Source organism: Parasteatoda tepidariorum, chromosome 6, assembly GCF_043381705.1.
Source record: "Parasteatoda tepidariorum isolate YZ-2023 chromosome 6, CAS_Ptep_4.0, whole genome shotgun sequence".
In the NCBI taxonomy this organism is placed as follows: domain Eukaryota; kingdom Metazoa; phylum Arthropoda; class Arachnida; order Araneae; family Theridiidae; genus Parasteatoda; species Parasteatoda tepidariorum.
The window spans coordinates 67,405,606-67,477,694 of NC_092209.1; the positions used below are offsets into that span (position 1 = coordinate 67,405,606).

The 72,089-nt window shown below is 27.7% G+C and overlaps 3 protein-coding genes across 3 annotated transcripts in view; 2 read left to right on the forward strand and 1 right to left on the reverse strand.

Moving 5' to 3' along the window:
• Positions 1 to 12,246: 12,246 nt before the first annotated feature.
• Positions 12,247 to 37,870, forward strand: LOC107453718 (Muscle LIM protein at 60A). The gene is made up of 4 exons (XM_016070643.3): positions 12,247 to 12,536; positions 33,783 to 33,904; positions 35,944 to 36,118; positions 37,258 to 37,870. Exons 2-4 carry the CDS (start codon positions 33,790 to 33,792, stop codon positions 37,289 to 37,291), a joined length of 324 nt encoding a protein of 107 aa, XP_015926129.1. The 5' UTR covers positions 12,247 to 12,536; positions 33,783 to 33,789; the 3' UTR covers positions 37,292 to 37,870.
• Positions 37,871 to 44,824: 6,954 nt separating this feature from the next.
• LOC107453715 (kyphoscoliosis peptidase) overlaps positions 44,825 to 72,089 on the forward strand; it is a 70,622-nt gene continuing 43,357 nt past the window's right edge. The window contains exon 1 of the mRNA XM_043041874.2: positions 44,825 to 45,116. The gene's annotated coding sequence lies outside the window, so the exon portion shown is untranslated. The remainder of the gene's footprint in view (positions 45,117 to 72,089) is intronic.
• The window catches only part of LOC122269328 (neurofilament heavy polypeptide-like), a 13,774-nt gene continuing 12,824 nt past the window's right edge, over positions 71,140 to 72,089 (reverse strand). Inside the window, exon 3 of the mRNA XM_071181824.1 lies at positions 71,140 to 72,089. This exon is cut by the window's right edge and continues 111 nt beyond it. Within this exon, the coding sequence (XP_071037925.1) occupies positions 71,140 to 72,089 (950 nt within the window).

Consider the following 72,089-nt stretch of genomic DNA (forward strand, 5'->3'; position numbering starts at 1 on the left):
TAAACCGTTTTTATATAAAGGAAAAAACTACCAAATGAATGGTTTAATTAGCCATACATTTTTATGTGTTGATTTTATTAACCAGAATTACCTTTTTTTACCAGAAATATCATTATTATACAATGCGGTTGTTTTACCAGAATTTTTTTATCCGTACCCATCAACGGATGGTCGATACGAATTCCGCACCCCGCTCGCACCAACCACAGTGCTGTCGTAAAATATCTTGAACTGTAGACGGATCATGGGCTAGACTGTTGTCGGGTTCAACGTGGATGCTTTCGTGGTATCCTCTCCATGTAACTCAAATGCTGGTTAGTTCCTTCAAAAAGTTCAGCACTAAACCAAATTTCTCTCAATACTTGATCCAAAAGTTCCCTTGTCTTCTGTATCAGGATTAAAATCACAAGGCTACGGAGTTGAACATTGGTGGTCATTAACTCAAAATTGAATCGGCTGTTCGACGACAATTATAAATTGTTTACATACTTACCAATTTACATACTTATTAATTTTATAGTTGTTTTATTCTTCTCCTCATTATTATTATTATTATTATTGAAAAAAAGTGTGTTTCTTCTTCTTTAGGGAAGTAAGGAAAGTAGTAAGTAAGGATGGAAGCAAATCCCAGTAAAAGCGTTACATACTCATTACAAAACATCAAACTCATTCTCAAAAATCGGATGCAAATTCCCAATATTTTTTCTTCCTTCGATCATTGAGAAAATGAACATGTTTCTTCATCTTAATATTTCAGTTTGAAGGGTGGGGGTGAGAGAGTTATTTATAGAAAAGAAGCGTTTTTTAAAGGTACAAGTAGTGCGAGGAAGATGGGAAACCCACTAAGATGTGGGTAAGTGAGAGAAGATTCCAAATATACACCTTTCGGCGGATGAGAAATGGAAGGCAGGAGGACAGATCTCAACGTTAAAATAACGAAAATATGTGACGTCATACCTTAACCGTGGGGGTGAAAATCACTTTAAATGGGAGCCCTGCTGCTCAAATGAGTCCTTTGCTCATAAGATTTCTGGAGATTTGTGTGATTGACGCCCACGCAACTCAGACCCTTTTTTTTATTCTTCGCATTTGTGTTTTTTTTTTTTTTTTTAGTTGTACCGAAACATAAAAATATTCTTTAAATTTGCTTTTAATGAATAAGAATTCATTTGAAAAAAGTTCGTGAATTCCTTTGAATTTATTTCTTAATTTCATTTTTAATATTCATTTATTTATTTTGCAACCATGAATTAACGATCCATAAGCAAGTAGATGCAGGTGCAATTAATAGAAGAAGCACTCGTAATTCTGATACCAAACCATATGGCCATCAAACAACTAAGTCCAACATTCGAGAGATTTTGCATTCTCACGTACAGTGAGCAAAAATTTAACGGATCACCCAGAATAACTTTTGATCTAATGATCGGATCTTCACGTTCTAGAACTCAATCTTAATAGTTTGAGGGACATGTTAATTAATTAGTGCAGACTATATTTTCAGTTACGAAATCAGACAGAAAAATAATACTTTCTCTGAATAAACATAAATTTTTTCGACAAATTTGAATTTAGAGCTTTTAAAAAAATTTGGGGATTAGCCCCAATCTGGGAAATATGTTCCTAATAGTTTGGTCAAGAAAGCGATCGATTCAAAACTTGGACCCATTAATTTTAAATTTTATTTTTTGTGTATTTCATCCTATCTCAAGAACTTTCTAAACGAATCGAAAAAATGTTGCACACAATTGTAAAATTCGTTTATCCAAAGATAACTCCATGCGAAAATCTATTTTGTGAAAATATTTATTAATTTTATTATTTTATTTAATAGAAATTAAAAGAAAAATTGCATTGTATGGTACACAATTTTTTACATGATTTTAAAATATAATTTTACAGGACAAAATATAAAACTTGTGATAAGCTGTTTCCTGAGAAATTGAATTTTAAAAATACTACTTATTTTTACTGATTGATTAGCATATTTGAGATCATCACTAAAACCATTAAGATTGAATCTTAGAATGTGAAAAAGAATGTGAAATGGACATAAAAAGATTTCCATAAGGCCTTCTATAGTAATTAACTTGTTTAAGCTTATTGTATATTTGATCTGTTATTATTCTGTTATGCCTTCTATAGTAATTAGCATGTTTAAGATGATTGTATGTTTAATCTGTTATTATTCTGTTATGCCTTCTATAGTAATTAACATGTTTAAGCTTATTGTATGTTTAATCTGTTATTATTCTGTTATGCCTTCTTTAGTAATTAACATGTTTAAGCTGATTGTATATTTAATCTGTTATTATTCTGTTATGCCTTCTATACTAATTAACATGTTTAAGCTGATTGTATATTTAATCTGTTATTATTCTGTTACGCCTTCTATAGTAATTGACATGTTTAAGCTGATTGTATATTTAATCTGTTATCTAATTTCATTGTACAATTTTTGAGTTTTTATGACAATATATTTTATTGCTTTTCCTCTCACTCATATTAATAATTAGTCTGCATTTAATAAGAAAAAACTTAATTCAGGGAATATATTTTATATATTCTTCAATTCGTAGTGGAGAAAGGACAAATCTGCTTGTAAAATCTCTCTCTCGTAAAATATCTAAAAACAGAAAATCTCTTTTTTTTATAATATACTAAAAAAATTGCCGAAATATAAAATTTAAGCGAAAAAAGCAATATTGGCTGCTAAATTTTTATAAGTTTCCAGTTTAAATTTCATTAATTTGCGCGCAAAGAAAGCTTATTAATCCACTCCAATATTACATTTTTTTTTGTTGCATTATCTGTAATCCATCCTTCTATACGCCTTCAGTTTAGTAACACATCTTTAGCATTTATCATAAATCTAAGACAGTGTTTCCCAAACTTATGACTTTTGTGTACCCTTTCTAAATTTTTCGTATCGCTATGTACCACTAATAAAAAAAATTTATGTATTTTTTACCATAAAAAAATTGCACAAAAGTTAAAAGATACAACTGGTTGCTGACACCACTAATTAACTGTTAACTCTGCAAAAAATAGCTAATAAAAAAATACATAATCGTAAATTTTCATGACTAGCCTTGTTTTTAAATAAAATATTTTGAAATTTTCGTTTGTTGCAAGATATTTCACATAAGAGCGCATTCCCCCGCTAAATTGTTCCCGTACCCCTGGGGTACGCGTACCACACTTTGGGAAACACTGATCTAAGACAATCACATTTGTGAAAAGTAACTTAAAAATGTAAGACAATTTCAATGCTTTCGGAATAACCTATTTTCATAAAACCTGATTATTATTAAATCACTTTCGCAATTTGCTCATGCGCATTTTTAAAAGCATGCTAATTTTCAGACATGTTTTTTTGAGAAGAAAAAAAATTCAGTTGACAACAACAGTCAAAGAATTTGTGTACATGACACACTTTAATACTATCTTATACCTACAAACACGATCTTATTATATCTCAATCATTTTTCAATTATAAGAGGTGAGTTGACATGCGGACGACTCGAGAATTCCAATGTTTACAAGAGGACTTGGAGCAGAGAGATGCGCGAGGTTTGGGATTACTCATCCACATCCGTAGCTATGACAACCATGAGTTTTTTTTTCTTTTTTTCTTTCTTTTTTTTTCTTTTTTCTTCCTAGACGCGGTGAGACAAGTCTATGAATAGTTTTTCTTACCCCCACACACCAACAATTCTCTCTTTAGCAGAGAATTACGCATCTACCCACAACCACCAAAAATAGGGTGCCGCTGTACAGCTATCTCCCATAAATCAACTAAAACTTATTACGTAAATTATCTATTTTCCACTGAATGAATAGGTGATACTCAAAACATTTTTAATGTGAGCTATAGAAATTGTAACTATATTATAATATTGAGATGCCATTTTACCACTATCTCGCATAAATCAACTAAAACTTTTTAGGTAAATTATCTATTTTCCACTGAATGAATAGACGATACTCAAAAAAATTTTAATGTGAGCTATAGAAATTGTAACTATATTTTAATATTGAGGTGCCATTTTACCACTATCTCGCACAAATCAACTAAAACTTTTTAGGTAAATTATCTATTTTCCACTAAATGAATAGACGATACTCAAAAAAATTTTAATGTGAGCTATAGAAATTGTAACCATATTTTAATATTGAGGTGCCATTTTACCACTATCTCGCATAAATCAACTAAAACTTTTTAGGTAAATTATCCATATTCCACTAAATGAATAGGTGATACTCAAAACATTTTTAATGTGAGTTATAGAAATTGTAACTATATTTTAATATTGAGGTGCCATTTTACCACTATCTCGCATAAATCAACTAAAACTTTTTAGGTAAATTATCTATTTTCCACTAAATGAATAGATGATACTCAAAAAAATTTTAATGTGAGCTATTGAAATTGTAACTATATTTCTATATTGAGGTGCCATTTTACCACTATCGCGCATAAATCAACTAAAACTTTTTACGTAAATTATCTATTTTCCACTAAATGAATAGATGATACACAAAAGATTTCTAATGTGAGTTATAGAAATAGTAACTATATTTTATAAATAAAATGCCACTTTACCACTATCTCGCATAAATCAACTAAAACTATTTAGGTAAATTTTTTATTTTCAACTAAATGAATAAATGATACTCAAAAAAATTTTAATGTGAGTTATAGAAATTGTAACTATATTTTAATATTAGGTTGTCGCTTAATCACTATCTCGCGAACTGAAACCTTTTAGGTAAATTATCCATTTTCCACTAAAAGAATAGATAATATACAAAAAAAAATTATGTGAATTATAGAAATTGTAAGTATATTTTAATGATAGTGCAGCTTTACCACTATTTTGCATAAATCAACTAAAACTTTTTAAGAAAATTATCCCTTTTCCACTAAATAAATAGATGATACATAAAAAAATTTTAATGTGAATTATTGTGATAATAGACGCCAAATAAATAGATGATGATATGCAAAAGTTTTTATTCTGAATTATAAAAGTTGTAACTACATTTTTAAAAGGAACTTCTAAAATAACTTTCTCTTTTTTTTTAAATAAAACTCAGTTCCGAGAAAAGTAAGAATGGTAAATAAACAGTGATTTAATAGAGACCCAATTAATTTGTTCTTGCCGCATTATTGTATTTTATGATTTTTTCTACTAACTAAAATATAAGAATATGTAATTAAACAAAATAGAATTATGCAAAAATATATAAGTAATAAAAATTACATAAGCTAATAAATGACATAAGAACATAAATTAATAAGTAATTACGATTACGTAAATCTATAATCATAAAGAATAATTGTTTTAGCTCATTCTTTTAATTCTCTAACAAAAACCCACGTGAACATTTTATGTAATTTATCAGCTTCACATTGAATAAAAACTTAATTTACAAAAAGTAAAATTAAAGAAAATTTCAGAAATTTAAAGTATATTTTAAAAATTTTTAAAAATTCTGAATTCCGATAAATTTTATATTATTGAAATTTAGCTCCTAGAAAAATTAAAATAGGGAAATAACAGGGATAATATAAAATAAATAAATCAATTAATAATTTGCATAAATATTTTAGATATTTAATTTAAGTCTGTTTTGCTATATGTAATTTGATTGATTTTTCTAGCAAACGCGAATGTTAAATGATATTGAATTTAATAAATAAAAGCACATTAGGTAATAATTATTATCAATTGTATTTAATAAATATATTTAGTATTAAATAGTTTGAGATAATTATTTTCAACATTTAAGTAAAACTAAATTAGTTCATTAAATAAAAATAAATACATAATTTAAAAAATGAAACAGTATAATCTAAAATGTATTAATCCTTCCGTTAAAAAAGTATTGAATTTCAGGTAAATGAAAACTTAAAAATTCATTATTAAATTTAATGAATGTAGTACAAATTTTAATAAACATAATATTAACAGAATAGCATAATATAATACTAACAGGAATATAATATAAAAATTTATTAAATATAATATAAAATGTAGGAAATATAATATAAAAATAAATCTTGATTTATAAAAAAATATTTAATTTAATAATTAGATTAATTATTAGAAAATATTGATTAAATTAGAGAAAAGATTGGTTTGGATTTTTGGTTCAAGAAATGAAATACCAGGATTAGGAGGAAAAACGGTTTTTATCCATTTATTTACNTAGTTAATTATATTTTTAATAATTTGTACTTAAAATGCAAACAAAAATTAAAATAAAAGATCTTATTTAATTTTACTTACAAAAAAATTAAAATTATGGCACCTAAAGTATTTTGGAGACAATTTTTGAGGAAATTTTCTTAAAAGCCACAAATAAAGTGTTACGTTTAAATAACGTAAAGTGGAAATAATTTTTTTGTTCATTTATTCCGTTATTTCCACTAAACACAGGATTCTGATCTACGAAAACAGCAGAATCGATTTTTTCTTCTTTTATATATATAAAAAAATATTAGGATTCATTCTCAACTTGGAAATTTTGATGCAGAGTAGATTTATTATGCTCTTAAGGATTTTGTTACTAAATGTAATCATTTTTTATTTTTTCAGAACCATGAACAACAGTGTTATAATGTTAAAAAATTTCTTAATCCTCAACAAGAATTTTAGTATGAATCGCCCACAATTTAATTTATAAGTTAAATATACTTGTCGGGGTCTAAAGAATTTCTTAAATCGATTTCAGATAATTTCTCCGCCTTCTGGAAATAGAACTACGGAAGATTCAGAAGATAATTTAAAATAGTGTCCATATTGGGAAAAAAAGTATTTTCAAAACTAACAGAATATGGTAAAATTTACCGAGTAAACCACTGTACAGCAATTGGTACATTCTGGCTCTATGGGAACACCAAAAAGCTCGGTAATTTTCACCTATGAGCTTTTGTAAAATTAACAATAAAATATGATTTTATAATCTATGTCAAATTCGGTAAATGGGTTAAAATTTGGTTACTTTATCATGATTACCTTAAAAATGGTATGAAAATCATTTATTCGGTTAAATTTAATTTTTAGTATTGTATTTTTTTAATTAAATATATGGTAATAAGAATTATGATTTTGAAAACCAGTATTTCCATTAAACTGTTACCATATGAACAGAAAAAGTATCAAAGGAATGGTTTGAATATTGTATGTTTTAGTTTTATTAACCAAAATTATATATTTTTTTCATTAGAAATGTCAGTACCATACAGCTTAGTAGTTTTTTCCCCGTGCGGAAAAGTCAATAAAGCACTTATTTTTTTTTTTTAAATATTTCCTTAGTACTTTTTGTGTTCTTTCAGAAAATTTAAAAAATTAATATGTTCCAGCATACAAACCACCCTGCAAAACGGACCGCCCTGAATAACTTTTGATCTAATGATTGGATATTCACGTTTTAGGACTCGATCTTAATGGTTCTAGGGAACGATCTCAAATATATTAGTTAATTAGCGCTGACGATATATTAAAAAAAATGTCAGACACAAAAACGTACTTTCTCAGAACAAACATACCCCTTTTTTTTCTATGTATTCGGATTTCTGACCGCGGAATATAGAGGTTAGCCGTAACCTCGGAAATATGGTCCCCATAGTTTAAAAAGGAGAGAGATCCAAAGTTTGGACCCTTTATGTTAATTTTACTTCTTGCTGAACTCGCTGAGAAAAAAAAGTACGTTTTTTTCAGTATGTTTCTGTGTCTGATTTCGTAATTTGAAATATCGTCTGTTATAATTAATAGTCATATTTGAGGTCATCCTTTTGAACCATTAAGATTGAGTTCCAAAACGTGAAGAGCCAATCATTGGATCAAAAGTTATTCAGAATTGTCCCTTCTTTTTGGAGCCCTGTACAGGAACACTCAAACAATTTAAATCACCTGTAAGTATTTTTCCTAAATTATTGACATTAAGAACGTAAAATAAGTAAAATATTTCAACTAAATATACTAATGACATTAATTAAATTTGTAATTTTTGATAAATCAATAAATTTATATTTTACCATACAGCAGAAGATGCTTACGTTTCAAAAAGAAGAAAAATTCTTGTAAAAAATTGTTTCATAGATGTTTTAGAAATATTATCTTATAACTAATAAGTTGAAAATTGAAATATTTCTGGAATGTTAAACCGGATTCAAAATCTCAAAAATAGGGAGGGGTAGAGGTATTCACAATTCGGAAAGTATGATCCAATAGTTTTATCAATATTACGGTCAAAACTGTAAACTATAAGAAATTCCGGTGTAAAGTTCCGACACTTTAGATGCATTATCCGAAAAATCCATTTTTCCCGTAAAATATTGTACAGTAATTTTTACAGTACTATTTATTTAATTCGAGCGTTACTGTGATTTTACGGTAATTTGTAGTAATTTAAAATAGCATAGTTTGTAATGATGTTGCGACTAATCTACCTTGCAATTTATACTTTCAATTACCTTGAATCAAAAATTAATAGCAAGTGGAATGTTTTTAATTTTAGATAGTCTAAATAGTGAAGAAACCTTATAAGCTGATGGGAATTAAGTGCTGTTTTATTTCCACAAGAAACTCATAAATAATAGAGTCAAAATCAAATGACGAAAAATAACTCAAAAATCATGCTCTAGTTTCTATAGTTAGAAAGTAGGGAAAAAGGAATATTTTGTGATTGGAGACACGCCAAGCATAACTAATGAGTAAAATGCTTAAAAATGAACGCCGAAAATATAAAATTAAAAACATGAAGCTTTTTAGAACTAGAGCACAAATAACTTCTATTATCAACATTTTTTTTATTATTATTTTTTACGTAATAAGGTTTAAGTATTAAAATTTTCTGTTTTAAAAAAGAGATATCGCCATAGCAGGATCAAATAAAATGAATAATGCGATGGATTTTTTGACTATTATTACTTGTAAATGCTAATTTTGTTATGGGGCTGGCGCTCTTATGAACTGAAATACTTTTTAGATGCTTAATTACTGGACAATTACTTGAGGCAATTACTGGAGTCTGAGCGAAAATGAATATTTTGCTACAAATTTTATTTTTGTAAAAAAATATGAATGTTTGGAGACTTTGAATTATTTTTCAAACTTAAATTACATACGTGAATTGTTGTAGTCTTATAAATAATCATGATAATTGCTTTGAGTAGCTCCCTCATTTCAATTGAAAAAAGCAGGAAAAAGCAGCCTCATTTTTTTTTGAAAAAAGCAGGAAAATAGGAAACAGGAAAGCAGGAAGCAGGAAACTCTTAATGAAAAAAATCGAAGAGAAATAATTAAATGAACTATATTAGCTGCAGAATAATATTTCAAAGGACGCAATATTACATTTAAACTAATTTAATTAGTTACTTTGATATTAGTTACTTTGATTAGTTACTTTTATTTTATTTTAGGTTTTAGGTTATTAAAGGTTTTAAGTGCACTTTTTTAGAATTAATTTTAATTATACTATTAAGAAATTTTTTTTAAATTTTTTTATCTTTTTCTTCCACTACGTTAAAGTTGTATAATTTTATTTAAAAATTTATTTTTTCAATTTTTTACTCTTAATCGTTTTATTTTTCTAAAAGTTATTGCTGCATTTTTTTCTTCTTATTATTTTGTTTTTTTGAGTTTAAAATTCAAATTTGTAATTTGAGTTTTGGTGTCCATGCTTAGGATTAAAAAGGTTATAAAAATTTTGCTTTAATTATAAATTTTATCATAATTGAAAGAAAACCTATATTAAGTGGTAAAAAACTATACCTCTAGTGCCACAAACTTGCAATTTTTTATTCATTACACTTTGGAAAAAAAGTATGGTCAAAACTACCAGAATATGGTAAAATTTACTGTATTTCCGGCTCTATGATAACACCAAAAAGCTCGGTAATTTTTACCGAAGAGCTTAGATAATGATTCTGGTGAAGCTAACAATAAAATATGGTTTTATAATATTTGTTAAAATTTGGTAAATGTAGTAAAATTTGGTAATTTTTTCATGAAATCTTAGAACATGGAGAATCTTAGAATTATTACCATATGAACGGAAAATTTGACAAATGAATGTTTCAAATTCATTTTGATTTTATACTCTGAATTTTTTTTAAATATTTTTTTAAACCTGAAACGTGATCGTCAAACATTGATTTAATTTTATCATATTTTTTTTCTCAGTGATGGAAAACAACTCAATTGTTTTTTTAAATATTAGGGAAAATCTCTTCGAGAGTAACTAGCCGGCCTTGCGTCACACTACACAAAAAACTATATATAAAAAAAAAATATAAAAAAACTATGACCTCACAGCGTCAGTCCAATAGTAACATGATTTTAATTCATGATCCTTCTTTAACCAGCGGGAATGTTCTATGTTAGGGAATTTGATTAAAGTAAGCAGGTAGTAACTTTTGCAATTTATTTACCATAAAAAACTCAAAACGTTTTTTTTCTGACAGTTCTACGGGACAAATTACTTAAAAAAATTAACACATTTAAATTAATGAAATTTTAAGTTTAAATATCTGTTAGTAGTTCTTTAAGTCTAAATATATTTGAGGAGTTTTAATCTGATAAAAATTAGTCAATTGTAGAAAACAGTTCAATTTCAAAATGTCCGTATAAATTCATTTAAATCCAAAATGAATAAAAAATAACCAAATAAATGCTATCTAACTAATATCCCATATTTTGTCACCTTGATTAAATCATGTTTAAAAATAAAATTAAATATCGATTTCAGGAAATTTCTATGAAATATATAAATAATAAGTAAAAAAAAAAATACAAAATACATAAATAAAAATATATAAATAATAAAAAAATTAGGTTTCTGAACATAGTTTATATCTGTTTTATTTTCGAATGAAAGTATATAAATCTTGAAGAAAATGCTAACTGGAACCCGATTTCTTCAACTGCGTCAACGACAGCATCTTCTTTCCAAACAACAACAAAACCCCAAGGCTATCCCGAACAACAAAAACCAAAACAACCATTTTTTTGAGCTGAAATACAAAGAGCAAAGAGACGCCCTGTATAACCACCGATTCATCTCGGAAGAGAATTAATTAAATAATTATAATTTGTAAAAATTTATTGAACTAAAGAATGTTTGAAAATAAAAGATAAATATCGATTTCAAGATATTTCTGCAAAAAATAATAATTAGAAATTAGGTTTCTGAACATAGTTTATATTTGTTTTTCTTTTCGTATGAATGTATATAAATACAAAAAAAAAAAAAAATAATAAATAAATAAAAGTTATCAAACTGGAATCCGATTTCTTCAATGGCGTCAATTAAAGCATCTTCTTTCCAAACAACAAAAACAAAACTCCAAGGCTACTCCGAATCTATCGAACAACAAAACCTAAAACAACCATTTCTTTTTACTAATATACAAACTAAAAAGAGACTCCCTATACACCCACATATTCATCTTGGAGGATAATTATTTGAATAATTATAATTCATAATTATTATTTGAGCTAAATGTTTGAAAATAAAAATAAAATCGATTTCAAGAAATTTCTACGAAAAATAATAATTAAAAATTAGATTTCTGAACATAGTTTATATTTGTCTTTATTTTCGTATGAATGTATATAAATACAGAAAAAAAATAAACGTTATCAAACTGGAACCCGATTTCTTCAACGGCGTCAATTAAAGCATCTTCTTTCCAAACAACAAAAGAAAAACTCCAAGGCTATTCCGAATCTATCGAACAACAAAACCCAAAACAACCATTTCTTCTTACTAATATACAAACTAAAAAGAGACTCCCTATACATCCACATATTCATCTTGGAGGATAATTATTTGAATAATTATAATTCATAATTATTATTTGAGCTAAATGTTTGAAAGTAAAAATAAAATCGATTTCAAGAAATTTCTAAGAAAAATAATAATTAAAAATTAGATTTCTGAACATATTTTATATTTGTTTTATTTTTGTATGAATGTATATAAATACAGAACAAAATAAACGTTATCAAACTGGAATCCGATTTCTCCAACAGCGTCAACTGAAGCATCTTCTTTCCAAACAACAGAAACAAAACTCGAAGTCTATTCCGAACCTATCAAACAACAAAAACCAAAACAACTATTTTTCCGAGCTAATATACAAACCGAAAAGAAACGCTCAATACACCCACATATTCATCTTGGGGGGAAAAGAGAAGAAATTCGAGAACAGAATGATCTCAGCGACTCAAAACGCGGAAAAAGTTTTGGAGCCTGCTTTGGAGGGAGGGTCACTCTTCTCCCACCCGCTACCCATATATGTCTATGGAGGAGAGACGACGAATGGCTGACTCCTTATGAAGTTAAGGAAGAAACCGTGTGCAAAGTGATAGAAAACTCTGGGAGACTTCGTGATCCAATCCCTCCAAGTTTACCACTTGTGGTTTAGACTTAGTGCAGTGTAGATCGCTTTTGGAAAGTGTGGTGCACCTCCTGGCCATTTGGTTATTTTTTTTCAAGTTCACTTTCCTACCTAAAAACAGGTCAGTTGTGCTTCATTTATTGAACTTTTGTTAGATATTAATTTAAAAGTCTATTTAATTTAATTGATTTAATATTCTGTAGTTTAAAAGAAAAGGTTTTACTTGCGTTATTTTTCACACGATATTATATTTCTTTTAAAATTCATTGTTAATCTTATTTATTACTTTTTCAGACTAGATTTGTATCTGTAATAGTAATCAATTCATTTTCAGCTATTGAATTTAAACTAAATACTTGAACTTAATTTATGTAATTCTGCATTTTTTTAAAAGTTTTATTTCAATTACTTCTTTTGAAATTGAAACTAAAAACACGAGAACTTGTGTGTTTTATAAGTTATTTAATTTTATTAATTTATCCATTTTAATTATTCGAAATACTGAAAGAATTTTTGTTTAAATGTGACTTTTTTAAATAAATATTACAATAATAAAACGGTAGTTTCAGCATAATTTGAATCAACATTTTCACTAAAAATATCTTGAACATGATTTATCGCTAACTTTGCTAAGTCGCTGCACTCTTTAATAATTTCTTTAATAATTTCTGCATAACTGAATCATTGAATAACTGAAATCTTTTTAATGAATTTTATTCAATATCTCCTAAATAAATTTAACATTACTGAAAACAGAAAATTTATATTTTAAGAAGAAATTGAGTAAAAACCAATAGGAAAATATAACAATAAATGTATTTATTATTTTTTTTATTTTCCTTTAAAATATTTTATATTTCAAACCTTTTAAAAAAATATTTTTTTTGTTTAACAAATTTAAAATTTAATTTAAATGCATCTTACAAGATTCAAATTTTAATTTTATTGCAAAAAGGAATTTAAAGATTTTAAAATAGTTTTTTCTTTAATTAACGATGCTTCATATTGTTTCATAAAAATTCACACTTAAGTTATAATCACTTAATTATTTTTGTATATTAATGTGTATTTTTATGAATGAAATGTAAGAAAAATTAATGAAAATACATTATTTATTTTTTTGTTCAACTTAAGTTGTGCTTAAATAAAAATTATTGTTTAAAACTGTATTTTTAAAAGCTGGTTTTACATTAATTTGTTGCTGCTGCAAAAATGTTTACAAGTTTAGATATTGTGACTCAATGTAAATTTATAATATTTTGGAATGTTTATTATAAATAAAACTTTGACCTCAACTTAACAATAAAACAATCGTAAAATGTAAACAATTGTATTTATAACTTTTTTTTAAAAAAGTTAATAGACTACCGACTTAATGCAAATAATAAATTTCATAAGTGTCTAAATAGAGCTTTTTTTCTTCCAAGGCAAAACCTGATATAGCTTTTCGTAAATTTTTGACTTGCTTTACATTTCTCTCGAAACTTATCATACTGGTTTATACATATATTTTATTTAACAGACATTTTATTTAAAAACTCACAAGCGTAATTTACATCACTTGTATTTGATATCGTTTCATATTGATAGGGGTAGGGAAGGCAGGCATTCCTTATCCATAGCTACGATTATGTTAAAAAATAGCTACACATATGGCATAAAATATTGCATTTTGGTATTTGTGATGTTAAAGAAACTATAATAAATATATGCAAACGATAGAAATTTGTATTTACTCATGCTTAATTGAATACGCATGAGAGGTAGATCTGATAATAACCAGTTACCACTAGCCAAGTGGCGAGTCAACAAAATGAAGTGGCGACTTAAATATAACAAACAGCCTGTCACTTTTTACCATTTTTTTAAAAAATCGTTATGATAAAAGTACATAAATCTGAAAAACAGAACTTTCGTTAAAATAACCAATGTTTCTATTTAAAATTTTGATCCTTCCGAATCCATCAATTTGTGATGAAAGGGTTCATGTAAAAAAAAAAAAAAAAAAAAAAAAAGAATTCATTAACAATTTACGTAATTCAAAGTTGTAAAGTAAATATGAAATGTATTTCGCCTCACCAAATATTTTAATCCTTTATCAAAGTCAGCATGTTTAACTAAAATTTGAAACTTACTTAAATTATTTTTATTGGTTAATTGACTTTTTAAAATCGTAAATTATGCATAATATGAATTTTTTTTTAAGAATTATATTATTTTAATATCATATTGTGTCATATACTTATCATATTGTATCATACACATAACATATTGTATCATAAATCATATCATATACACATTTGTTATTAATATATAATTTAATAACAAAGTCTGTAAAAATTGTTATTAAATGAAAAGGACCTATAGATATCGGTCATCGACTCATTAGGTTTGAGAAAAAATTGGCTACTAAGTTATTCGCGTCTACTGGCCACTGGCCACAGAAAATTTAAATTTTCAGGTCTAGTGAGAGGACATTTAAATTGTTTAAAATATTGAGAATTAAATTATTTTTAAATATTATTAAATATACTTTAATTTAAAATTAAAATGAAGAAGCTTATTTTGAGCAAAAACTATACCATTATATTTTAAACTTTCATAATAACAATTTTATACATAATATGCAATAATATTAATTATAAAAAACAATTATTGCGATTTTTAAAAAAGAAAAAAATGCTTTAGATAAATATTAAAATCGAGTATTCCTTTTTTTATTAATATCGATAACAATTAGAAAAAGAAGATTCTCTGTTTCATACAGTTCGATATCACAGGGAAATAAAATTACCAACAAAAAAACAAAACAATAATGACAGATTGCATTAAAAGTTATGTTAAGAATTCCAAAGTTACATTAAAACCTCTATAGTAAAAAGAATTCTATGATATAATATAAATTCTATAATATAATAAAAAAGAATTAATCATCATTTTTGTTAATTTCTTCCCTAACTTTTTAATACTTTAATACGCAATAGTTATGGAGGTAAAGATTTTTAAGAAATAGTTCAATTTATTAAAATAAAATATATGTTTTTGTAATATAATCTTCTACGGTGAGCTCTTTTGATGGCTCAAACTTTTGTCAAAGCTATTGCCAAAAGATGAAGTGATAATAAATCATCAACTCCCAGCTATTTAAAGGCTGAAATCATCAAAGGTTTGGAATGCTTTCAGGCGGGGGATGTGAAACACTGCTTTAAATTTAAACGGGTTAATAATAGAATGACTTTGAACTCCAGGGCAAGAACTGTTTGTTTGCACACAATTTTTTGTGTGTGTTTTAATTGTGACTGTTAATCATGAATTAAGTCTGCTTTTCGAAAACTCGTTTACCATGGGAAAAAAGGAAGCCACCGTTTGAGTACCTTAAATTCGAAACAAAGCTTTAATTTTAAAGTTATGCGTTTAAAAAATAATAAACAATAAATGTAGGAAAATAACTTCTTCTATTATTCACCATTTCAGAGTTTAAAAAAAATAAATTTGACAAAATTAAAACTGATATTTACCTAAGTCACGCAATAAGTACGTCGATAACATTTAAAGCAATCTATGCGTTTTATAAACATTTGAAATCTTTTAGAAAATGAGTCTTTTTTATTTTTTTATTTTTATTATTTTTTTTTAAAGTTTGCTTGAGAGTATTAAAATTTTTTTTACATAAATATGTGGAAATAACTTTGCACTTTTGAGATTTTTTTTTGTCATTTTCCCGAAATATCTGAACATTTTAACTTTAGAATTTATGATACGGAAACTGAGTATTCAATCAACGTTAAAACTATTTTATTAGTAGTAAAAATAATCATGATGATTTGCATTCTCTAATATTATGTTTCCAGTTATCGCCTTTATCTTTAAATAAACTTCTCATGACAAATTTGCTTTTATTATCAAATAAAAAAAAATATTAAATAATTTTTTTTTACATTTTTATTATTAAGCAAAAAAAACAACCTTTTACCTTCATAAACATGGATTTATCCTAAGTATTTAAAGTTTAATAGTATGATTTCATTATTTTTAATAGTAGTGATGATAAGCGAAAAATACAGCGATGGTACAGTGCTCAAGACAATGAGTTGTCAATGTGAAGGCTAGGTACTATGGTAGCTTAAAGCTCACCCAGCTTCTCAGAGAAATCAAGTCAGACAGTATGATGTGCACCACTTTGCTATAAACAGGCAGTTTGTCTTGTCAAATGGTGGAGCCTTAAACATCTTGGCTAAAAACGGTTCTCGTGAGAGCATTTTACTTGATTGAAGGCAACTAAATAAGAACATATTTAACTACATTATTAGTGATAAAAAACTTATGTGAATTATTCTTTTAACTTGAACCGTACATTAAATATTGGAAATGTACAGTGGAGATATGAATACATTTCATAGAGTACGATTTGTGCACAGACTCATATTTTTAAGGTTATAAGATTATTATAAATGTTTCTACTTAAAATAATGGAAACTCAAGTGATGAATTCATGGAAAATATAAACTGGACTGGAATGAATTAAATATTGAACATCCATCACTTTTTTCACTTTTACGAACGATTCAAGAGATTTCAAACTGTTATGAGATCAGTGGTGTACTAAATGGAGGTGCACGATCAGATTTGGAACTTCTGACACCTCATAATTCGGATATGACTCTTTACCAGCCTTTTGCTTCAGATATTGCTTATTTAGGTTAGCATTTTTTGGGTTTCATGAAAAGAGCTTTAATTCGTATGATACTACAAAAAATATGTGGGATCCTTTTACCCTTTCAAGACCAGTTTTTTAAATTTTCCAACTGAAAGACAAATTACGACTTTAATAACAATATTCTGCCAAAATTGAATAAAACATTAACAATTTGGACCATTAGGGGTGGAACATATGTCTCCCCCGGGTTTTTAGGCGGGACATATATGTCCCATAAAATTATGTCTCACATGTTCAACTTTTAAAAGCTTTTATATTGCTTTGAAAGCATAAGTTGATAACGAAATAAAACGGAGCTATATGCAGTTGCGAATGATTACTTAAATCTTATACTGCAACGGCCTTTTCTTAACTTTCAACGGAGTATAGTCTTAAAAGAGAAAAAACATTTTTCACAACGTTATCCTAAATTTCAGATCAATCAATCACTGCATCATAATATCCAATAAAATAGGTTTCTTTACTCTTGAATAAAAAGTAATATTCTTGCAAGTGTTTATAACTTCGTTATTTCACAGAAATAAAATGAGACTATTGAGACTAATGAGCGGTTATGTGTTTATTTAAATTGTTTTCGATCATTTATTAAAATTTTAAACTGTTTATATAGTTTTAAATTGATAGAATTATTAGGCTTTGTGCTAATCAGTTCTACTCATGTTTCAATACATTAATAATACGGAAGAAACTCGTGCTTCCTGGTCTCTTCAAGCCTATTTCCTGCCGTTGTATTCTTCGAAACAACGTCCAAAGCAAAATCGTTACATTTGTTCTATTCTTATGCTCTACATGGGCGTATAAAAACAACAAATGCTTTTAGGGATGTATGAAAACTACAATATACTTTTTACAACCAATTTTTGATTATCTTCAACTTTGTACAGAGTTACGAGAACGGTTAGTCTAATTTAATCTATAGATGACCCTGTAAGCAAACTCGTAGTCAAATTTTACTTAAACTGGATTTTTGCTACGGTAGCCATTTTTATAACTTTGCATAAATACATACAAACATTAATTTGCACTTTAGACCAGTAAGGTGGCTTGTACGTAATGCTGATTATATTGCCGCAACCATGATGTAGCTCATGAAATTGTGGGACATAAACTCCATGACCCCACAATGGGATGTTACGAGAATACTTACTCAAAATTTTTATTTATCGACACACTCCAAGTAGTTACATTAATGAACTTTTTATTCATTTCAAAATGAACTATGATATATTATTCCAATCGACATTAATAAACACGAATATAATGCATGCCTAATATTTAACCCTACTTTCCATGTAATCATGAAATTGAAAGTTTAGGTGTATAATAAAAAATATTATCAGTTCTTCATAAAATTGAACAAAAATCAAAACTTTAATGACTAATAAGTATAATTTTCCAATTTACTTACATTATAAAAAGTGGAATACGACAAAGAAATTTTATAATCAATACATTAATGTATTTTTATTTTCCTCTTCTTGTTCAATTTTATTGAAAACAAATATTAGGAACATAATTGCTTTAAATATTTTCTTCTTGTAAAAATATTGTCACAATCAATGGCTATTTATTTTTTAATACTTTCCAGTACTTTTTGATTACTTTTTCCTTTTCATGAAAGTTGGCGAGTTACTTGAATCGATGTGAAAGCATTTTTATTTCTCTTGGAGATTAAAAACATTTTTCTAAGTACTATCTTCATTTAATGGTTCGCAACACGCATTTTGGGCAACAACGTTCCTAAAGTAATTTTTATTTTGTCCTTGCAATACAATCGTTACATTTTCTTCTCTTCTCCCTGCTTCCAACCATTTGAGCACTGTTATTTATGGTTAGTTTGGAAACATTAGGAATTGATTTTTTAATAGATTTGTTCAATTAACAATTTAAAATAACTATTTTTTCATGATTTAACAGCAGTTATCGCAAGCTATATAAAAAATATTGTGCTATTACTCCGAATAGCAAAATTTTAAGTATCGAGGGGTATTCCGTAATCGCTATCCTTGATACATATTTTTAAATCACTTTCCAAACATAATTTTTAATATAAAGGAACTAAAAGCTTTCGAAATGTGTCGAATTGCAATGGCAGAAGCCAGGATGATAAGCTTCACAATCAGTTTAATTACTTGATGAGACTTAGAGGTATTTCTGATATTCGCCTGTCGATCTGTTTCTTCCTGCAATAAAACGGGTTTTGAAGTTTTCCGTCTTGCTTTCCTCAGTAGTGTTGTTTTTAGGTTTCGAGAGCTTTTTTGTTTTTATTTGCTAAAATATTAATTTGAAGTCTTTAATGTTTATACTATTTTGACTGGGATTTTAAAAATTCATTTTAATGGTGGTCGCTACTAAACATCCTGCATTAGAAATACTTTTGGGAAATTGTAAAATTGAAAAAAAATTTTTGTTCGAAAATGTGATAGTTTTATATCTGAAGAATAAGGAAGATATCTTCTCGTCGACTATGAAGTCATGACCAGAGTTTCAACCAAAGATTTTAAACATCTAACACTGTACGATGGGCTGATACAGGGGTCAACGCGCTGTCTTGTCTGTTACGTTCGATCCTTGGTGGAAACTGGTTGTTCATGCTGTCATGCCTTTTTTAACCATAATTTTGTAATTTTGCATTGAATTTATTGCCAAAAGTACTACTTTTATGCCTGCCAGTATTTTTATTGTCAATTTTAATGGATTTTTTTACAATGTAGAGGGTTAATAAGGCGGAAAGTTTGGGAAAAAATTTTATTATATTAGTCTTAGAATGAAATTATAAACAATTTTTATTGCATCTATTTAAAATGCATTATAACATATTTCAAAACGATATCTCATTGCCGTGATTAAAAAGTTTCGTGCTATTGAGTTTTGTTTTCAAAAAATTTTTTATTTAAATAAATATAGGTTAGTATAAATTATTAAAAATTTGGAATAAATTTTAAAATGCACTTTCTAAAGAAATTAACTTATCGTAATAATGAAACTGAATGGAAATTCAGATTAAAATTGATAATATTCTTTATTAATTATGTTTAATAGTGATTATTGCATATTTTTTATGAGTTTGTAAGCTTTGAAAACTTTTTTATTTTTTTATTGAGAATATTTTTCAGCATCTGAAATCTATTATTTTGTATTCTAAACTAAAGTGTAAAATATTCTAAAAAATTCTAAACAGCATACAAAAAATATATTTTTGCTTTAAAAACTATCAAGGTTACTAGAATTTTTCTATAAAATCGTTATTAGAAATAGATTAAATCCAATGAATGAGTCAAATTTTTCAATAAAGATAATTTACCAATTTAAAATGCATAATTTTATTTATTTTTTAAAATTGTTTACTAGAACTTTATCTTCTAGCGAAGACTAAAAAAATTTTTTTTGAAATCTAATCTACCATCTGAAATCTATTATTTTGTATTCTAAACTAAAGTGTAAAATATTCTAAAAAATTCTAAACAGCATACAAAAAATTTATTTTTGCTTTAAAAACTATCAAGGTTACTAGAATTTTTCTATAAAATCGTTATTAGAAATAGATTAAATCCAATGAATGAGTCAAATTTTTCAATAAAGATAATTTACCAATTTAAAATGCATAATTTTATTTATTTTTTAAAATTGTTTACTAGAACTTTATCTTCTAGCGAAGACTAAAAAAATTTTTTTTGAAATCTAATCTACCATCTGAAATCTATTATTTTGTATTCTAAACTAAAGTGTAAAATATTCTAAAAAATTCTAAACAGCATACAAAAAATTTATTTTTGCTTTAAAAACTATCAAGGTTACTAGAATTTTTCTATAAAATCGTTATTAGAAATAGATTAAATCCAATGAATGAGTCAAATTTTTCAATAAAGATAATTTACCAATTTAAAATGCATAATTTTATTTATTTTTTAAAATTGTTTACTAGAACTTTATCTTCTAGCGAAGACTAAAAAAATTTTTTTTGAAATCTAATCTACCATCTGAAATCTATTATTTTGTATTCTAAACTAAAGTGTAAAATATTCTAAAAAATTCTAAACAGCATACAAAAAATTTATTTTTGCTTTAAAAACTATCAAGGTTACTAGAATTTTTCTATAAAATCGTTATTAGAAATAGATTAAATCCAATGAATGAGTCAAATTTTTCAATAAAGATAATTTACCAATTTAAAATGCATAATTTTATTTATTTTTTAAAATTGTTTACTAGAACTTTATCTTCTAGCGAAGACTAAAAAAATTTTTTTTGAAATCTAATCTACCATCTGAAATCTATTATTTTGTATTCTAAACTAAAGTGTAAAATATTCTAAAAAATTCTAAACAGCATACAAAAAATTTATTTTTGCTTTAAAAACTATCAAGGTTACTAGAATTTTTCTATAAAATCGTTATTAGAAATAGATTAAATCCAATGAATGAGTCAAATTTTTCAATAAAGATAATTTACCAATTTAAAATGCATAATTTTATTTATTTTTTAAAATTGTTTACTAGAACTTTATCTTCTAGCGAAGACTAAAAAAATTTTTTTTGAAATCTAATCTACCATCTGAAATCTATTATTTTGTATTCTAAACTAAAGTGTAAAATATTCTAAAAAATTCTAAACAGCATACAAAAAATTTATTTTTGCTTTAAAAACTATCAAGGTTACTAGAATTTTTCTATAAAATCGTTATTAGAAATAGATTAAATCCAATGAATGAGTCAAATTTTTCAATAAAGATAATTTACCAATTTAAAATGCATAATTTTATTTATTTTTTAAAATTGTTTACTAGAACTTTATCTTCTAGCGAAGACTAAAAAAATTTTTTTTGAAATCTAATCTACCATCTGAAATCTATTATTTTGTATTCTAAACTAAAGTGTAAAATATTCTAAAAAATTCTAAACAGCATACAAAAAATTTATTTTTGCTTTAAAAACTATCAAGGTTACTAGAATTTTTCTATAAAATCGTTATTAGAAATAGATTAAATCCAATGAATGAGTCAAATTTTTCAATAAAGATAATTTACCAATTTAAAATGCATAATTTTATTTATTTTTTAAAATTGTTTACTAGAACTTTATCTTCTAGCGAAGACTAAAAAAATTTTTTTTGAAATCTAATCTACCATCTGAAATCTATTATTTTGTATTCTAAACTAAAGTGTAAAATATTCTAAAAAATTCTAAACAGCATACAAAAAATTTATTTTTGCTTTAAAAACTATCAAGGTTACTAGAATTTTTCTATAAAATCGTTATTAGAAATAGATTAAATCCAATGAATGAGTCAAATTTTTCAATAAAGATAATTTACCAATTTAAAATGCATAATTTTATTTATTTTTTAAAATTGTTTACTAGAACTTTATCTTCTAGCGAAGACTAAAAAAATTTTTTTTGAAATCTAATCTACCATCTGAAATCTATTATTTTGTATTCTAAACTAAAGTGTAAAATANTATTTCCTGCCGTTGTATTCTTAGAAACAGCGCCCAAAGCAAAATCGTTACATTTGTTCTATTCTTATGCTCTACATTGACGTATAAAAACAACAAATGATTTTATGGATGCATATAAACTACAATATACTTTTTACAACCAATTTTCGATTATCTACAACTTTGCACAGATTTACGAGAACGGTTAGCCTAATTTAATCTATAGATGACCCTGTAGTCAAATTTTATTTAAACAGGATTTTTGCTACGGTAGCCGTTTTTATAACTTTGCATAAATACGTAATGCTGGCTTGTACGTAATGCTGATTATATTAACGCAACCATGCTGTAGCTCATGAAATTGTGGGACATTAAACTCCATGACCCCCTAGCCCACAATGGGATGTTGCGAGAATACTTATTCAACATTTTTATTTATAGACACACTCCATGTAGTTACATTAATGAACTTTTTATTCATTTCAAAATGAACTATGATATATTATTCCAATCGACATTAATAAACACGAATATAATACATGTCTAATATTTAGCCCTATTTTTCATGAAATCATGAAATCGAAATAATAAAAAACTGAATCGAAATAATAAAAACTGAAGAACTGAAATAATAAAAAATATTATCAGTTCTGCATAAAATTGAACAGAAATTAAAACTTTTATGACTAATAAGTATAATTTTTCAATTTACTTACATTATAAAAAGCGGAATACGACAAAGAAATTTTATAATCAATACATTAATGTATTTTTATTCTCCTCTTCTTGTTCAATTTTATTGAAAACAAATATTAGGAATATAATTGCTTTAAATATTTTCTTCTTGTAAAAATATTGTCATAATCAATGGCTATTTATTTTTTAATGCTTTCCAGTACTTTTTGATTACTTTTTCCTTTTCATGAAAGTTGGCGAGTTACTTGAATCGATTTTAAAGCATTTTTATTTCTCTTGGAGATTAAAAACATTTTTCTAACTACTATCTTCATTTAATGGTTTGCAACACGCAGTTTGGGCAAGAACGTTTCTAAAATAATTTTTTTTGTCCTTACAATACAATCATTACATTTTCTTCTCTTCTCTTTTCCTCTAATCATTTGAGCATTGTTATTTACGGTTAATTTTAAAACATTAGGAATTGATTTTTTAGTATATTTGTTCAATTAACAATTTAAAATAACTATTTTTTCATGATTTAACTCGTAGTTATCGCAAGCTATATAAAAAATACTGTGCAATTACTCCGATTAGCAAAATTTTAAGTATCGAGGGATATTCCGTAATCGCTATCCTTAATGTATATTTTTAAATCCCTTTCCAAACATAATTTTTGATGTAAAGAAACTAAAAACTTTCGAAATGTGTCGAATTACAATGGCAGAAGCCAGGATGATAAACTTGACAATAAGTTTAATTGCTTGATAAAACTTGGAGGTATTTCCGATATTCATCTGTCTTGCTGCAATAAAACAGGTTTTGAAGTTTTCCGTCTTGCTTTCCTCAGTAGTGTTGTTTTTAGATTTCGAGAACTTTTTTGTTTTAATTTGCTAAAATATTAATTTGAAATCTTAATGTGTATACTATTTCGACTAGGATTTCAAAAATTCAAATTAATGGTGGTTGTTACGAATAACCTGCACAAGAAATACTTTGGGGATCTTCCACTTGAAAAAAATGTGATAGTTTTGTACCTAAGGAATAAGGAAGCTTTCTTCTCGTCCGCTATGACGTCATGACGGAGTTTCAACAAATGATTTTAAACATCTCACACTGTACGATGGGTTGATACAGGGGTCAACGCGCTGTCTTGTCTGTTAGGTTCGATCCTTGGTGGCAACTGGTTGTTCATTCAGTCATACATTTTTTAACCATATTTGTTTAAAATTTTATATTGAATTTGTTGCAAAACAGTACTAGCTTTATGTTTGCCAGTATTTTTATTGTAAAGTTTAATGGATTTTTTTACAATGTAGAGGGTTAATGAAGTGGAAAGTTGAGGAACAAATTTTATCATATTAGTCTTAAAATGATATCATAAACAATTTTTATTGTATCTATTGATGTTGTTGTTGTTGTCGTGTCTATGCTAGTGCAAAGATTAGAGTCCTCCAAAAGTCTTGATAACAAGGTTTGCAAGTTCTGGAGCCCGATGGCCATGTAAAATTTCGATGGGAGGTGCTCCAAGTTGAAAGAGGGAGCCGATAATGGCCTGGCAGTCACAAACATGGTCTGGAGTTAGTTGCAGATGAGGACAGTACATGCAGTTGGAATAGAATTTTATATGGGTGCGTGAGATCTTCATGCCCTTGAAATGTCCAGTACGTAGCCTAGCTATTGTAGAAGAGAGGTTTCTTGGGCAGTTTAGATCGGGGATTGTTGCCTTGCTAAAAAGCTGGTTGTATATTCTTCGTCTGACGACAATTGTATCTATTTAAAATGTATTATAACATATTTCAAAAAGATATCTCATTGTCGTGATTAAAAAGTTTCGTGCCATTGATTTTTGTTTTAAGAACAATTTTTTTAAAAAATAAACATAGGTTAGTATGAATTAATAAAAATTTGAGATACATTTTAAAGTGAGCTTAATAAAAAATCAATTTCCTCGTGGTAATGAAACTGAATCGAAATTTATATTAAAAGTGATAATATTCTGGATTAATTACGTATAATAATGATTACTGCATATTTTTTATGAGTTTGTAGGCTTTGGAAACATTTTTATTTTTTTATTGCCTTATTTCTAAACATCTAAAATCTATTATTTGGTATTCTAAACTAATGCGTTAAATGTTCTAAAAACATTCTAAACAGCATACAAAAAGTTTTTTCTTTGCTTAAAAATTATCAAGGTTACTAGAACGTTTCTCTAAACATATTTATTTCCATTTTACTACAACAGTCATAAAAACTTCCTGAAATAAGATTTTAAGATAATTAAATCGTTATTAGAAATAGATTAAATTCAATGAATGAGTCAAATTTTTCGATAAAGAAAATTTACTAATTTAAAATGCATAATTTTATTTATCTTTTAAACATTTTTACCAGAGCTTTATCTCCGAGCAAGCCTAAATAATGTTTTTTGAAATATACTATTATTTAAATTTAAATTATATTAAAATAATTAATTCGAAATAAAAAGACATTTTGTGTATCTTATATTAGATAAATTTCATTCAAAATTAAAGGACAATATTGCTATATTTATGATATATGCTATATTAATGATTTGTTAAATTATTTAAAAAAATAAAATTGATTGCTATGCAGCGTGGATATGAGAAAAAAAACCATATTATTATAATTATAACTAAACTATACTATAGCAAAAAATAATGCTATGAGCTTGATAATTTAGTGTCAGATTATAAACGAAAAAGAATTTAGGGAAAATCCTCATGACGAATCCAAAAACAACCAATATAAAAGATAAATCTGAATATTACTCTATTGACTAAAAATTTCTTAGCTTTTACCACTGCAAAAACATGAAGCATGGATGGCCAAGCACAAATGGATTAAAAATTACTTTCCATTTCAACAAATGCCAAATCAGGGACACAAAAGTTGCAGTAGAATAAAATAAATTGTGACAGAAAATTTGAAATTCCGCATATACTTCAGAACATGATTGTTAAACTGATTGGACGAAACTTATTTCACAGCTTTTACTGATAACTCCCACCCACAAATGTTTCAAAAAATAAGTTTAAAAACAATAATACTCAGTTAATAGCTGTGTTCAAGAAACTGGCTCTGTGTAGAATCAAAATTATATTAAATAATTGAATGATAAAAAAGCCTTGAAGTTTTCGATTTTCTTCAAAATAGGATATATTAATTTTAAAAGTCTCCGTTCATCGTACTTTATATTTAAATTGAGACAAAAGAGCCATAATTGAATATACAAGATATATTACAATAATAATTTTAATATATTATACTACTGCATAGTGTTACGCATTTCATAAGGAATAGCATAAAAATTATGGTAATAAATCTGAAGTGCTTGTAAGAAATACAAAAACGTTCATTTATATAAGTTACACCAAATTTGTAAAATAATTGTTGTTTAATAAAGATTGGGTGAGTTGGATGGTTTTTAGACCCGCTCCAAATTCTTTCAACTTATGAAAAGTAAACAATCGTTTGACAGTGGTTTAAACGATCCAGTTAATCGTTTAAACGATCTAGTTCGTAGTTTTCACGCGACGTCATTCATTATTTTTTATTTAATCATAATTCATTTATTAATATTTTAAATAATTCTATTAGGAGGAAAAATTCGCGATCGCAACGCTCGAGTACGCCGTCTAGCGGGAGCCTGTAAATATCAGACATTAATTTATCACGTTTTCATTTAGNTCGCAGGTAAGCGTCTCATACAACAACGCCCCCTATAGTTCGTTGCGATCGCGAATTGCAATGAAGAAGTTTAAAATCTATAGAATTTATGTGTTTTTATGATTTTTTTAAACACTTGCTTAATATAAAAATGAAAAGGTTGTTTCAATTCAACAAGAAATCGTTTGCTTAAAATAAAAGGAATGGAATATCTCAACTCTTCTAACATTCAAACCGATTAAACTTTTTTGGACTCTTTTTGAACGGCAGTGTCAGATCTCGAAGAAAACTCAGGAAACTGACCCATTACAAACAGTAGTCGTATTAGTCGTAAACTAAAAATAAAATAATTAGTTGAACCACGCAATTTTCACCCACATAAAATAATGTCTTCGCTGTGAAATGTGTTTTTCCTGCATGGATGGTGCTTTTGCTGGGAAGTGTTTTCAAAGGGAATTAAGGGCAAATATTCTTTGTTAAGGCTTGTTTTCAATATTATTAAATTTTTGCCAGTCACCAAGTTATTTAAAAATTTAAAAATATTTGTTAAGATACATCATTTAGAATTCAAAAATTAAATATTGATTTAATACTTGATTTAAAAAATAAAGTTTTATCTATAGTTATACAAATTATCGCGTGTTAAGACATATTATAACGTGGACGTTTTCAGCAAGTATCGCTGAAGGTTAAAAAAAAAGTAAAAAACAAAAGAAAAAAATTTTTTTTTTTTTGCCTTTAAGATGCTTTTGCTGTGATATTTTTCCTTATTTGAGTATGACTAGTTAATGGGAAATTTAAAACAACTGCATGAAGTGCTACTTTTCTCTTTTATATGGCGCTTACATTCTTACAAACGATTAAGGCATAGATAATTTACTTAATTTATTTTTTCGTCAGCTACAAGAAAACTTTTGAATTTAAATAGTTTACAAGCTTTGCATTTGACAAAGTATCTTTACTTTTTCGATTTTACTTTAAATAAAATTACTTTGTTTAATAGGAATTTCTCGTTTGCCATTCCAAAAAGTCAGAGTATATATCTTATTAAGGATTAAGTTTTAAAATATATAAACTGGTGTGATATATAAACTGATAGATGGTAATAATTTAAATAAAATGGAATACCCTATATTTTTCTTCAAAAATATGCTAAAAATGTTCATTAATATCAAATTAGGATTTAACTATATAAACATTTTAAATATTATGTGCCCATAAGATCATTATTGAGGAAAAAACGGACAAGTAAAGTTGATTCTTCCAAAATTCAAATGGTTTTACTATTATTTACGCTTAAAATATCGATTTATTACAATGGTACATTACAGGGTAGAAAAAAAGAAATGATTTCATTTACTTTCTAAAACACAGAAGTGACCAATTTTCTTGAATTACATTTAAAATCCTTTATTTATATATCGAAAACGTGTAATAAACGCTAGAAAACCTTTCAAAAGATTTTAGTTCTATGGTGTAGAAAATATTGTCACTTCATTTATGCATAAAATATCAGACTAATCTGTCAGAGAAAAAGTGCTAGCAACAATGTTTAAAGAAATACCTATTTTTGAACTAAAAATATAATTTTGTTTTGAATGCCTAAGTCTAACTTCGTATTTAAATGAATAAATATTTTAACGCTATATTTTTTACATGCCTACTGGGATTCAGGACACAACTGCACAGCTCTAACTCGAAGTACGCTACCTGGATTATAGTCACTTAATATTATAATAAGGTAGCAGCAAACTGGAACGATTGTAATGGTTCAACGTGTTTCAAAATTTCGAACTGTGTGGAAAGTTTCCTAACATTTCAACGTTTAGTAAAGTCAGTATCTAATCACACAATTGTTCACAATTGTTTGTTGCCAATAATCTTTTGCAATCCTGCCCGAGCCTCATAACAACAATTTTAATTCGGACACAAACTTTTGAAGTTGACTAACATATATGATTGTTAGTAACTTTTTTGCATTTAAATTTAAATAAGCACGAATTACGATTGCATCGTATTTCTTTATAAAAATTTAAAGGTCGTTAAGTTTTTATAAAGATAAAAATAAAAGTTCCTTTTTATTTATTAAATCGAATGACTTTCAAATACCTTTTTTGATTAATTAAGGTAGGAAAATGAGAGATGTTAAAGTCGCTTGTAAGATTGATTGAGCGGGAGACTTACCAAAAATTAAAAAAAAAAAACATGGAATAATATTAACTAGGAGAAATTTTTTATAACGTTTCTAGACATAATTGTTTTGGACCTATATTCTTTCCAACACAATTTTGAGAAAAGAATATTCGACTTGGCTCAAATTTTGCACAAACTGATTAGTTCGCACGATAATAACGTTTAAAATGGCAGAAATTTGAATGATATTATAGCTCAATGTGTTTTAAACTGTCAAACTCTTTGGAAAGTTTCCTTAGGTTAATCAGTTTCTAATAGTTTCTAGTAGTGTTTCTAATAGTGTTCACAATTTCGTTGGTAACATTTTTTAAAAATCTTTCTCAATCCGCATAGCATCATTTTCAATGGGGAATGAAATTTTACTTCTACCTAATACATTTAATTGCTTTAATTTTTCTCGAGCAACGGTTTCTGTGCAAACCTTATAAAAATCTAAACGATGTTGAGTCATAAAAGTGGTTTTTATGCAGGTCAAAACAAAAGTTCATTTACTCCTATTAAATTAAATAGCTTTCAAACATCAACTTACAGTGATTAATTAAAATACAGAGGGGAAAGATAATAAAGTAGTTTGCAAGATTGAACGAGCGTGAGTCATTAAAATCAAATAAAAAAGCGTGGTATAGTTTTGACTGGGAGATAACTCACAGAGTAGTTTTTATTAGCGATTCTAGAAATAATTTTTTGGCTACCTAAGCTCTATCCAACACCCTTTCCAGAAAAGAATATTCGAGAAGTCCTAAAAGAAGAAAGAAAAAAAAAGTGTTTTAAAAACGATTCTTGTGTTGCCAGATCCCTTCATCCCACGCTCTCTCCGTTCCCGGGACGTGATCACGTGATACTCCCGTTCCACCCACGGCAGCCATTTATAGATCATGCATTCCCATATATGGCCACCCCTTAAAAGTTTTGAGGGAAAAAAAACATTCGGTTTTCTTTAAGTTTTCAACAACGTATATAAACCGAAATATTATGCTGGATTTTTTTTCCTCGTTCATATACTATCAAGTTAGTAAAATTGATGCATTAAAAAAAGAAAAACACATACCGAAAATTGCACTTTGATATTGCTAACGGATTTTATGCAGTAATTCAAATTTGCATTTTTACTTTTTTTTTTAAAAAAAAAGCTATATTGTTTATTTGAAGAGAAAGTCAAAATCAATAAACCCATTTTTTCAATCCTTTACTATAAGCTAACAAATTTCTCATTTTGATATACTTCAGTTTCATACAATGAATGTACTGTTCCAATTTGTTTCTTTATGTGATGTTAGTTTATACTTTTTCAAACAATTGGGCATAGTGGAAGAAAGGTAGCAAACCTATAATTAGGGAGTGTGAGTATTTTTTAAGCAAAGTAGGCCAGTGTTAGCAAACATCCAGTTTCCAATAAATATCGATTTTGTAATTTACCTGTTGTACCCTTGATCGGCAAAAACTCTTTTAATGATCGATTTTTTCCGAGGAAAAATCTTCTCATTAAGCTAGATTAATGAACTTTCGATTCATAAATATGTTTGTTTTCTATATTATAATTTTTGTACTCAATTTTTTCTACGTTATGGTATTTCTTTTTAAGTTTTTACACAAAATAATTACTATTTTGTCAAGGAAAAACGTGACGACTGGGGTCATTGTTTGTATTTTAAAAAAGAAAATCTGCAATAATGAACAAAAAAAAAGTGTTATGAATTTTTAAATAATTAGTAGTGGGAAATGCCAATAAAAGTTATAAAAAAATGAATCATAATTTAGAGTTGTAAAAGTTTATTGTTAATGATGGTGTCGTTAAAAAAATTTATGCAAATGTGATAGGTTAGGTTACTGTATTTCTTAAACATCTATCTCGTAAATTCGCATTAGTAATAGGCCATATTTGATACATATTTGTCAACAACTACGGATTGCTTGTGTATTTCATTTTTATATTTATAAGGATTCTTATGAATTTCTTCTTGTTCCGTAAGCTTATAAATTTAATTCAATGTAATTTTGACTACCACTAAACTCAGGTAAATCAATCTTGTATATAAGAGCAAGTTAAAGAAATGAAAATGACTATAAGCCATTGTGAAAATTTAATTTTATCTACAATTGCACATAAATTAGCCTTTCATTACCATTTGGGGAATATTTCCTTGGAAAGAGTAAAAGTTGGCAGATCTATCTATAGAAAGAATATATCGTAAAAAACCATAACCAGTTTTATATTTCTTGCACCAAAATTTTTTCAGGGCTCACTTTTTTCAGTCATTTAATTTTAACCCAAATCCAAAGAATTTCGTTAACTTGAGAAAAAACTCATTTCTGCGGTCATTTTAAGGTACCCGACTACCGTTATAAAAACCGTTTCTTATTTAAACACAATACTAAAACTATCTTCTGTAAATGTAAATAAACAACACAGCGTACTCAATTCTATAACTTTTGAATGTTATATTGATTCGCAATCATTCATTTGCAAAAAGGTAAAGCCATTCCTTTATCATGTTTAAAGACTTACTTATTACGTTTGTTGAGCCACACGCGAAAAAAGGATTTGTGGATTACGTTTGTTTGATCAGAATGATCGATACGTTGTCATTTCGAAAAACGAATATATCTAATTATATTAAAATAAAATAAAGGAGAAGAGTAAAAAAACTTTAAGAAGAACTAAAGGATAAAATAAATTGTATTTATGTTTGGGTTCAAAGTTTTAGATTGAGAAAAAAAGTTTTTTTTTCTCCAATCTATAAGACATAAAATGTCTTCAAATTCTCAAGCCTGGGGAAACTTGCATCGAAATTTGTGAAACGTTGTTTTTATCAGAATGAAGTGTTTAATTTCGAATAATTTTAAATCATTATCGGTTTATCATTGGTTCAAAATTGTTACGACTAGTCAAAATTTTAAATAATGTATATTTAAATCCGAAGTAGGCATTAAACGTTTACATAACTTATGCCATTTATAAAGACCAACTAGGAGCTAGGATTTTAAAAAAAATATCAAATGGAAGGACTTCAAAAATTATTTTATATTTCAGGCATCTAATTGACTATTTTGTCTGGATCTGATAAATTTTCTTTGCTGTTTATTTCAACCCATATTGTTCATGCATTCAAAAAGTAAGCGGATTTACGAATAATAGAATCCGTGAATAGTATTAAGAATCGTAGCCTCTGCATACATACATTATTATAAAAATATACATATTTACAACGAAAGAATAATGGATATTATAATGTACATATTTATAATTTGTAAATACTTAAGACACATAAGTATTTACAAAATATTTAATTAGGGAGATTCGTTGTTTATCATAGTTATCGTTTTCTTAAAATCGTTTATATTCGGGTGAAAAAGTGTAAAAACAAATATGCATTAATATTTTCCAAAATGAATATTTTGAAATGGAAATGTGATTTTTGAACTATTTCAAATTATGCATTATTCAAAATTAACTGCTGTGTCTTTCAAAAACGGATCTTTATTCGAAAAGAAAATCAACAACAAGAGCTTAGAAATAAAAAATTTACGAAAGGATTTCAAATAAATAAATAAATTAATAAAAAAAACTTGTTATGCAGAAAATTTATTTTTTGAAAAGAAAACTCGTTACTTTTCTTTATTTAAAAGGATTTCTTTCAAATAAATAACACATACAGTGGTAAAGAATTAATGCATATTATTGCAAGCTAAATTTTTTATAAATGCTTTACAGATTCAGATAGAAAATATTAATATAGATAACACATATTAGCTAAATTTATGTAATATTTCACCGATATAGATTGTAAACTAAATTTGGATAAATATTATATCCTTATAGATTAAAAGCTGAATTCAAACAAACATTTTACCGAAATAGATAGGGAGCTGTTTTTTTTGCAAACATGTTATCCTTATAAGTTATAAACTGGTTGTATATAAATACTTAACACATATATATTGTAAGTTAAGTTTATACAAATGTGTTACTGATATTGAATGTAGTCTAAAACTATGTAAATACTTTGCATGGATTTTCAGCTAAGAAAAACATATAATTATATCCAACACAAAATGTCAATACGGAATTTTAAAATTCAGAGACTGCATTCTTATTTTATCGTTTGAATTAAATATTTTTGGTTTGGAGCTCGTAGTCATAAGAGGATCAATTTAAATACTTATGTTAAAAGTGCACTCAAAAAGTTAAACAGGACATCCAATATTATGAGTTCAGAGAAATAATTACGACGTAAAACTACAAGATAAGAATCAGTCAGTAGCTCGTTTGATGTCGACGTCAACTAAACAAAGACCTTTCTCATTAGCAGTCTTCCAAACAATAAGCAGTGGTTGAATCACCGCAAAGAAACGCTGAGAATCCCAAGACGTTTCCAACTTCACTTGGGAAGAAATTAAAAATAAAAGAAAAATAGAGCGTTTCGAATGTTCTAGGGGGAGTATGGTAGGCGTGAGAGTTTAGAAAAAAAAATCTCGTGTCTGGTAAAGAGCGTGCCCCGAGATATTTATAGTTGTCAGAGACGATTCTTTTAGAGTGTTTTTTAATGGAACCAAAATAAAACTTGGCAGAGGTATTTTCTTGCAGATGAGTCAGCCGCCTACTATCTAAAAATAATGTAATTTTGATTGTTTTTTTCCCTTCTTTTTTTCAGGTGAAAGATGCCTTTCGTACCCCAAGAACATCCAAAATGCCCCAAATGCGGGAAATCAGTTTACGCTGCAGAGGAAATGTTGGCCGCTGGAGCTAAATGGCACAAAACTTGCTTTAAATGTGGTATGTATAGATATTGAAAGGAAAAGATAAATAAATAATACACGAGGTACTTTTATTTTTTTAAGAGAAGGTTTTTATCATAAATGAAACGAACGCTTTAGCCTCCTAATTGCTTTAAAAACATGTTTTTGAAATCTGGGGAAAAGAGTTTCATTTCAAAAGAGTTGTCACTAAAAATGGAATGCATATAATACCGTGATTGACCGAAATTAAGCAATTGTCGTTATTTTCCATAAAGTGATAGAAATTATGTAGTCGTTTTTGAGAACGTTTGAAGTATTTGTTACATTTCTTAATTTTTTTCACACATGGACAAAAGTTAACATTCGACATGCCCTGATGACAGGGCATGTCATTGAGATTTGATAACAAAAACGTTTATTCCTCATATGTATGCTAATTGTCAAAATTTGCTGATGTAAGTGCACTGCTGGAATTTCCATTCTATAATTACGGTAAAATAACCGGCAACAGTCAATCCATTAAAGGACAGTCACTAAAGATCATTTTTTACCTTTGCGGTTTTGAAACTGTTTACAACTAGTATGATTTCAAAACCGTAAAAAAGAGGTTTAACTAGCATTAGAGCTAAGAGTTTCGTTACATATTGGGCTTTGTGGTTAGGTTGGGGTTGAGTTGTGTTTTATGAAATGAATCGTGGAATGTGGTTTAATTAGTATACTTATCGTAAGAGTTGTGACTTTTTTTATGTTAAGCAGATTTATGGTGCTGCTATCTCAGCGTGAATGAGAGTATCGTATTCTAATAGTCCAGAGTCACAAATAGGAGAGTGCAGAACACTGGAAACTCTTCTTGTGTTAAAGGAAATGAAGGAAATATTGTAATGTCGACTTAGGGACTCGACCCCTCGCTTTGTCGGTCATGAGATTGACAGATTTGCCCTCTCGGTTGGTGCGATAAAAGTCACTTAGTTGGTGCAATAAAATTCTCGTTGTTTAACCGTATTAAGGAAAAGAAATTAATAAACTTTTTTTTCGGTTAACTGCTTGAATACCATCTTATTTATAGTTATGTGACTATCTTGCTTGAATATGGTTAAATAAAAGTTAAATAAATTGTTATTTAACCATTTTTTCCGAGAAATTTCTAACAGTGTGGTGGCAAATAACGATATTTAACAAACATTATGAAAATATACTAAAGTATCCATGTGAATGCTGAGAATCACTAATTTTGATCTATCTTATTAACACTTATAATATACACAGTGTGGTAACAAGAAGAATTTACGTTCTTGGTAATTTTAGAAAACTTCCAAATCAAATTTCACTGTAAAACATTGAGACTTATTCCTCGAAAGTATTAGAAAGTAGAATTTTTAAGCAAAAATTAAGTTATTGATTTTAGGCACATATTCAGGCCAAACGATGTAAATTTCTATGATAAATTGCAACAGCATGACGTTAAAACTTAAATATATAAAAAAAAATGTTTTATATATTACGTCCTTTTGTGCACTGGCATCGCGTAATTTTTCTATCGTCCGATTTCAGAATAGGCCTATAAATTTTCATATCTTAATCATCAATTTTGTACAAATATTGAACATATCGCTCATGGGCTGCAACAGACACAACTCAGAAAATCAAGTTTTAAGATAAGTGGGTTTAAAGTTTTTATTGCAAAGCAAAATGCATAAGAAAAGCTTTAGTTTGCTTAAACAAAGATTACATTAAAGTTGAAATATTAGTTGTGCTAGTATTGCTGCTGAAAGAATGTGTATTTTCATATTTACACATGTTCTTAGTCCAAAAAGCGTATTTTTTGAGTTGTGCCACTATTGCAGCCCATGGAAGCATAATTGGATTTTCTTAAAGAGTAATGTGATATATTAGGAGTTAGAAAATGATTCCGTATGTTTATTACGAACTAAATTATTCTAAAGGTGCTTGTAAAACAATTAGACACAGATTTTTGGAGCATTTTTTTATGTTGAGCTATTTTTATGTAGGCGTTAGTGAATATATTTATTCTAATTTTCTACCACTTGTATTCTAATAACTTTTACTCTTTTCCAGCACTGTGCCACAAAAGGTTAGACAGTACCAATGCCACCGAGCACGGCGGTGAACTTTTCTGCAAACAATGCTATGGTAGGAAATTCGGACCTAAAGGATACGGATTTGGCGGTGGTGCTGGCTGCCTCAGTATGGACAAAGGTGAACAATTCGGAAACACGGAATGCTCCATGTCGTAAGTATTAAGTTTAATTTATAAATAAACAAAGTTATCTCGTGTAAAAAATATATATATATAGTTGTTAGAGAGGTCTTGAAGTCAGAAGTTCATCTCGCTTATTCAGAACAAATCTAAATTCGTGAAAATGCACAATTTTCCAATTCCATTTAAATTAACTCAATAATTCTTTTGAAAATGCAACACTTTTGAATGCCGTTTTTTAAAATAATTATTTGTTTATTCAAAAAAAAATTGAATTTTGATTTAATATTATTATAAAAATAGTCAAAGAATGAGAAAAAAAATTCTACTTTGGTAATTAAATAATGTTAGTACAAATATTTTTTATAAGCTGATCATTATCGTGAAACAACGTAAAATACTTTCAAATGCTGTTTTTTTACAAAAAATCTTCCATTCTGTTTCTTTTTTTGCTAAAATTCTAAAAATAAGAAATCGAATTAAAATAGTTTTGTAACGTTACTTAAATTAAAGGATTATTTCTTAAAATACGAACACAACTGTTACTGGGTTCCCACGAATCAGAGAAAACCTAGAATTGTCCGTGATTTTTATCACTAAAAAGCAGGGAATAGTCAGGAAATGTCTCAATTTTTTGCAAAAAAACTAGCGTAATTCTTACATTATGCCTTAGAAAATAACCAGTCTTGGAATTGTTAGCAACATTTATCAGTTATTTAGATTCGAGTTAAATAAGTCCAACATCTATTAGAACTTTTTAAATAATATTCCACTTTTTAGTGAAACTTTTTCATGTTTCCAGTTTTATTATATTTTTTTTCACACAATCAAACATTTGACATTTCAGATAAAAAAATAATCATATTTTCTGATGAAAAATTGCATGTTAGAAATAAAACATGGTATGGATTTTTATTGAAATTTACCTGATCTACCTGGAAAAGTCAGGAATTGTTTTTCTTCCGAAATTGAGTTCGAACCCTGTGTTATATCTTATTTCAAAATTTATGTTCGTTCTAGGCAACACAACTTTCCCTAATAGGTATTTTACGTTAAAGTATTCGAGAAAAACCAAATTTCAGTATTTTTTTATGTCATCTATTTATTTTATTAAATGAATTAGTTAAGTGCTGATATTACATTTATTAATATTTTTTAATATTTTTTTTCAGCAACAAGCCCACTTTGGACCCAACCTTCGGTTAAGCTTTCCAGTCACTAATTTATTCTGTATAGAACTCAACTCAGTGTGAACAGCTCTGATCGTTCTATTGTTGTATCTAAATAAAGAAGAGAACTTGTGCTTTTTAAAGAACAAACTGTATAAACTTTAATTTTTTTTCTTTCAATTCGTTCAATTCTAATCAATATACATGTTTGGTTTACATGTTATCCAATAGATGTAATAACTTTTTGTTTTATGTATGTAAATTTAAAAATAATCTGTAGTTTTGAAAAATATAATAGCACGTCGACTGCTCAAGATACGTTTTTTTTTAATTTGTAATATTTTAGAATTATAATTTGGGTTATATTTTATGTAATAATTTTTAAAATTTAATTATTTTTAAGCAATAAATCTGTTTAAATTGTTCATCTTTGATATTATTTTGTTACGGAATGTGATAATGCACATCACAGTTAAGCTTATTTTACTCGATTATATGTTCCTAATGTTGTTTTGATATAGCAAATTTAGGTGCTTCGACACATCCGCTGATAATGATGCTATGTATCTGAATGAATCATGTTCATGTTTTCAATAAATTACACTACATTTTCGAATTGTGTATGCATTCATTGCGAGGTAAACGCTCTCACAGTACTTAAGTCGTCTCCACAGAACCTTTTCTTAAGATTTCGGAACATTTTTTTACATTACGCATCATAAAAATCCTCTCAGCTCATTAACGATTGGTTAATTTTCAAAAAAACGGCCATAAAAGTGCCTATTTTTCTTCTGATATCCAACATCTAAATAATCCAAACATCTTGTGCTGACATCTAGTTTAAAATAAACTAACTATCTACAAATACCTTAAAATATCCTGGTACTGCCATCCGGTGTGTAAAATGAGAAATAAAATATTTTGCGGGCAAAAGAAATGAATTACTTTTATTCTTATTGGCGCGTTACTACTGGACACCCCAGCCCGGAAATATGACGGGAGAGAGAAATAGAGGGTGAAACCTCTCCCCGTCATTTTCACGGGAGCGAGAAGAAAGGGGTAAATGCTTCAGATATTTTTTCCCATAACATCAAATACCCCTTATTGAATTTCGGATCAAATTGCCGTATAAACTACCGGTACTTCGAGTGCATCATCCGTAGAATCTATTTTACCGTAACGTTTGCAGTAATATTTATTTATTCAGATTGATTCAGTGATTTTACTATAATTATAACTGTAAAAACTACAGTATGTCAAATTTTAGGAATAAAAAGTTTGTCCATATTTATACCCAGTAATTCTCTTTCGGAGTAAGCATGGTAATTAGCAAATGTTATTTATAAAATTCAGTGATCGATTTTCAGAAAAAGTGTTCCTAAATTTTTTACTAGGTCTTTATATTTCGGAATATTAACAAACTTCAGAATATTAGAGATATATTTCAGAATATTCAGAATATTATAGACATATTTCAGAATACTGAGAATATTATAGACATATTTCAGAATATTCAGAATATTATAGACACATTTCAGAATATTCAGAATATTATAGACATATTTCAGAATATTATAAACAGTAAAAAGGCATTATCTTGAAAAGTTTTGATTAAGGAATTTATAACTCTAAAAATATTAATGTTTGTGAAACATACGAAATAGAAAATACGAGCCTTTAAAGTATCGATTGCAGTCTTAAGTTGGGATAAGATTTTTCTTATCAAAAACTGTTTTGCTACTTAATTATTTCACTGAACTCTTTCAGTTTCTCAAGCTAAAATTTAGCGTAACATAGATCAGCAGCCCTGTCCCTCATATTTAATTAAAATTGGAAATTTAGAACTCATTTTTTCTCCATATTGTTTAACAGTTACGAGTGAGAAAATTGGTATAGTTAGATTTAATTCGCAGAAAATTACTCTTATTTCAAATATCATGAAAATTATTACAAAATTAAAAAATTAAATAAATTAAAAACCGAAAGAGAAAAAAAAAACGATATGCTGTGGTCTGCTCTAAAAAGACAGATATTTATTCTCACCTAATTTCAGTATTAGTTAGTTAGTTTGTCAACAGAGGATACTTCAAACTGAGAAAAACCATAAAATTTTTAATGGGGGATAAAGACATAAATTGCAGGAAGAACTTCGCATTGTGAAGACAAGATAAATAAATATCCATGAAAACATATTAGTTAAATTATTTGACATACGGCTGACAACATTGTCTTAAAGTTTTTTTCAATCAGCAGCTCCATCTGTTGAAGGATTTCATAAATAAGTTTGAAATCTGTCTTTGAAATTTGAGAAAGGAAAAATTCATCATTAAAATATTATGTACTAAACACATTCTTCTGAATAGAAGAAACAGAAAAATAAAAACAAAAAGAATTGAGGAATGGAATTCATTTATGTAATTATAATCATAATAATTTATCATAATAATAATTTTTTTTAGTAGTTTTGTTTCAGTTTTTACCCTCCTAATGGATTAGTTTGCTCTAAGATAAACAGGCATTTAAATCAACATCTGTAGGTAAACAAGTTTTATATTTGAATGAGACATTTTGGTCAAAAATAAATTGTATTAAAACAAGAAAAGAAAAAAAAAACTTAAATGTATTTTTAAAAATGGTTAAAGGACGCATTAAAAACATATTTTAATTAAGTTCAGATGTAATTGTTTCAACGAAGAAAAAAACATTTTTATATTTTAAATGCCAATATTCTAATAAATTTTTCAACTAATTTCATTAACTAAAATTAAGATAATAAAAATCATCGTCTTAATAGTTTATAGATAAAATTTTAAACTGTGTGATCCCATTTTTGAAATAAGGAAAATATAAAATAACATATTTTTTTTTAAACTTTAAAAAAAAATAATAAATTGCCTTGAGACGTATTTTTCCAAGAAAGTTGATGATGCTTATACGTTTTATTTTTATTTAGTTTTTTTTAATACTATTTTTACTTTGAAATACATTTTAATACATGTAACACAAACTTATCTGTAAAATATTTACATACCCATTAACCTCTATTGAATTAGTAGAGAAAACATTAGTTGACAATTAGCATGAATTGCGTCCTTATCAAATTAAATAGTTTCAAAGTGTCTTGTTAATAATTGAATTTTGTCAGGGAAGTTAGAGGCGTAAAATTATTTGATGAGCAACAAAATTAATATCGAAAAATGTATAAGGTATATTTGGGGGAAATTTAAAGGCTAAGGATATTACGTACCTATTAAACTGTATTTATTCTAGATCAGTGAATACCAACTGGCTGTCCGAGGGTCACATTCAGCCAGAGAAGTATTTTTTCATGGCCTGTGAACTAAAATATATTAGTTGTCATTATTTTAGGATAATTTTCGTAAAAAATCTATATGGGTTTAAAATATTTTTCTTTCGTTAAAAAAACAAAAAGAACCTAATTTCTTCGTCTCTGTGAAATTTAACACACCAATGGTGCAAAAAAAAAATTATTTCTCAGGTAAAAATCTACTTCTTATTTTAATTTGTAATTCAATACTTTTGTTTTGCACAACTTGATAAAAGTATGACAGTAATATAATGTTTCTTCAAAAATAAGAGAATCCTATATAAAATTTTGATAAAGTTGCGGCCCGCCATTTGACTGGTGTTTTAAATTGCGGCCCTCGGTCTCATGTAAGTTGGAAACCCCTGCTCTAGATGTATGTATATTTTATTATAAGACAACGCTACTCAAAATGTGGAATGAACGGAAATAAACTTATCCTCATTTTAATCCCCTGCAAAATTTAAAAGATATTCTTAAACTTGATGCAAATATTTAGAATATATTTATACTACGTAAATAAACATGCAATACATATTATCTAAGAAATATCTATAAAATACCTTTACAAACTGTGGTTTCCAAGAGCTTCAAATTCTAAAGAACTTGCTTCCTAAGCTAAAGCTAGTAAATTTGAAAGTCGTTCCGATGTTCTCTGTAAGAAAGTAAATGGCCACAACTTGTAAGTCGAATCTAAAAATGCTTAGTATTCTGAATCTTTAATATGAGATAAATTCAAATATTAAGTAAATAATATGAAAACCTTATAAAAAACAAAGGTTTTGATGAAAACTACAAAAATCTGAAAATCTTCTAAAGAATTTATCCAAAAACAAATCTATAGGAGAAATATTACCTCCTGTCTTAAAATAATTTCCATATACTATGAATATCAGGTCTCCTAAATTAAAAAAGAATAGTTAAAAATCGTTTGCTTTTTTATATTGAAAACGGAAAGCTACATAAGTATTATTGGTTAATAAAGTATAGTTTCATAAGGTATTCGCGATCGCAACGAACTATAGGGGGCGTTGTAGTATGAGACGAATACCTGCGATTTCTATACGAACAGTCATTCAGTTGCTCTGGAGATGTCTTCAGTGTAGCACTGAAATGTTCCTTTTTTATTGTGGCTTATTAAATTTAAAAAAGAAAAATGTTTGATATTCTTTCTTACGCAAGCAAAAACCATACGGTATCTTTTTTTTAGAGAAGGAATATCCAAAACTTATTGAAAAAATATTTGTAAACGAACAGAAAAAAAAATATGTATTTTCTTATTAGAGTTAAAACCTAAGGCCTGCGAAATCGTTTTACTAAATTTAATGATATAACATGAAAAGCCTATTTAAACTTTACATTCCATAGTTTTAGAAATCAAATTACTTCAAACATTAAAATATGGGCCGGGATAGCCTGGTCGGTAGGGCGCTGGGCCCATATCCAAGAGGTCGTGGGTTCGATCCTCGCCGGCCGAAGACTCCCCGTGTAGTAAATGGTGACTGATGCACGTTAAATCTGTCGAGTCTCAAAGTCCTCCATGTTCCCACAACAAATCAATACCTCTGGGGGTACTGATCCAGGAGTTTCCTTGTCTTCTGGATTGGTTCAAAATTACAAGGCTACGGAGTTGAACGTAAGTAGTCGTAAACCCATGAAATTGGGTCGGCTGTTCAACGACGGTTATAAAATAAAATAAAAAACATTAAAATATGCAAAAAGTATACATAGGCTCATAATTTTATATCATTTAATTTTGCAGAAAAAAGTTTTTTGGCAACAATTTTTATCAAAAAAATCTTAAGTTTTGATAAAAATCATTACTTATAAACTAAAAAACGTAAAATAAAGAATGCTTGCAAAACAAAAAAACTATTCTAAAAATTCTTCGCATAAAAATAAAAAAACTTTCATGTTTTTTTATTCTTTATTGGACATAGAAAACCCTTCTATAGAAAATTATCATCAGATAAGAAAAAAAACAATTACAAGTAAAATTTTTCATTGCAAAAATCATAATACTTACCTGCTTTATAAATCCGAATAATTCCAAGTGAATTATTCATCGTTTGAAAGTTTTATTCTCAAATAATATATACATAGATCATCCCTTCATTACTTTTAGATGATTTACCACACAACAAAATTTTATAATTGTAATTTAAAATGTTTTGATATTCTTTCCTTAAGCAAGTGAAAACAAAATGGAATCCATTTTTTTCAGAGAGAGAACATCCAACACACATCGGAAAATATTTGTAAGAAATCTTCTTATTAGAGTTAAAACCTAATGCCGAAGAAATTGCTATACTAAATTTAATGATCTAATATGAAAGGTATATTTAAACTTCACACTCCATGCTTTTCTGAATCATATTACTTCAAACATTAGAATATGCAAGAAGTATACATAAACACATGATGTTATACAATTTAATTTTGTAAAAAAAGTTTTTTGACAACAATTTTTATAAAAAAATTATAAACTAAAAAGCATAAAATAAAGAATTCTTACGATAAAAAAGCGATTTCAAAAATTCCTGCTATTGAAATAAAAAACGTTCATATTGTTTCTTTTTTTTATTATTAAAGTTCCTAATCAGACATAAAAAGTCATTCCGTGGAGAACTATCATCAAAATAGAAAAAAAATTATTTACAAGTTAGTTTTTCATTATAAAAATCCTAAAACTTACTTGCTTTATAAATCCGGAGAATTCCAAATGAAATGTTCTTCATTTGAAAATTTTATTCTCAAATAATATATGCATAGATTATCCTTTCATTACTATTAGATGACATACCACACAACAAAATTTTATAATTGTAAGATCTCGATATGAATTTCAATATGTAGATTAAAAACAGAATAGCTGAATTCTATTGCAGTTCTGCACGTTATGAAATCATATTTATTCGTTGGAATAAAGTAAGAAATGCTGACTTCACTTTTATTTGTAATGAATTGAAGATAAAAAAAATGTATTTTACCGTAATAGACACATCTGTTACGATATATAAATATTTTAGAAATATTTAAACTATTTTAATTGAGTTTGTAAACATTGCTAATTTAAACTGTGAAGTTTAAAAGTAATTTATAGATATTTAAAAACCGCTTGAAGGAATGGGTTGAATAAATTGATGTTTTTTTCTCTCAATTCCGTGGTATAAAATGTGATTAACACGAGATTAGATAATATGTTTGTCTATAAAAAACAAACTGTACAGGCATGTTTAAATAAACTCTTACGAAAATAAAGAAACTTTAAAGTTGGATACATAATGAAGAAACAGTTTCCTTACAATTGCAATTTAAAATTACGTCTGGATAAAATTATAAGCAGTTTAAACTAACATTTTTTACATTTACTTGTAGACTACCTGCATTAAATTTATGATAAAAAGTGTTTAATTTCCACATACTTATAAAATTTCGTATGCTTGATTGGAAATAACACTTCAAGAAGTTTGAATTACTGTCATATACAATAGTAATAAAAAATTAAATAACAGCAAAAATCTGCGCAATATGAACACTAAAATTAATAAAAAAAAGGAAGAACAATTTCAGTCTATAGATAATTTTTATAATTAGTTTGAAAATAATCCATACTGCTGAAGTTATAAATTAAGAAAACAACAGGAGTTAATTTCTTTTTGATCTTGATAATATTAATTAAAAAGTCCAAAAATATATAAGGCAATTGTACCTAGAAAGAAAACTGCAATCTAAATAAATAAATAAAACTTTCAATACCGGAAAAGAGGCTTCCATTTCATTAATTGGTTAATTAATGTATTTCAAAACTGAATAAACTAGATTAGTGAGACAAGAAATAAAACATTTTTCATCTCGAAACTAAAAAGTAAAAGTTTGAAAAAGAAACTCCGCCTCTTGACGACCAAAGAAAAGTTTCCAACAATACCGGCAAGGCCGTTTGACAGCCAGTAAAAGCCACAACTTTTAACAAGAACAAATCAACAATCGAAAGAACATTTTATAGTTGGCCTCCATTTTATTTAAGGATTTGCTTTTTACACCCAAATATGCACGTATTTTTTTTTCATTATTTGATTTTTAGACAGCATGCATTATTATTGATGCCAAAAAAACTTATGGTGACATATTCATCCCTATTGATTCTCTAAGTTAGTACGCAAGTGCAGTAGTCATGGTGATGGTTGAAACATACACAACAATTCTCAAACAGAGCAACGACAGGTTAAATGAGAAAGAAAAAAAAACCTGTAATTGAAGACCGGAGGACGCACGTCAGGCTACTCCGCGTGGCGAAAACCTGTAGAGTTTTTCAGTTGAAGCGTACTACTGTCCGTGGGAATTTCGCAATAAAGTGACTCGTATTTCTGAAATTTCGTTTGCTTCATCCAACTGGTATCATGGATATAGTTGTTAATAAAGCAGTGTGGATGTGTTTTTGCCTTTTGTATCAGGAGCTGTATCATATTTGAGAATATGATACGCAAAGCGATGGACACTATCCCGAATTGGGCTAAAATAAATCCAGGATAAGACAGTAAGTGTGCATTTTTTTTGCATTTTAATTGCAGGTATTATATGTTATTGTGTGGATTGCGTTATAGTGTGGAAAAGTGATTAATAACATTGTCCCTTCTTTATTTAATTTATTGTTATGTGAAATTAAAATTAAAGAAACAAGTAAGCAAAACGAATGATTTGAGAAAATAAATAAATAAAAAAAATTTTTTCTTAAATTTCGAAAGATTACTCAGTCATTATTTGATTTATTGTTGGATAAAAACAAAATTAACGAAACAAATAAGATGCACTATTTAAAAAATCAGACTCGGAGTTTTTATATTTTTATTTTGCAACCGTCGTTGAACAGCTAATTTGAATTTACAACTACTAATGTTTAACTCCGCTGTCTAATAATTTTGAACTCAATCCAGAAGACAAGGGACCTCCTGGATCAAGTGTTGGGTGAAATTAGCCACCGTGGATGAGTTTTTGTCGCAAACCCGTATTTGCGTTACATGGAGAGGAAAACCACAAAAAACTCCCACTTTAGCCTGAAGGCAAAGAGATTCTAACCCATGATCCGTTAACCACTGAGGATATTTTACGTCAGTAATGCGGTCGGTGCGAGCCGGGTGCACGATTCAAACCCGGTTCACCTCATTGGAAAGCGAACGCTCTCTTCGCTGAGCCACTTCGTCTCTAGACTCGAAGTTTCTCTTATCAAAACTTTTAGAGACAGGAGTTCTTTTTTTTTTTTAATTTAATTTTTTATTTGTAAAAAGCAGAGAGGATCCGAATCCATTCATCAGAGGACTAGTCTCCACTGATCTAACTTTAATTAACTCGCGACCTGAATTCCGTAATTTAGATTTGCAAATAAATTAGTAATAACCACATGAACTTTAAAGAAATACAACAATCTATTTAAAAAAACGACAGTCTATTTTAAAATTCAATCTATTTTTTAAAAATCTATTTTTAAAGAAAATTTTTTAAATATATGCTTAGTTTTTCTTATCGAAACTTTTAAACAGTAGGTTTTTAAGTTTCATTCAATTTTTTCAAAAGGCTAAGAGATTCCGGATCTAGTCGACCGCGGACAATTGTTTACTGAACGTACCTTAATTAACTCGTGCTTTTAATTACGTAATTTAGATCTGCTAATTAATTAGTACCTACCACATTAAATTTAAAAATTACGACGCAAATTTTTTTTCTGTAACAAAGTATAATTTTTGGCACATTTGGGTTCTGATTTGTAACTAAAAAAATTGATTTAACATTTTCTAAGAAATAACAACTTCAGAAAGTCTACCTCAGAAAAGCGTTTGATACTATTACCAAGTATGCAAAATTCATTGTTACTAATTTTTAAAGAGAACAACGATAAAAGTTTTAAAACAATAGAGTGCACTTAAGAAAAGATCATCCTGACTAAGTTTTAATCTAATGATGGAATTTCCACGTTCTAGGGTTCTATCCTAATGGTATGAGGAACCTAACTCAAATATGCCAACTAATTAATGCAGAAAATATTTTAAGTTACGAAATCAGACACAAAAACATACTTTCTCTAAATAAGCCTAGCTTTTTTTTCCAACGGATTCGGATTTCTAATATCCGAAATATAGAAGGTAGACGCACTATAGCTATATATTAGGAAATATTGAGAAATATGACCCCAATAGTTTGGCCAGGAAAGCGGTCCAAAATTTGGACCCCTTAATGTTAATTTTTTTATTTTTTGCTTAGTTCATAATATATCGAGAACTTTTTAAGCGCATTGAAGAATTTTTGCACACAAATATAAAATTCGTTTATTTAAAGATAATTCCATGCGAAAAATAACTTTTAGTACACATTTTTTATTAGTTTATCTTATAATTGTTAAAAAATTTTGAATTTTAAGGATCATTTTAAAGAATGTAATTTTACATGACAGAAGACAAAATCGATCGAATAGTTCCTGAGAAATCAAATTCCAAAAATGCGACTATTTTCTCAGGAACTATTCAAAAGACATTATGACTGTTTTGGGACACTGTGCAAAAGGTAAATGTGAAAACTCTGCCCTGAAAGTCTTAAAAAAAATACCTATAAATAAGGAAGATGCAGAACGTTTTGTATTTGTCAGCTATTGAGCGAAATTATATTTCGCTTATTTCAAATGGTGTTTTATCAAAATAGTATTTTTATGCTCGCAAAATCAGTAATAGTTTAATACGATTCACTTATTATTAATAAGTCATAAAATTTCAAACCATATACAACCAATGTAATTTCTGTAATACATAGGACTTCTTTATTGCATCCGTAGTTTTTCATCAATTAAATATTAAATCTTGACTTTTAGAACATTTTACTGTATAATATAATGCGAAAATGTTTCAAAAACATATTTAATGCTATAAACGCAACTTACATCGATGCTATGTTAAATTTTGAAGCACATCAGCTCAAAATTTTTACCGTTTTCAAATATCCCCCTTCTAGAAAGATGGATGGAGTCAATTTGGAATATATCGCTTTTATTGCTTCGTTATTAAAAAAAATTACTCAAAGCATTGAGTATTTTTGACTTGTCATAATTTGATTCAATTTATATGCCCATTTAATCATTTATACGTTAGCCTTATAGAAACGTATGTACATAACCTTATATCTATAATAAAAGGATGTATATAACTTTAGATCTATATTTTGGTAGGTACCTCATAATCTCAGGTAGGTTTGGGTAAGTATAAAGTATCCTAGTTTCATTAAAAAATTTCAATATATCTTCAATATTTATATATATAGAGATAAGGAAACTTAATAAGCTAAGAAACTACATAAGTATATTCGAAAAGTTAGCGTTTCATTTAATCAAATGTTTTCGTTAATCAAATTGAATAAAATTCCATAGAATTTTGATGACCGAGTCTTTAATATATTTCCTATTAAATTACTTATCATTATATTTTAAGATTTCAGATGTCTAAGTAATCTACCCTTAAACAATAGCGAAGGAGCCAGACTGGCCTCTTCAGACTTTCCAAGCAATGTTCAATCTTTTCAAGTGTTAATAATTTCAATTTATTTCAAGCGTTCTGAATAATTTTCAAAGAAATGCGTGCATTTTTGCTCATTATAATATTCTAAATATTTTTGAAGCAGTGTGGCATTCTACCTTAATCGTAATTTAGTAACCTTATACAATTTTTATGAATAAAATCCGGAGGAGAAACAGAAAGTGAAAAGTTCAAATATTGCAACGGAAATGTACTAAAATCATTAGTTTATTTCAATTTGTTCATGAACCAAGCCGAGATTCAAAGAAAAGTAGCCCTTAAATTAATGGGGATAGTAAAAGATGATGTTTATAAGTTTTAAATTGCTCATTCATACATGTATATCATTTCAAAGCAGTACACTGTAAAAATTTTTGTACAAGCACATCTTCCGTAAACTCTATTTTACCGTAAAATTCATTTTTACTCTAAGTTTTGCAGTAATATTTATATAATTAGAGTGATTCAGTGATTTTAATGCAATTCTTAATGTAAAAATTATGATATATCAGTTTTATTAATCCGTAACATGTTTCGGTAAAGATGGATTTTATGATAAAAAGTACCGACACCCTGACTGCGGTACTTTTTGCCATAATTTGATAAAAAAAAATTTCATAGAGTATCAGCTCACTGAATATCAGTTAAGTCTACCAGTTCAAAGTAGTACTTTATTATTCTTATGCATAACATTTCCTCAAAAAATTTGAGATTCTCTGCAAATTCCGTTTCTAATCATATAAATGAAAGAAAAAAAATGGTTATAAATTAGAATTTTGTTCTTTCATGCTCTACATGAATATACCATATTTTTCTGTACAAGTTTAGTTTATTTCATATTATATGCTAGTTTCTCATAAAAATATCCACTTAAATCTCATATTTTACAAGTAGTTAAAATTTCACAGTAGTGATAGTTTCTAGCATTACAATTTATAATATGCGAAACAATTATTTGTCTGCTCTTTTTATAAGTTTTTAAATTGTTTTCTACTACTTCTGTATTGCAAAGATAGGGATTTTTACGAAAAAAAAAAGAAAATTTTGATTTCATTGAGTTCATTCGTATCATATTAAATATTCATAGAGTTTAAAGTTTATCCAAATCCCTTCTATCCCTTCTGCAGAGGATCAAAAATTTTGCAATGGCAAGTGCCAAAAACTGGCAAAAAATGGCAAGTGTCAAGCAAAGGATCAAAAAATTGCAATCGTCCTTAGGGATGTTTCCCAGACCCGCTCCAATAGCCCATTATGCAGGCTCCAGTGTGACGTAAATAAAGTACCTTCCCACCTAATCACTTTTGCGATCATTTATATTTGTTATTAAGGCAAATATGTATCATAAAATATTCATAAGAATGATTTTGCAAACAACTAAAATAACAAAAGTGTATTATTAACGTTAAAATTTTCATTATTTAATGTTATAACAATTCATTATTTGTGCAATCTAATTTAAAAACCATTAATCTGATTACGAAATCGTAACATAAGTTTCCGAAGAAAAAAGCATTCATAAAAGGTTGCTCCGACTGTTTTGAGTCATTAATAAGCTTTTTAAAAGCAAAATATCATACGTAAATAAAAATTGAAGAGTTAAAATTATATGATTGTAGATCATTAATAAACTATACTAAACTTTTTCTTAACTAATCATGCGAGTAACAATGGTAACAAAAACAAAACTTGATATATTTACACAATTAATTTAAATACATAACTTAACACATAACGACGCATAGTTTAATTTAAATGAAAGTGGTTCTAACAGTTCTAAGTGACCGATTGCTTTCTTAACGCATTAAAAAAAATTGTAAGTGTTCAAGTATGTTAAACTCAAATTCTAGGATTCTAGATTATTATTATTATTACCAAAGCATCACTTAATATGGTCACACATCCACAAAGATAAAAATGCACGCACTATCTAATTATAATCTGTGCAATCATAACAATATTTCATGATTACACAATTTAGTTTAAATACTATTAATACAATAATGCAATTGTAACTTTAAATTTTCTGAATAAAATAAAATATATAGGAAGTGGTACCAACATTTCTGAGTGGCCGATTGCTTTTGGAAAGGAAAATATTAACACAAAAAAAAGACGAATAAAGGATTTAGATGAATAAAGAATTACACAATTTAATTTTAATACTATTAATGTAATTATGCAATTGTAACTTTAAATTTTCTGAATAAAATGAAATATGTAGAAACTGGTACTTACACATCTTAGTGGCCGGTTGTTTTCTGAAAGGAAAACATTAAAACCAAAACCAAAAAAGGATTTAGGCGAATAAAGGATCACGCAATTTAATTTAAATACTATTAATATAATTATGCAATTGTAACTTTAAATTTTCTGAATAAAATAAAATATATGGAAAGTGGTACCAACCCATCTCAGTGGCCGATTCTGAAAGGAAAACATGGAAACAACAAAAAAAAGATGAATAAAGGATTTAGAACGTTAAAATGAAATTGCACGATTACGGATTATTATTGTTAAAACAGCACTTGATACTATCACGCAGAGTATCGAAGATATTTGAAACATGTAATAAATAACTGATTTTAATAATAAAAAAAATATTTGTTTTACAAAAAATAATTCTGAAATAAAAACTTAAAAAAAGTTTTCTTCATTCCCAAAAAAATATAATGCATTTGATAAAAAACGTTTTCAAACGTTTTTTTTCTAAATTGGCAGTCATTTGTTTTCTTTCTTGATTAAACTATTTAATTAAATAATTGAAAAAAGTACTTATGTAGTATTTATGTTGAATTGTGCAAGTCTACATCAAGTGCGCATGCACAATGACTACAAATTTTGCTTCACGAATTGTAAAGTAAAATCGCGAAATTTATCGCGGGGTGTTTAACTCTTTTTGCGGAGTGTTTAACTCCTTTAGTTTTAATTCTGCGAATTTCAATTTATACATTTTAAGATTGCTTTAGCCTATCATAGAGTGTAATTATTCTGCAAACCTTAACAAAAGATTTTTTTTTCATAATCTACAGTTTTTACAAAAAAGCAACAATTCTCAGAAATAAACTAAAATTATTCAAAATAAACAATAATTATTTGATAAATAAGGAATGAATTTGCTTTGAACAAAATACTATTTAATCCTTAAATATATGTCTTTCCAAGAATTATTTTTGCTATAAAATAAATTATAGTTTATTTTTAAGTTTATTTTAATGTAGTTTATTTTTAAAATAATTATACTCAGAAAAAATTAATGTTGTTTTTTAATAATTATATTATAAACCATTTTAAAAGAGAGAACGTAATTTTTATATTTATGATACAACATCAGCAATATACTGCATTATGTAGGATAATTCATAATTCTTAATAAAAAAAAACTATTTTAAACAAAACCTAGTAAATAAATAACATAAAAAAACATCGATATTTTGGAGTAAACAATAATTATTTGAAATGAACAATACATTTCTTGATAAATAAGGAATCAATTTATTTTGAACAAAATACGATTTGATTCTTAAATAAATGCCTTTTCAAGAATTATTTGCGAAATAAAATGAATTATATAATTGATTTTTAAGACAATTACTTTGAGAAAGTTAATTTTGTTTTTTAATAATTATGTTGCAAAACAAGTTTGAAAAAGAGTACCTAATTTTTTTTTATATTTATCAAACAATATTATACTGTATTATGAATGATAATTTATAATTCTTGATAAAAACTAATTTAAACAAGGACTTGTAAATACATAACAAAAAAATATCGATTCTTCGAAGTAAACAATAATTTTTCCTAAATTATATGGATTTTAATAATAATCTTAATATAAAAATAATGAAAAAAAAAAAAACTCATACAAGTTTTTGACAATGGAAATAGATGATCAAGTAAACGCAAAACACTAATCTAGAGTGCATTGGTACTGAAATATATATATTTTTTACTTAATAGTACAATGATAAATCAATATTTTAGGTACATTACTGCGAGCATGAGTAAACTACCTGGTCCAATGGTTTTTCTAGTAAAATCTTCTTTAATGACCTTAACTGTGTCATTACACACGCCTTAATCGAAGCTGATTTCAATACCAATATGTATTAGCCATTTTTATACTTTAATCGTAGCTAAAGGTATTTTAGTGTTTTTGAAGACGATAAGAAAGGGACTGAAGTCACGCGAAATGTTACTTATTTCTTTACGTGTATATGAAAAAGTTTTTTAGCATAAATAATGTTTAATTAGAAGATGTATTTATTAGGGTTTTTTTAAAATCGATTAAGAATGTTTTAAAATAGATTAAGTATATGTTAAGAGCAAGTGCGTTATTATAATATCCGTTGTTTCCGCTATATTGTTAAAAAAAATATAAATTTAATAAATTTTTTTTTTACGCATAGGGACCCAAAATTATATTCTTAATTTTCATTCTTAATGACATTAGTCTCTTGGATTACATACAAACAACAGTATTAATGAATAATATATAGGATGTTCTGTAACACCTGCTTTTAACGAGTATTTTTAGAACCCTTGTCAAAAATGTAGAAGAAGCATAATGAAATAATATTTAAGCAAAGAGACACAAAAATGTTATCAAAGTCATGCAAATTTCTATTGAAGAAGAAAATAATAAAAACATCAAAACCTGTTTGATTGACGGAGAAAACAAACTTTAAATGTGATTGTTAGAAGTTTCATCAGACAATAAAATTAGATTTTTTCTTTTTGCTTAAAATCCGCTTTTCTTAATACAGATTTTTCAGTTTTTGATTTGCCTTGCATTGAAATTAATTAGTTATTCCTAATGCGTCTTTTCTTAATTAATGCGTCTTTTCTTTAATAATAATTCCTAGTGCAGCTTTTCTTAATAGTGATTTTTCAGTTTTTGATTTGCCTTGCTTTGAAACTAATTAGTTATCCCTAACGCGTAAACAATTTTAGCTTTATATTTAAAATGTTTCTTTTCTTAAATATATACACCCTTGTGCAAATTAATTGAAACAAGCTCAATAAATTCAGAAAACTAAGAGATGCAAACTCAAAAATCTTTAGTACAATTTATGCAAACTCAAAAATTTTTAGTACGTAATATGATCTCCACGACACTTTATTAACATTTGGACACGATTCGGCATGGATTCCACTAATTTTTTACAGTCATTTATAATATTTGTGTCCTTGTACCACACATGAATTAACGCCGTGATTAGCTTCTTCATAGTTGTACAGTCCATATTTAACAGGCGATTCTTGCATATGGCCCAGAGATTCTCAATTGGGTTGATATCCGGAGAGTTCCCTGGCCATTCCAATGTCTCAATTTGATTCTCAGACATGAATTTCTTGACAATTTTGGACATATGGCAAGGAGATAAATCCTGTTGAAAAATCCCTGTTCCATCAGGGTATCGTTTCTTCAACTCTGGAACAACTTTTTTACCCAGAATAGTAAAGTACTACTCAGAAAGCATCATACCGTCAATAGGCTGCAAAGGTCTAACCCCATTGTAACCGAAACAACACCAAAACATCTTCTTTAAAAAACACGAAAAAAAGTTTGTTTCAATTAATTTGCACAAGGGTGTATTATTTCTTAACTAAGAAATTAAATAAAAAGAAAGAGAAAATTCGTAATGTAATTGATATTAAATAATTTATCTTTTGTTGACATAAACAGAGAATATTTCAATTGTGTTAATATGGGAATGATTCCTGTATTTTTGTAATTGTATTCTTAAATATGTTTGTGTTTCTGCTTCTAATGACACTTGGACAAGCCAAGTTACGATATCTAACACTGAAAGCAGCATATTCTATATATAGGACATTCATTCAAAGTTAGTAATAAGATACAATTTTACGATTGACTCACAATTGATTAAAATTTAAAACAATTAATGTAGTTAATCATTGCCTTATGTTAATTACATGATAAGTTGTGATTCTTAAAAGATTTTTCCCTAAATTTATTGCCACTTTATTAAAAATATTTTACACTTAACCAAAAAATTTTTTATTATAAATGCAACTAAAGTTTTAAGTAAATCAGAATAAATTGAAGGAATAATAGAGTTCATCATTAGCTGACAAACCATTGCAGTGTCTTAGATCAGTTATTGTAGGTACTTTTTATATAATTTCTTTATCACCATTATTCAAAATAGATAGAAATATTTGAAAATAAATGTATGTGGGCAAATTAAATTCAGTTTATTGTATACAAATTGCAGTATATATATAGTTGTATTGCGGTATACATATTGTTGTATATATATTGCCTGTTAAATATTTGTGTGATAGAAAATGATAATTTTATTAAGGGAACTGCATTTTCTTGTAAGCAATATGAATTAAAAATATAATTCTTGATTGCCATCTTGAATCCAGCTTATTTCTGGTTAAAATTGAAATAATACGTTGATAATCTTTTAATACAATTTCGGAAATATTATTATAAAACAGTTTTTGGTAAAAAAAGACACACAGCTTTCATAAATTTTTTCCAAACTAGCGTTATTTTTCAAAGAACTTTACTAATTAACTGCTTAAAATATTATTTATTTATTTATCGTTTGTTTTCTCTTTTCAAACTTTTATCTTAGAAATTTAGATGAAATGATACCCGTTTCAAGTTCAAATCGATTCGAAATATTGTAGTCTTTTGTTTTGTAGAATTTAAAAGCAAAACTATAGTTATATTTTTTCCACTTCTGATAAATTACTTTTAAACTAAATTTGAGTAGACTTGAAACCTTCTATTAGTAAGATATATATATTTGTATTATTGGTTAAAATTATCTAGCATTAAAAAACATTGTTATATATCCATGCTTCTTACAACATAACATTGATACTGTTGCTGAAAATTAATCATATTATTGCATAAACCAAGTAATAAATTATTAAAAAAAGTGTAAAAAAAATGTAAAGCTAAATTACCAGAAGGAACACTTATATTTTAATTATTAAAAAATCCCAGAACAAACAGTTAGTATATACAGTTACAAGCACATGAAGTTAAAAAAAAATGACTGCATTACTTCATCTGTTAAAATGCTATAGATTGTGATGGTAATAATATTAATCATTGGTACTTATCTAACTATCACACGCATCTTTTTACTTCATACATATCCTTAATAGTATTTCAGGCTCCAATACATTTGTATGGCATTAGTACTAATTTGATTATAGTTAAGGCTGTATGGAAGTTAGCCAATAGAAGTGACAATGAAATTAGAAGACGGCATGAATTTTTTTAAAATTTCAAATAGTAAAGTATTATGTTGATTGGGATGAAATGTTCTTTTTAAAGCTTATTCAAAACTATTTTCGATAAATATGTCATGGAATCATATCAGTTTAATTATGCAGAACACTGTAAAAAAATCCGGATCAAATTACTGAAAAAGTATCTGCATTGTGGGTATCGGCAGTTTTAACTATAAAATCCATTTTTACCAGAATGTGTTAGGGAACAATTTGATATACCATCAGTTTCACAATAATAATTACTGTAAAAATTTGGTATAGTATTTTACAGAAAAAAAATTATATTACGGTGCAGCAAAAAAATCTGAAGCACTTTAGTATTTTAGTTTTTGTCCTGTTTCAAAATTTTATGCTTCAAAATTATTATATTACATTGCAGTTTTAAATATAATGAAATTAAAACTTTTCATTTTGAATATTTTGACTTTAATGTTTTAAAATGATTTTCTTAATTACAAACATCTGACGTTTTTATACTCTCATAACATAAAATAAAATTTTATTTTTCAAACGTATTTTATAAAAGTAGAGTTCTAAATGTCACAAAATGAAAACATTTCTTAATGTATATTGATTAATTTAATCGTAAAAGAGAGCTTTCAAATTACAAACACTTGAAGTTTTAAAACTTCATAACGCAAAGGAAGATTTTATTTTTCAAAAATATTCTATAACACTACAGTTTCAAAAGTTTTTATTCTGAATATTTTATAACTTAAATATTTAAAAAGGAACTTTCAAATCTGACGTTTTTATAATGTTTCTACAAAAATATTTTTATTCTTCTTAAATATTTCGCTTTATTATAGTTATAAAATAATAACATGAGAAGTTTTTACTCTGAATATTTTATTGATTTTAATCTACAAAGCGAATTTTGAAAAGAAAATTTGATGTTTTTAACAAGTATTTGATGTTTTTGATGCCACAATGCAAACAAAAATAAATTATCAACTGTTATTATGTTATTAACGTTATTATTTTATCGTTGTAAAATAATAACATGAGAAGTTTTTACTCTAAATATTTTATTGATTTTAATCTACAAAGCGAATTTTGAAAAGAAAATTTGATGTTTTTAACAAATATTTGATATTTCCTATGCCACAACGCAAACAAAAATAAATTATCAACTGTGATGTTTTCGTAAAGGCAGCTTCATGCTTTAATCATTTATTTATGCTTTAAAAATGTTTCAATAGTGAATGGAATAAATTTTTGTCTTTTAATTTCTATATAAACTACTCAAAAATATATATTTTTTTTAAATCTAAACATTTAATCTTACAATTGCATTAATATTGAATTATAAAAACTATTCAAATCATTCATTGGTTCCATTTAATATTAAATTCAATTCATTGGTTGAATTCAATTTAATATTACTCAGATCTTGTTCCTAACGTTTTATTCTTCGTGTAATCTTAACAAAATAAATATTGATTAAGAGACGTAAAATTTTAGTAAAGAATGATATAAACTAAATTTTTGAAATAAATAAATTATTGTAAAATAAAAACGATTAGAGAATTCTTGTTAGGGATTACTATTTATGCTTAAACTAGCTTATTTCTTATATTATTTAAAAATTTATATCCTATGTGGAGAATGAAATAGGTTTATTCATTAGTGTTTTATTTTTCTCGCAAACAATTTGTGTCTTTGTTTGCCTCAAAGCAAAAAATAAAATTTTTTAAATTTTATTTTGTCTGATTTGAGTATGATTTCTCTACATCTCAAAGCTTTATTTTGTTACCGCGTAAGACAAATTTGCAGGGTTTCCACAAAGTATGGAAATAGTAAAACATATGTACATAATATTTACTAAATTAGCCTACTTGTGACTATTAGACTATTTTTGTGGTACTGTGTGGGTTCACAACAATAAGCCAGAAAAGTGTCAGGGTGATTAAAAAATGTGGGGGACTTTTCCAATTAGACCGAAGATTGCTAAAATTTGGAGGCTAATTGAAAGGAATCATAGTCAATGACAGATGCATGATGTAAATAATTTTCGTACAAAAAGTGATAAAATCCTTATTTTTTTCGTTCAGACATATCAATTATAATTAATTTTTTTATTATTTGACTTTTTGTTGGTTATTTTTCACATTTCCTTAATTTATTTTCGGTGCAAATGTAGATACTAGGAAGTGTGCTTTTGTAGTCGAACTATATCTGCATCATAGATTTTAACGAAATGTTTTGCACACAAACCAACAAAAAAAAACTACTAGTTCATAAGTATTTTTTCAGTAGTTCTCAAAATATTTTCAACGAAAGTAAAAATCAGCTGGTTATCCAAAATTATAGTGAATAATTGTAATTTTTATTTAAATTTTCGATAAAATTTTACCACTATTAGCTAGCAAACTAGTGATTACTCAACAATGTTTCCGTTATTCACGTATCCACTTTTGAATATTGATTTTTTTTATTTCTGATTTAGTACATATTTCAGTTTTCATTCGCTTTGATGCAAATTAGGTCATTTTTTAAAGCATTAAGGGAAAAAAATATCTTGCCAACGCATGTATTGATTTAATATAATGTTTTTAAAAGAGGTCATTTGAGTCGTTAGTGTTCCAAAACTTAATTATCTCTCAAAAACTTCAGTGTAATGTTAAATATGTTTTCGTGATTAAGTGTAACAGAAATAGAGAGAAATGTGCATAATTTTGGATTTAAATTCGAGATAACTTTATATACAGATAAAAAATATTTTTATTTCTATTACGATATAGTTTTTTTTCTGAACGTAAGTTGACTCGTAATTAATTTATAAAATAACTAGTGGGCAGCGCCCCCAGCTCGCTAGCGCTCGCCAACCCACGAAAATTGCTACGCAATCTTATATGGTTTGTTTCGCAAACCAAGCTCGCTTCGCTCGCTACTAACTTAGGTACATTGCAAAAAATTCTAAGAATTCAAAACAATCATTCAAATCCATATAAAAACTTTTTTTCAAAAAAATATTACATCTTTTTAGTAAATACTAAGTCATTAAAATAAATTTGAATTCAAATAAATGACATGTAATTCATTAAACCTATTAGAAATGTGCTATAGTATAATTCGTGATATAAATCAAAAATCGTCAAATAAATTCGTAATATATAAATTCGTGAAAAAAAGCGCTTTCGACAAAATACTAAAATAGAGATCTATTGGCAAAGACTACTCACTTCTGCCCAGCTTAATAGTATGAGATTGCCGCAGCTGATGCTCTCTGGTTATGTCAGTTTCCGTTTTTAAAAGCGCTATATGTTGAGCCATCTCAGCTAGATTTGGCATGTGACATTTTTAGCGGCAATCATTTGTCGATTCGCCGTGTAAGAGAAATAGTAACGTAAACAAAACAAAGGAAACGTTGCCACCGGCGGAAAAGAAATACGGCCAAATTCTGGGAGCCACGTAAGAGAATTATATATATTAGATATTTATTAGTTATTTATCAGTCAATAAATTAAATAATTTATTATATAAAGTAAATTCAAAGTAATTTTTTATTGAAATGCTTTATTGCATAAGATGGCTATTAATAGTTTAAATGATACCGTTATATAAAACAAAAACATTAATATAAAAATGCAGAAGTGTTCTTAATAATTTTTAGCTCTTGTCACTGTAAAAACAAGATTAAATAGTAGGTATTTGCACTTTTGATGCTAACTTTTTCCTATTTTTAAACATGAATTAAAAACAATTTATAATAATAAAAGGAAGAGTTTGTCTGCCTGTGTTTGTGTCTTATTACTCCCCAATCGTTTGTGTAAGAATATTGAAATGTTTACTGTGGGTGCTCGGGACAATTTTAGTCAACAGTTCTAGAATTCGTTTCGTTAGTGTGATTTTGCGGGAGGAATTTTTGAAATTTTTTTTTGGTTTAACATTTGGCCTTGTCATATATTAAACTTTAGGTGATTCTTATTCTAATAGTTTAACGGTAAAATGAGCGATGTCTCAAAATTTGGACAGTGAGTAAAAGGGGCAACAGCGTGGCTCCCGATCTTGAAATACGTTCAAAAAGTTGAATTTGATCATTTTGAAGAGACATTTAAAACATGGAATTTTCTTATTCGCTTAATGCTAGCGCCAATTATATAAATGAAACAGGATCGTCAGTAATGTTTGCTTGCTTATAACTCTCATTAATAAAAAAAAATTGCTTTTTCCATAATAATTAATTATTTTTCTTGAGCTCTCTATTTCAAACTTTCAAATATCTGACTAAACATTTTCCTCAATTCGGTACTTTTACGCGGTGCATTGTGGGAAGTTATTAACTAGAAGGATGGAACTATAGAATGAAGACCAGACGATCGAAAATCCAAGTGGCAGAGCAAGCCGACCGGCAATATGGTGGACACGGTGTTGACCTCGTACCAGGAAGATTCCGGGTTCGAATCCCGGTCATGTGTGTAGATCTCTCTGTTCTATCTGTCCTTCTTTTCGTGTTACGGTTATATTGATTCACATATGGGATCCACATTGTTTCACAATAATCACTTCATCCTACGATGAAGTGATTATTAGTAAAATGAGATAAATTAGGTGATACGAGGGATTAGCTTTTGTAGAAAAAAATGGAATGACGAAATATTTCCTTAATTCTTACTAAATTCGTCTCGTCTACGAAGTGGCGATAGTTATTTTGTCACTTCGATGAAATGTTTGCTTCGAGCGCGTACTAGGAAACGGTTTTGTCAAAAATGAATTTTTTTTTTCAGTTACAGTAGTTTGTGGTAGATGCGCTGCATAACCCATTAGAATTGGGTTCAAATAATGTAAGCTTGAAGCAAACTACCGTAAAATTATAATCTATTGGAAAAAATGAATCATAAGAAATTCTTAAGAATTGCATTTGGCGAAGACTTTCGAAAATTGGCGAATACTTTTGATATTTGTCTAATTTGCTGCCTAATAATTTGAAATATTTAGCACGGGCTATGAATATGTATAAATATTTATTAAATCTCTATTTTCAGTACTTTTATTTCGACTTGAAAAAAACTATGGCCATCTACCCTATACTTCTCCTATTTTTCTTTAACCACATTGACCACATGATGGCTCATGAGATAAATTTCCATTATAGTCCGACTAACAGCGGCAGATTTTTATAGTTTTCCAATTTGTGTCATATATATGCGCGTTAAGTTTAACTCAAACACTCTTGATCAAATGTTAGCCTTAATTCATGACACAAAAGTTTCTTTTTTCATTTAGGTATAACTAGACTATCGTTCATTGAATTAAATCTCATGCGTGGGTGTTGGCGGAGTGTTGGTCAATGATCATAAAATAAAATATTTTTGTAGAAAAACAGTTTAAGAGGAAATCTTACGAAACTAGTAATTAAATTCTTACGCATACAGTGTTTTCTGAATTATTTACTATACTTGTCAGACGTAAACTCATCTAAAATTAATACAATCAATTTTTACATTGTAAAACAGTTAACTACGATTCCGATTCATCATTGTAAATTAAATATTCATTTGAGGAATATAATTTTTCGTGCGTGTATGTCGGTTATTAGATCGAATAACCTATTTCTGATATACATAAAAATGACGGAAGAAAGAAAATGATTTCTTTTTAGCCAGTACATTTGGAAAAGAATTATTTCCTGACATGCATATGTGCTTTATTCTATAAAATTATAATGAATTAGTTAAACTACATACTAAAATACTTAATTACCATTAAATATAGAAAAGTATTATTCAAATAGTTCAATTATAGTTATTATTCAAATCTATTTTCGGTTTTTCAAAATAATGTTTTAAATTTTATATATTTTTTATAATGTGAATAATTTAATGTAACTGAATATTTTTTTCATACTTTCTTTCTGTCCATTTTGTCTCTTTTGGAATTTAATCTTGGCCCAGCACCTAGTAATATTTTCAGACTTAACATATAATTATAATCATTTTATGATAAAAAGATAATAATCTCGTAGTTAACACAGTTTTTGAATTTTTTTTTATATACATTATAGTATTATGTTTTTCTTTTCCTTAATATAAATATACTCTTTATCGATCGCTCATCATCGATTTACATTATTGATTGTAGGTTATCAATTTACAGTGAACTCCTTCAATAAAATGAACTGCAAAATAACAACAATTGATTAGTATACATGGTGACAAATTCTGGTAAAATTACAGTAAAAATATAGGGATCACAATACTGGTTAGAAAAAAAAACACAATTCTAGTTATGAAAACTAAAATATACGGTATTTAAACCATTCATTAAGTAATTTATCCCTTCAATGCTAACGGTTTGTCGGAAATTCAGGTTTTCAAAAATATAGTTCTTATTACCACGCATTTAGTAAAAAATACAAAACTGAAAAGTAAATTTAACCGAATAAGCAGTTTTAATGCCATTGCACTAGGGTATCATGGTAAAATTACTTAAATTTTAACCCATTTACCAAGTTTTATTACAAATTATTAAACCATATTTTAATGTTAATTTTATCAAAGTCATTATCAAAGCACTTCGGTAAAAATTGCCGAACTTTTTGATGCTCTCATAGAGCCAGAAACACGTTAAATTTAACTGAATCCTAGGTTGTTTGACCATACTTTTTTATCTGAGTGCACTTTGTAATGTTTATGAACTTTCTAATTCATTGAATTTTCTTTGAAATACGAATTCAAAGGCAGTGTTTTACTTTCTCATGGATATATTTATAGTTTAAATTTTTAGAAATAAACATTATTAATTTAGAGTTTAATTAAATTTCATACAACCAGTATAGCATTTTATTTTATTTTATTTTATAATCGTCGTTGAGCAGCTGACCGAATTTTCTGTTTACGGCTACCAATATTCATCTCACAGCCTTGTAATTTTGAACCCAATCCAGGCGACAAGGGAACTTTTGGATCAAGTATTGGGAGAAATTTGCCTTTGTTGTGGACTTTTTGATGGAACTAACCCGCATTTGCATTAGAATTTAGAGAGGAAGACCATGAGAACCTCTCATGGTTAGCCTGACTACAAGATTACTCTATCCCATGATCTGTCAACCACTGAGAATATTCTACGTCAGCACGTCGATGAGAGCCGAGAGTGGAATTCGAATAAACCAGTCTTTGACGGCAATCGAACCTGGCTCACCTCATTGGGAGGTGAGCGCTCTATGCCCTGAGCCACCACTGCTCACCCAGTGTAGCACTTGTTATATGCTCATATTACTGTTTTTTTTTTTCAAATTTGGTTATAAAGAATTGAATTTTTTTAAAATTTTAATTTCAGATGCAATGGTGCCCTACACTTTGCCTTACGAGGAGTTGTAAGCTAAATCTTTACTTTTTAAGCATTTAAAAAGAATTTAAATACAACTCATGCGACAGTATTAATTTAAACTAGTGGGCTCCGCCCCCTGCACGCTAACGCTCGCCAAGCCCCGAAAATTGCTACGCAATCTTAGATGGTTTGCTTCGCTTGCTACTAACTTAGGTACATTGCAAATGCACAAAATTCTAAGAATTCAAAACAATCATTCAAATCCATATAACAAATTTTTTTAAAAAAAAATTACATTTTTTGAGTAAATACTAAGTCATTAAAATAAATTTGAATTCAAATAAATGACATGTAATTCGTTAAACCTATTAGAAATGTGCTATAGTATAAAATCTTGAAGCATAACAGCACGACTGAGATTCATTTTTCAATGAATAACTAATAACAATAATAAAACAAAGAATTTCAAAACAACAAAAATCATCAAATAAATTCGTAATATATAAATTCGTGAAAAAAAGCGCTTTCGACAGAATACTAAAATAGAGATCTATCGACAAAGACTACTCANAGAATTATTTCCTGACATACAAATGTGCTTTATTCTATAAAATTATAATGAATTAGTTAAACTACATACTAAAAATATTTAATTACCATTAAATATAGAAAAGTATCATTCAAATAGTTCAATTATAGTTATTATTCAAATCTATTTTCGGTTCTTCAAAATAATGTTTTAAATTTTATATATTTTTTATAATGTGAATAATTTAATGTAACTGAATATTTTTTCCACACTTTCTTTCTGTCCATTTTGTCTCTTTTGGAATTTTATTTACATGAAAACTTAATTTATGTATACTGGTTTGCGTTATTGCAAACTGGTTTGAGCTATTGAATTTATGTACTGATTTTTTTTTTACCATATTCTGGTCAGAACTCCCAGAATGTGACAAAATATTGGCTCTACACTGTAAAAGTTTCAGATAAAATTACCGTAAGAAGTACTACCACTCAGGGTTCTGGTGCTTTTTATCGTAAAATCCATTTTTACCAGAACATGTTGTGGAACAAAATATCTAATATATCGTAATTTTCGCTGAAGAAATTACGGTGAATTCACTGAATTATTCAAATTAAATAAGTATTACTGTAAAAATTGTGATATAATATTTTCCGGTAAAAATGAATTTCGTGTTAATATAGAGTTTACTGATGATGCTCCCAAAGTACCGGTACTTTACAGTTTTATTTAAATTGGAATTTTTGGCATCATATGGGAGCACCAAAAAACTTGGTAATTTTTCCTGGACCTCCTTGGTAGCGACGCTGACAAAATCTACAATAAAATATGATTTTATAATATGTGATAAAATTTGGCAAATGTGGTAAAATTTAGTAATTATGTCATAGTTCCTTAGAACAGGACAAAAAAAAACAATTTATGACGTTAAATTTAATTTTAAAATAAAATTAATCGTATCAAATCACGGTATATTACGGTTGGGGGCATTATTCGTAAAATTTAATTTACCGATGAATCCTTTTTTATCGTAAAATATTATACCGTAATTTTTACAATAATATTTTTCTAATTTGAGAGATTCAGCGATTTTACAGTAGTTATTATTATAAAAATTACGGTATATCAGATTTTTCATTTCGTAACATGTTTCGGTAAAAATGGATTTTACGGTAAAAAGTGCCGGTACTTTGTTCTGTAATTTGATCCGTAATTTTTTAGTGTGGTTTCACATCAGCCGAAAATTTCAATATTGCATTTCTACACTCTCGATGATGTGCATGCATTAAAGCTCACTAATTTGGTAACTAATTCGCGGCATTATTTTTTTACCTGTTCTTTTGTCAATGCTCCCGAGAAATTTTCCTTCAAGTAGCAATTTGTCAGAAAAGATATTATTCTACATATTATTCTAGAATATAAAAAAATTAATGAAACTGAAAGAAAAACTAATATAATTCGTTCCTCTAAGAAGCTCTTCCTAATAACTCTTAAAAGAACTGAAACATTTAAACTAGCATTTAAAGTAAAATAAGTTTTTGATTGGAACCCTCAGGGCAATAGAAAAAGAGGAAGACCTAAAAATACTTTGACGACTGTAAACAAATTGAAAGAAATAGGAAAGACATGGAGAGATGTAAAATATCTGGCCACAAATAGAGTGAGATGGTAGACTATGATAGAAGCCCTATGCTCCAATTCGAAGTGGAAAGGAATACGTATGTATGTGAAATGCAATGAATAAGTGCGTTTAAGAAGCTTAATTTGCATTGAGCAGTCTAATTTGCATTTTGGGGAAAGATTTCGAATACGACACATGCTTTTTGAAGTTTTAGGATGTAACAGTTAGAATAATGTTTATTATTATTATATTTAATAAACGTGTGATTGATATGATCAGCCAAATGCCACATCTTAAAAATAAAAATGTTAAAGAATTTGCCAAATTTAGAAAAGGTTGTCTAATATAAGATAGTACCAAAACTTATTAAATAAGTAGCTTCTTGTTATAATCTTAGATCATGGTTGCTTATAGACAAAAAGGGAATGGATAAAACATAAAGTATTCATTCGCATTTGACTAAAAATAATATACCTCAATGACGAACTTAAAATAAATTATTTTCAACTCCATCAATGTTTTCACTAGAACCAATAAAGATACATTTGTTTTAATTTATAGACTTTATTTAAATTTTCTTTCTCATATTTTTAAATTCTATGCTGTATCCAGTGCAATGTAACAAATATTATTAATTGCCTTGTTTTTTTCTTGAATTAACACAAATTACCATTTAGAACAAACAAAACTATATAAAACATAAGAAAGCATTCATTTGCATTTGACTGCAACTAATAAATATCAATGATGAACAAAAGAAATTTTTTCATACACGATTAATGCTCGCAATACAACCGTTAAAGATGTATTGTTATAATTTATAGATTTTATTTACATTTCCTTTTTCATATTTTTAATCCAATTCTGTGTCTAAAACACTGTAATAAATATTATTAATTACTTTGTGTTTTATAAATTAACAAAAATTAATAATCCATATGCAGGTTAATGACAAAGTTGAAAATCGATTAAAAAAATAATAGAACGACAAATGACTTTTTCTTACTTTTAACCTGCATGATTATGATTAATCAGAAATAATTTAAAATAAATTCCTGATGCAACAAATTGGCTTATAATTCTTAGTTATGTAATAATAATATCAGGATAAACATCGATAATTACCAGGCATTATAGTGCGCGCTATTGCCTGGTATTTTCCTACTCTATTTAAGAAAAAAAATAACCTAGTAATATTTGTTATAACTAAATAAGTCAATAAATTCGTAAATTTGTGTTTCATAGAAAAAAAACAAAAAACAAAATCTGTGTGTCACAGAAAAAGTTAATTTCTTGAATTACTCCTTTATTTTTTTAATCAGTGCAATAACTTTTAATAGTGCATAAATTTTTGAGAAAAAAAACTATACTTTCCCTTCTTATCCGTGGCTCTTATAATTCATAGTTTGTCTCAATAGTGTTTTTCAGTGTATACATTGCGCAAACACTGTCTGTATACAATGCCTAGGCAAGTGTCATGGTGGCTCAGGGGATAGAGTACTCGCTTCTCATTGAGGTCACTAGAGTTCGAATCCCAGCAATGGCTGGTTGAAACGAATTCTGCACTCAGCTCACACCGACCACAGTGCTGACATAAAAATATCCTCAGTAGTAGATGGTATACGGATCATGGATTAGAGTCTTCTAGCAGTCAGACTGATTGTGGAGGTTTTCCGTGGTTTTTCCTCTCTATGTAACGCGAATGTGGTTAGTTCTATCAAACAATCCTCCTCGATGGCGAATTTCTACCAATACTTGATTGATCCAGGAGTTCTTTTGTCTTCTGGATTGGGTTCAAAATTACAAGGCTACAAAGTTGAACAATAGTAGTCGTAAACTCTAAATTGGGTCGGTTGTTGTCAGAGTTAACCTTTAATTATAATCATTTTATGGTAAAAAGATAATAATCTCATAGTTAACACAGTTTTTAAATTTTTTTATTGTATATATTATAGTATCATGTTTTTCTTTTCCTTAATATGAATATGTTACCGTATAATGCTGTTATTTCATAGAATACCTAGTTATTCCATGAAATAACTGATCGTGTCTGTTAAAGTGTGGATGTTATTAATTTGACACTTTAACTAGTTACTCTATAAAATAACTAGGTATTCTATAAATTAACTAATGAGAGACAGTTAAAACGAAAAAGAAGCAATTTATCTAATTTATGCAGCGTATAAATGGTATTTATGGAAACGTACCATAAAATCATTTGTTACAACAAGGATTACTAAAATGAAACTTGGAATTACAAAGAACATTATTTCTAAAACAAAAACATTTTTTGTTGACACACTGTATTTTACACGAACATTTTTTAATTACAATTAGGGGTGGAAGGTAAATGTATTTGTCGTGCGAGATATATGATACAGATTTTTTACACTTTAACGGGCTGTAGATCGTTATTCTATGAAATAACTAGTTAAACCATGAAATACAAGAGAGTTTTACACTTTAACGGACACAATCAGTTATTTCATGGAATAACTAGGTATTCTATAAAATAACGGATTTCATACTTTAACGGTAACAAATATACTCTTTATTGATCTCACATTATCGATTTGCAGTACTGATTATAGGTTATTGATTTACAGTGAACTCCTTCAATTAAATGAACTGCAAAATACCAACAATTGATTAGTATACACAGAGCAGAACAATTTCTGTTAAAATTGCAGTTAAAATATGGGGATCACAATACTGGTAAGAAAAAAAATTCCATTCTGGTTATTAAAACTAAAATATATGGTATTTAAACCATTCTAATTTATCCCTTCAATGCTAACGGTTAACCGGAAATTCAGGTTTATTACCAACCATAGTTATAATATAGTAAATATAGTTTTTATTACCAACCATTTAGTAAAAAATACAAAACTGAAAAGTAAATTTGACCGAATAAGCAGTTTTGATGCTATTACTCTAGGGTATCATGATAAAATTACTTAAATTTTAACACATCAAAAGCAGTGTTTTTACTTTCTCATTGAATTATTTATAGATTAAATTTTTAAAAATAAATATTATTAATTTGGAGTTTAATTAAATGTCATACAACCAGTAAAACATTTTATTTTCTAACCGTCATTGAACAACAGACCAAATTTTCAGTTTACGGCTACCAATGTTCAACTCCATAGCTTTGTAATTTTGAACCCAATCCAGAAATTTGCCTTCGTGGAGGACTTTTTGATGGAACTAACCCGCATTTGCGTCAGAATTTATAGAGGAAGACCACGAGAACATCTCATGGTTAGCTGACGGCAATCTATCCAATGATCAATCTACCACTGAGGATATTTTACGTCAGCACTGTTGTCGATGAGAGCCGAGAGTGGAATTCGAATAAACCAGTCTTCGACGGGATTCGAACCTGGTTCACCTCATTGGGAGGTGAGCGCTCTATGCCTTGAGCCACCACTGCCGACCCAGTGTAGCATTTGTTATAAGCTCATATTACTGTTTTTTTTTTCAAATTTGGTAATAAAGAATTGAATTTTTTTTAAATTTTAATTTCAGATGCAATTGTGCCCTACACTTTGCCTTACGAGGAGTTGTAAGCTAAATCTTTACTTTTTATACGTTTAAAAAGAATTTAAATATAATTCATCCGACAGTATTAATTTAAATAATATTCGGTATTGTAAAAGTATTTAATTATAAAAATTTTAATGACTATATTTCCGAAGCAGTGTGATTTGCTGAAACTTGAAAAAGTATATGGACAAAAATTGTGAGATGGGATCAATAAAAAATGCTGCTAAGTGAATTTATTGAAATTTGTGATATATTGAAGAATTGAGATCTATACAAAGATGTCTTAAAACGGCAGTGATTTATTATGAATTTTCTTAGAATTTCATAGATCTCAGAGAATAAAGGTACAGAACACTCGGTGTTGTTTAGGGTTCATTTTATCAACCTCCGAATTGAAAAGGGTTTGATAAAAAAAAATGATTTTCTCCGTCGATATCAGATTTTCTTTTTCATTGTTGCTAAGCTACAAATTTGTTAGTTGCCCCCTAGTAAGTGACAAATTTTGAGAGTTTTTTTTTTTAAAATGGAAGAAGGTTTTAAGTGCCTTTGACAAAAATAGTCTACAACCTTACAAGTATTTTCAGCTGGTACCATATAAAAATGAGAAACTTTTAATATACTTTTCATTAGAAAAATCAGAATTTTATTAAAGAAACCAGAATGCAAATAATGCACATATATTTAAGAATAAAATTTGTTTTTTTTTAGCCTACTCTCTTTAATTTCATTACAGATAAGCTTTTATTAATTGACATATAATAAATTATTCGTTTCGATTTTTTGTAAGATTACAAGAATTTTTTTTAAAATTTCAATTACTTTTTTAACCATTTAAGAAGAAAAAAACGTTATAAATCATTGAGATTTGAAAAAAAAAACATTAGGCCGAAGTTTTCTCAATATGACACGAATACAAAAATACAGTTTATTGAAATTTTCGGACATCATTTAGCTGTGAAACACTAAATTTGGTGGTAAATTGGTGAACTAATTTTGATCCACCAATTTATCACGAAATTTAGTGTTAAAATCAAAAAACTAAATTTGGTGATAAATTGGGAGTATACATTTGTGCATCCAATTTACTCTTCAAGTCTTTAGTTTACGAACCCAGTTTTAGTACTTGTTGACACGCTACTTTCTGCCTTACATCAAAACAATTAGATACACAATTGTGAACAAATTATTGCATTCTCAATTTGCAGTTCGATAGTGTAAATTATGTTTAAAATATTGTAAATCTAAACAGACCTTAAAATGTTTTCTTTCAGGAATGATATAAACGATATTTGTAAACTAAGAACGAGGTTAACACTGATTATAAAAATAAAATAAAAAAATAATTAGATAATCCTTGTCCTGTAGTGATTTTGCCATAGACTTATAATTAAAGAAATTGCTAACTCTTCAATAGCAAGATCTTGTGTGTAGTAATTTCATCAGCGCAATGCAATTTAAATAAAAGTCAGATTAAAAGTAATTAGTTATGAAATAAGTTTATGAAAAGTGATGAAATTTAAATGTAAAAACATAAACCCAATCAGTATCGTGCTTAGGAATCCTCATAAAATTTAAACAAAAGCTTAAAAATAGTTGATACGGACGAACAGTCTTAAAATTAAATAAAATAATAATCTTTACAAAAAGACTTAAATCCCTATCCACTCTTTTCAAATTATATAATATTCACATTTTGCGTCCCCTACTTTTGATGTTCAAACAATATAACTAGATAAAATTTTTAATTAATTAACACCGCTCTTCCCGTATCAACTTTGACTTTTAAGTTGTAAACTGAAGAAACTATTCGGATTTTTAACGGGTCACAGTTATCAACTCATAACTAGGGAGATTTTTCCGTTTTGCTCTCAGTTCAATAGTTACAGCTACCGTGTAACGATTCAGTAATATATTTTTGTCACGCAAAATATTTTTATTGTGACGATATCTCGGACTGAATAAAACCAATAAAAACGAATTTGGGAAATAAATAAATAAATTATAGACCTTGTTTATTTAAATCACATTGAATCGTAAAAATAGTATTGCGTTTTAAAATGTAATTGGTATGACACTCCCATCTCTTTCAAAAAATCGATTGAATTTTTACATTTTTAGCTAATGCAATGAGAAACTTAATTGGAATGAGAGTATTTATTGCTATATAATTTATACTGGGAAAAATAGAACAGTAAAAATTGTTTTTAGGCTTAATTTTTTGTATAACCAAAGAAACAAAGAAATGTTACTACTACAATATTTAAAAACAAGATGCTATTTTCCTTATAGTTTACAAAAAGTTCAGTGAGTAAAATAAAGAAGATACCACCTTAAATAACTTTTGTTCTAATGATTGGATTTTCACAAATTAAGCGGTAATATTTACGGTTAAGAAGGATTACTAGAAGAAATATCTTCAGTGAATAGGAAAATCAATCCTTATTTTTTTAAACAAAATAGGAAGTAAATTATGAGAAATAGTGTCTTTTATAAAAAGAAAAAATTCTTATCTCCTGGCAGAAAATTCCATCTAAGCAAGATCTTATCTTCTTAAAAAGATGCTGTACAGTAGGAGAAACCTTTCTCATTTTCTTTAGAGGACGCTGTATAGTGGGAGAAACTTTTTTCATTTTTTTAGAGGAAGCTACACAGCGGGAGAAACCTTTCTCATTTTCTTCAGAGAACACTACGCAGCGAGAGAAACTTTTCTCATTTTCTTTCGAGGACGCTATACAGCGGAGAAACTTTTATCATTTTTTTAAGAGAACGCTACACAGCGGGAGAAACTTTTCTCATTTTCTTTCGAGGACGCTACACAGCAGGAGAAACTTTTCTCATTTTCTTTCGAGGACGCTACACAGCAGGAGAAACTTTTCTCATTTTCTTTCGAGGACGCTACACAGCAGGAGAAACTTTTCTCATTTTCTTTCGAGGACGCTACACAGCAGGAGAAACTTTTCTCATTTTCTTTCGAGGACGCTACACAGCAGGAGAAACTTTTCTCATTTTCTTTCGAGGACGCTACACAGCAGGAGAAACTTTTCTCATTTTCTTTCGAGGACGCTACACAGCAGGAGAAACTTTTCTCATTTTCTTTCGAGGACGCTACACAGCAGGAGAAACTTTTCTCATTTTCTTTCGAGGACGCTACACAGCAGGAGAAACTTTTCTCATTTTCTTTCGAGGACGCTACACAGCAGGAGAAACTTTTCTCATTTTCTTTCGAGGACGCTACACAGCAGGAGAAACTTTTCTCATTTTCTTTCGAGGACGCTACACAGCAGGAGAAACTTTTCTCATTTTCTTTCGAGGACGCTACACAGCAGGAGAAACTTTTCTCATTTTCTTTCGAGGACGCTACACAGCAGGAGAAACTTTTCTCATTTTCTTTCGAGGACGCTACACAGCAGGAGAAACTTTTCTCATTTTCTTTCGAGGACGCTACACAGCAGGAGAAACTTTTCTCATTTTCTTTCGAGGACGCTACACAGCAGGAGAAACTTTTCTCATTTTCTTTCGAGGACGCTACACAGCAGGAGAAACTTTTCTCATTTTCTTTCGAGGACGCTACACAGCAGGAGAAACTTTTCTCATTTTCTTTCGAGGACGCTACACAGCAGGAGAAACTTTTCTCATTTTCTTTCGAGGACGCTACACAGCAGGAGAAACTTTTCTCATTTTCTTTCGAGGACGCTACACAGCAGGAGA

What these genes read in the sequence shown, in the direction of transcription:
- LOC107453718 (XM_016070643.3), top strand. Translation starts at nt 33,790, where the DNA reads ATGCCTTTCGTACCCCAAGAACATCCAAAATGCCCCAAATGCGGGAAA. An exon ending in CAAAACTTGCTTTAAATGTG is followed by an intron (nt 33,905 to 35,943) that starts GTATGTATAGAT and finishes ACTCTTTTCCAG; the next exon opens with CACTGTGCCACAAAAGGTTA. An exon ending in AACACGGAATGCTCCATGTC is followed by an intron (nt 36,119 to 37,257) that starts GTAAGTATTAAG and finishes ATTTTTTTTCAG; the next exon opens with CAACAAGCCCACTTTGGACC.